Genomic DNA, 72,089 nt, shown 5'->3' on the forward strand with positions numbered 1-72,089 from the left:
ACTGTCTTCGCTGTAAGACAATTGAAAACTAGAGTCTTGAGCTGGTGGAAGCTATTGGCAGATACAATGCCACGAGGAGAAGCTCTGAAAATGTCATGGGATGAGTTCTTGGAACAACTGAAGGCGCAGTACTGTTCAGAGATAGACCTGATTGATCTGAACAATGAGTTCCAAAACTTGAAGAAGGGGAGAATGAGCACGATGACTATGTTGCTGCATTTACGGAAAAGATGAAGTTGTTTCCATACCTAGTGCCAACCGAACTTTCCAAAATTGAGAAATTCGCAAACGGACTACCGGCTGACTTTGGCCCAACAGTCAAGATGGCAACCACTCTGAAATCAGCTGTTCGAGCAGCTAAGAACGTGGAGACCCAACAAAAGGAAATAGGTCTGGAAAGGGCTGAGGTTGGTGAGAAACGGAAATTCGATGGATCCTCGAAGTCCAACAAGAAGAGTAGATTCTCGAAGTCTGGTTCGAGAGGAGGAGGATCAGAAGCAAAGTGGTGTGACAAGTGCAAGAAAAAGCACTCTGGGAAGTGTGACGGAGGGGTCACTTGTTACAAATGCGGAAAGCCTGGGCACTATGCCAATGAATGCACCCTCAACCAGAAGGCCTGTTATGGTTGTAATGAAGAAGGGCAAATTTTGAAGGACTGTCCGAAGAAGAAGGAAGCAGGAAGACCCAACATACCACCGAAGCCGAAGGCGAGAGCCTTCCAGATGACCCTCGAGGCTACAAAGGAGGCAGAAGACGTCGCTTCAGGTACCTTTCTTGTAAATGGTTTGCCTGCAAATATACTATTTGATTCCGGAGCCAACTACTCCTTTGTGTCGCATAAATTTGGTGGGAAATTAGCATTGCCTGTAGAAAAACTTGATAATACCCTGATTGTAGAAGTTGCCAGTGGCAAATTCGTACCTGTTAGTAATCGTATTAGGAACATCGTCAATGACCTAAACGGAAACGAATTCCACAAAGAGCTATTACCCATAGAGTTAAACGGTTTCGACATCGTTTTGGGTATGGATTGGCTTAGCGCCAACGATGCTGAGATTCAATGCCGAAAGAATATAGTAAGGGTGAACCCACCCGGAAAGGAATCATTTATGGTGTACGGGGACAAACGCAGAGTGAATTCTGGAATCATCTCCCTGATGAAAGCCAGGAAATGTTTGTCCAAAGGATGTGCATCATACTTGGCATTCGTAATCGATGCTAAGAAGGAAAAGAAAGAGGTGCAGAATATACCGGTTGTGTGTGATTATCCTGAAGTCTTTCCCGAAGATCTTCCTGGATTACCACCTGATAGACAAGTGGAGTTTCGTATCGAATTGTTACCAGGAACGACACCGATAGCAAAAGCACCTTACCGATTAGCACCAACGGAGATGAAGGAACTCATGACGCAACTTCAGGAGCTGTTGGACAACGGTTTTATTCAACCTAGTTCATCACCCTGGGGAGCTCCGGTGTTATTCGTGAAGAAGAAGGACGGAAGTATGAGAATGTGTATAGACTACCGAGAGCTGAATAAGGCAACGGTGAAGAACAAGTATCCATTGCCGAGGATTGATGACCTATTCGATCAGCTGCAAGGTTCGAGTTACTTCTCAAAGATCGATCTTAGGTCAGGATATCATCAGCTGAAAGTAAGAGATCAGGATATCGAGAAGACTGCATTCAGAACGAGATATGGACACTATGAGTTCTTGGTTATGTCGTTTGGACTAACCAATGCTCCAGCAACATTCATGGATTTGATTAATAGGGTTTGTAAACCATTCCTCGGTAAATTTGTGATAGTGTTCATTGATGACATTCTTATCTACTCGAAAAGCCAAGAGGAGCATGGCAAGTATCTGCGGGAAGTAATAGAAGTGTTGAAGAAGGAGAAGCTTTTTGCAAAGTTCTCCAAATGTGACTTTTGGATACGGGAAGTCCAATTCTTGGGTCATGTTGTTAACCAGGAGGGAATAATGGTTGACCCCGCAAAGATCGAGGCTGTAATAAAGTGGGAACATCCAAAGAATCCCACGGAGATTCGAACCTTTCTAGGATTAGCTGGATATTATCGACGATTTATCCAAGGCTTTTCTTCAATAGTTGCTCCATTAACAGCTTTGACTCATAAAGGAGCTACGTATACATGGAGTAAGAAGCACGATGAGGCATTCGAGAAGCTAAAGAAGAAGTTATGTGAAGCACCGATACTTTCTCTACCCGAAGGAGTCGAAGATTTCACGGTTTATAGTGATGCATCTGGAGTCGGGTTGGGTTGTTTTCTGACCCAAAGAGAAAAGGTGATAGCATACGCATCTCGACAATTGAAGGAGCACGAAAAGAACTACCCCACTCATGACCTGGAGTTAGCAGCAGTAATATTTTCCTTAAAGATATGGAGGCATTACCTCTACGGCACAAAGTGCAAGCTCTTCACTGATCATAAGAGTCTCCAGTATCTCTTTAATCAGAAGGAGTTGAACATGAGGCAACGACGATGGCTAGAACTTCTCAAGGACTATGACTGTGAGATACTTTACCACCCAGGTAAAGCAAATATTGTAGTTGATGCTCTCAGTCGGAAAGTCAATCTTGAAAGGAAAAGGCGAAGAGCGTTAAGAATTGAAGTCGTCTCGACTATTGTGGAAATTATCAGGAAATCCCAAGAAGAAGCTTTAGAGAAGAATGACCGAAAGGAAGAACGTTTGGGCAAAACGTTAGTATTCGGAACAAACAGTCGAGGACTGAAGGTATTCCAAGATCGAATTTGGGTACCCAAGACGGGAGGAATAAGAGATCTTCTGATGGAAGAAGCACATAAGACCATATACTCAATTCATCCCGGTAGCACTAAAATGTATAGGGACCTAAAACCCTACTACTGGTGGCCGACGATGAAGCTCGATGTTGCGAAGTATGTGGCCGAGTGCGCAACATGTGCGAGGGTTAAGGCACAACATCAGAAACCGTATGGGAGTTTAGAACCTTTACCTGTACCCATGGGTAAATAGGAAGACATCACCATGGATTTTTGTGACTAAACTGCCCAGGACGAAGAACGGACACGACATGATTTGGGTAGTCGTGGATCGTTTCACCAAGAGTGCACACTTCATAGCAGCCAACGAGAAGTGGTCTATGGATAAGCTCGCAAATGCTTACGTGAAAGAGATAGTAAAACTTCACGGTGTTCTTCTTACAATTGTATCTGATCGTGATAGTCGTTTCACGCCACGGTTTTGGAGGAGTCTACAAGAGGAGTTGGGTACAAAGTTGTCTTTGAGTACTGCTTACCATCCTCAAACTGATGGTCAGAGTGAAAGAACAATTCAGACACTAGAAGATATGCTGAGAGCATGTACCCTCGAGTTCCAAGGGAATTGGGACGAGCACTTATCTCTGGTAGAATTCTCCTACAACAATAGTTTTCACTCGAGCATCAAGATGGCACCTTACCAAGCCTTGTATGGACAGAAGTGTCGTACGCCGTCTTGTTGGCTTGAATCCGGAGAGAAGCAGTTTATGGGCCACGAGATAGTCCATGAGACTGCTGAGAAGTTGAAGGTGATTAAGGAAAGAATGTTAGCAGCTCAGGATCGTCAGAAGAGCTATGCTGACAAGAAAAGACGGCCGATAACCTTCGAAGTTGGGGATTCCGTTTTGCTTAAAGTCTCACCGTGGAAGGGACTTATACGATTTGGGAAATGAGGAAAGTTGAGTCCAAGGTTTATTGGACCGTTCAAAGTTCTTCAGAAGATTGGGAACCAAGCTTACAAGCTAGAATTGCCCGAAGAACTCAATGGTATTCATAACACCTTCCATGTGTGTTATTTGAGGAAATTCACGGGAGATGTTCCCGACATAATTCCAATCTCAGAGTTAAGGATGGATGAAAATAAAAGGCTGATTGAAGAGCCTGAGGCAATTGTTGACCGTAAGACTAAGAAGTTACGACGCAAGATGGTCGACTTAGTGCTAGTCCGATGGAAACATTCGAATGGGCCGAATCTCACTTGGGAAACAGAGGATGACATGATGAATCGCTATCCACATCTGTTTGTTGATGCATGATTCCGCGACGGAATCATCCTAAGGGGGAGAGAATTGTAACGCCCGGGTTTCTGGGCTAAGCATTTTTGTCAATGTAATAGTCTAGTTTAACTCTTGTAACTCTTTTTGAAGTAATAAAGATGAAATATTTGAGTATTATGTGAATTATGTGTGTTTATGTGTTTATTATCTAATTATAAATATATAATTAATAAAGAATAAAAATGAGCGTCAAAATTAAGTGTGAAATAAGCCCGATATCTCTACGTAAAGTTGTAGAATATGTCTCAAGGTTTCCGTGCATATAAGGAACGCCGCAATCCGAGTTATAACGAAGAAGTTATGACCCGTCGCAGTTTCGCGACAGAACCGACACGATACCGGAGAGCGTAAATAGTGAATTTACGATAGAGCGAGATTTAGCCTTAGCGATCTAAACAAAAGTCGTAGAATATGTTAAACTAAGAACATCGATAAAAAGAATGCCCAAATCTGACTTCGTATGAAGAAGTTATGATTTTTTGAAGTTTCGGATTAGCAGTGTACAGCCCGAAATTCGAATATTAGATCGAGCGATTTTTAGCCGACACGACTTGAACGAGAATCGAAGATCTCGTTGAGAGTAGCGTAAAGAGAAAAAGATGGGCGAAAACGGATGTCGGATGAAGAAGTTATGAGGATTTAACGGACCAATCCTGTCCCGGCCCGTTGATAATATAAAATTTAAAATCGAGCCAAAACTAGCCGACGGAGTCTGAACGAAAGTTGTAGAGTACGTTCCCACCTTCGCGTGGATATAAAGAACGTTAAAAACGGAGTTTTTATGAGAAAGTTACGAATTTTTAAAGTTGAAGCATGAATCTACGAAGTCTGTTGCGAGGTTGATGACGTGGCTGCATCTGGGCCGCCCATCGCTGATGAAGGAACGCGCTTCGGATCTTGACACATCGCCCTTCGCATACGCCCCGCGTCCGAAGTCTGTATGCCCCGCGTACCCTCGCCCTGATCTACTCCGAGTGTTAGACAGCTGGAAGCTCGCTGGCGCTCTTATCCGATGGCTACGCCCCGCATAGGTCCGAGGTACGCCCAGCGTACCGAGGCCTCGCAAGGCTATAAAAAGGGGCCGATGGTTCTTCATTTTTTACACCTTTTTCACTTCTCTCTCTAACTTCTTTCTCTCTCTAAGTGCTATAAACCCCCCTAAGCCCTAGTTAAGCCCCTTAGCACCCTAGGGAAGCCCCGAGGCTCCCGGAGTCCCGAGAAAAAGGAGTTTTTCGGTTTTGAAACGCTGCTCCAATTAAGTCCCGGTTTTCGATAAAATTCGCTGTAAGTGTGCTACGCTTACGCAACTTTTAATATAGCTTTCAAATAATTATAGGAATGTTATTAGGTCCTTAAAATAATTATTTGAGCTAATATTATGAGTTATATCGAGTATTTTTAACACTTAATAATACTCGGACTAATTAATTTGTCGCGGTTATTGTTAAACTAAACCCTAGTGGTATCGATACTAGGTTTTATCGAAGGAATATCGTTTTGAGAGTATCGAAACGCTGTCCGAGTGCTGAGTCACCACCGAATCAGGTGAGTGCATAGTTATTTTCAACTTACACATAGATATGAAGTATTTTATATAAATTACGTGCTATGTGTGCATATTATCTGAATACTTGCTATCTATGCCGGATGAACATTGTTATACATGTTTTCAATGATTTAAACTGTATATGTATTTTATATCTACGAAAATGTTGGGGTAAAACATGGGTAGATGTAATAGGTGATGTGTGATAAAATGATGAGAGGCCTCGATGTTGATGTTGTTGATTCTGTCATCTAGCGGAGTATGGATGACGACCACGGACTCTTCTAGACAGTCCAGTGGAACACTAGCAGGCTCGCAACCTGTAGGTGTTTGTGAACGAAGTGTTCACCGGTGTACTCCATCCCCCACATGGTTGCCTTTAGGACATTTATTGCCGAGGAATCCCCTTAGCAGTAGTGTCCGTCCCGATGATGATCCTTAGGCTAGGTCCCTTATGATAGGTGTTTAGGGACGTAAAGTGAGGATAACGGGAACGGGTAATCGGGTTATTGTTGATTGATGAAATTAATAAACTTATTTATTGTGGGTTGAAAACCCTATGTGCTCACCAGGCTCCCAAGCCTGACCCACTCAGTTTTATGTATTACAGGTAGTGGCGCTTGGGCATAGATATGATGTTGGACGAGGGATTACGGATATAGGCCTGTAGATATGAAATAATGTAGTAAGGCTTATATTGTACTGTTTATGCTTTTGATCTGTACGAACATGACATCCCAAGTCTTTTAATGAAATACATTTCTATGGAAATGCTTTTGATAAATCTTTATCATATTTTGTTTTGGGACAAATTCCGCAACACTTTCATTTAAAATGTATCTCTTATTTTTAAACAAAGCATAAACAAACCGGTCTTTTATGGCCGTGATTTTGGGGATGTCACACCAACTATCTCATCTACCTAAGTTCTACTCAACATTTTCGTAGATATAAATACTTACACAGTTTAAATCATTTAACACTTGTATAAAACATCAACTCCACGCCCATCTCAAATAGACAAATAATATATAAACACATAGCACGTATTTCATAGCAAATACTTCATATTTATGTGTTAGAAGAAAGTAACTACACTCTCACACATATAAACAACAATATACTTAATACACTCAAACCAGACTTGTATTATTATCGTGTTTATGAAAGGTAGAATACACTCACTTGATTTGAAGATGATCGGACAGAACTACGGCTTGTAGAAGTAGTATTCTTCGGTAGATCTGGAAGATCTCCACAAAAATCGAACTTCTCGCGGGCAGAGCTTCAGCTCGGGAATCTTACTTCTCGGGATCTTTAGGATCTCGGGACTTGCTTCGGGGCTCGAGGATATTACCGGGGCTTCGGGGTACTTCTGGCACGCAAAACAATGCAAAACGGGAGAGAGAAGAGTGAAAGATAGCAAAGGAGTCGGCTGCCTTCGGATCCTATTTATAGAGGCTGGAACCTCGGAGTACGCGGGGCGTACTGGTCCGAAATCATCATTGCTTACGTATCCGAAGTCACTTGAGTGCGAGGTGCATCATGCTTCGCGGTACGCGGGGCGTACAGCAGTACAATGGGCGTACTTCGGATGAGTCCGATGACTCCTCTTCGGATAATACCAAGATTTATAATTAAATTTAAATATTAAATATTAAATAAACTTCGGAAATTCATATCTTCTTCATACGAACTCCATTTTCGACGTTCTTTATATCCACGCGTAGGTGAGACTACGCTCTATAACTTTCGTTTAGACTTCGTTGGCTAATTTTGACTTTTATTTTTATTAATTAATTTTAGTAGGCCGGGACAGAAAACTTCGTTATAAATTCATAACCTCTTCGATTGACATCCGTTCTCGCCTAACTTTTCATCACTTTGATACCAACAACAAGATCTTCGATTCTCGTTTAGATTGATTTGACTAAAAACCACTCGATCTCAAATCGAGTATTTCGGGCTGCATACTGCTAAGTCGAAACTTCAATAAATCATAACTTCCTCATACGAAGTCAGATTTGGGTGTTCTATATATGTACGGAATCCTTGTAACATATACTAAAACTTAGTTAAGATTATTCATTCTAAATAATCTTTTATCAAAAAGTCATTTTTGACGCTTATCGTCTCTAAATTCACTAGCCCTGATCTACAGGCGTTACATGATACGTATGAACTGAAGAGGTAGGACGGCTAGGTGTCAAGTGAAGACTTTAGATATACACAATGGTCCTAATTACATATGAAGACATATGTATATAAACAATTAGTGATTATAACACTAATTAAACATGTATAAACATCCTAATGCGAGGAAAACACTTTGGTCAAGTGCTAGGAGGCTAATGGGTTGCAACAAAGGAGTGCAAGACCTCATACGGAAGTTTATGGTTTAAAGACCATGTGTGTTGGAGTTTACGGCCCAGGGGAGTAAACTCCTGGCTGTAAACTCTCCATTGGGGCTCTAAATGAAGCTCAAAGCTATTACAACTTAAGTGGTGAAGTGCTTCTAGGCTTAAACAAGTGTTTGGGCTTCTTTTTAACTCCTTTGAGGAGTTCACGGCCCATGGACCAAATCCCATGGAGATTACGGCCGTAATCTCCCTTGGGAGGGTGTTTGTGGTGTTTTCAAGTCCCTAATTTATCTAAGAATGAGTCAAGGAAATTGTCCAAGGCTTTAGGAGAGTTTATAGCACCATTTGGCACTATTGTTTGGAGTTCACGGCCCTGGAACTTCTTGGGCCGTGAACACCTTACTCTTGGTATTCTAAGGTTGTTTTCAAGTCCTAAACTCATTAGGGTACATGTCTAAATTAGTCTCTTGGCTTAAGGAAGGCTTTTAGGGTGTTTTGGTGTCTAAAAATGGAGTTCACGACCCAAGAACTTCCTTGGCCATGAACTCACTTTCACCCTTTGTTTCTTAATGATTTTGTGGTCTAAACATGTCTTGGTAGTTCCTAGGTTGAGTTCCAGGGCTTTGAGGGACATTGGGCACAGTTTGGCCCTTAAAAAGGAGTTTACTCCCCAAGGTGTTCTTGGGCGGTAAACTCTCAAATCTTGGGGTTTTGATCCGATTTTGATGTTATTAGGCACAATCTAAGCTATATAATACAACTAGATAGAAGTACTCATGATTTGGGATTAAAACCCGAAGATCCGTGAGAGAGAATTTGGCTTTTCTCTAGTTGGAAATGTAACTAATGAATTAATATGGTTCAGATTTCTATATATAGTCTTGGGATTTTTGGAAGAAAATATTTTTATTCCGGAATTGAACTCTAATATCATAGAGTTTTGGAATAACAGTGTTGCACAAAACCCTAGTGCATCCACTCTCCTGATATCTCCTTAAGTGTAAATCCTGAAATACTCAAACTTATACCTAAAAGTCTGGAAATTCTCTGTAACTGTTCTACTTCTATTGGTTGGATATGGTTTGTACAGAATGGAAATTTCGGGTTGTCACATAGGGCAAAAGACAGTTAGGGTTGAATTTCTAGCATAAGTGGTGACGTGTAGGTTTAATGTTCTATGATAGTTTTAGGGATTGGAGAGTTACTGCACAAATGTTTCTTGCTTTGTGCTTTGTGGAACTCTTAAATGATGGGAGTCAGCTACTGAGTGAATATAATGGTATTCATGAGGTGGATGATTGGCATTATGGGGAGTTCCTCAGCAGCTGATGGCAGGGTGAGGTCGAGAACCTAAGAGAGCCTATGGATTGCTTCAGTAGTTTTTGTTGCATTCTTTAGTGAGCTTTGGTGCATCAGTGAAGTGGGTGACTTGGAGGAATCAGGATGATTCTGGAGGAAAGTATGGATAGGTGTGGAAGGTAGTATTGGGCCCATACTACTGAAAGCACATGATCCATACTCGAATTTGGGAGAGTCTTGAAGAATCTAAGAAGCTTAGGGAAGAGGATTCTTGAGTATGTTTTGATCTTCTGCATGATTGTATTTTAGTTTGGTGATGAGCTTCCAGGAAGGAGGTTTAGGTTTTGGTTCCGGCTAAGGTAAGGGTACTAGGTCGATTAATGAGTAGATGCGGGAATTCATCTCATCGGAGACTACCTGCAGTGTTGTGGAGAAGACTCCTGTGATTTTTGGTTCAGTCAAGGAAGGGTTTTGGAGATCTTGGATGAGCATTTAGGAGTGTTCCGTGCTGAGGTTATGGCTATTGTTGGAGCTCGCACTCTTTCTTTCCATGAGTCTCGTGCTTGTGGAGCTTCTGTATTCTATGGGTAAAGGGATCCCGTTGCCAGTAGGAGGTGACCAGTAGTTATGGATAACACGTTCAGGACGAGTGCCTGCCTGAGGAGGCGAAGGGCAGAATTGCTTCCTGCCTATTGAAGGTCAAGGCGCTGGATTGGTGGGAAGAGATTGGTTGTGAGGTGGGTAATGATGTTGTTGATGCTATGTCGGGGGATGATTTCTCGATCAGGTCAGGTGCATATAGTGGAGGGTCTCAGGAAGAGACCCAAGACTTCTGATTATAGTTTGAGAGGCCAGAAGGGTCGGGGTCAGTGCAGGACGTGTGGGAAACTGCACAATGGAGTTGTCGTTCCAGGGGTATGAGTTGCTATAAGTGTAGCTGGATTAATCATGCCAGCAGGGATTATCCTTAGGGGTAAGCCCGTTATGTTTTCTCTACGACTAAGTGGGTCATAATAGGGTTGTCTGTTTGAGGAGAAGGGTAGGATCAGTGAGTGCGCCTGCTCCGACTATTTTTTAGATCTCTGATAGTCATGAGGATAGGACAGGAGCCCCAACAAAGAAGATTCGGTTATTGCAGTGTCAGACAAGGGGGGTCCATGCTCCGTCGGGTGATTTTGTGAGCATGTTATCTTTTGCGTTCTTTTCAATTATTATCAGTTTTCATTTTGCTTGGGATTGGATATTGATTTAGTGAGCTATCGAGGGGGTTGTATCTTGTGTAGCGGGTTCTAATGTGTTCGGTTGATAATTTGAGTTTGGTCGAGATTGGTTCAGGGGAATTGCGTGGAAGGTATATGGTTAGGATTCAGCAAGTTAGTTCTCTAGTAATCGTCAAGGTTCAGTGGTTCTAGTATTTTTTTTCGGCAGGAGTGGAGTTGCTTATGGAAGAAATTTTGGATTCAAGCATTGTTGTTGCTAGGATGGGAGCAGTGGCAGGAAGATGGTAATGTCAGTTATGTGGGTTGTTTTGTCATCGGAAGTGTTAGAGGAGCTTTATATTCTTATGGAGTTCAGTCATGTAGAATCCAATAATTCAGTTGGGATGAGATACGTCGGTTCAAGGCAAGGGTTATAGTTTTAGTCGTCAGCGTAAGAGATCGGGGAATTGGTATAGTATCATGGGAGGTGATCTGGATTATCAGGTAGGTTGAGATTTCAAGGGTACCCGTCAGGGTTTCAGGAATCGGGCGATCAATGAATTTGGCTAGCAATGGAACACTAGTATTGTTCAGCGTAGGGTATGGACGGTTCACGCCATTTGAGAAGGATGAATTGGAAATCCATAAGGATTAAAAGCTGGGAGACCTTCACCGAGACCAAGTGGGGGAGAGTTAAGTAGTTGTTCAGATTAAGTTTGTGTTGGTGGGGGTTCAGGAAACTCCCGGGTATAGGTCGACATCTCTATAGTTATTCATATTAGGTCGTGGGATTCGAATATGTGACCCGAACTCCTGATTGCTTGCAGGATTTGGCTTAGGATGCGTGGTATTGTGTTGGTTTAAATATGGTAAGGCCATGAGTGGTAACCATGGTTGGTTGGAGGTGTTGTAAAACTGCGAAGGGATCGTAGCAATCACAAGTTCGGTTATTGCAGTGTCAGACAAGGGAGGTCCATGCTCCGTCGTGTGATTTTGTGGGCATGTTATCTTTTGCGTTCTTTTCAGTTATTATCAGTTTTCATTTTTCTTGGGATTAGATATTGATTTAGTGAGCTATCGAGGGGGTTGTATCTTGTGTAGCGGGTTCTAATGTGTTCGGTTGATAATCTGAGTTTGGTCGAGATTGGTTCAGGGGAATTGCGTGGAAGGTATATGGTTAGGATTCAGCAAGTTAGTTCTCTAGTAATCGTCAAGGTTCGGTGGTTCTAGTATTTTTTCGGCAAGAGCGGAGTTGCTTATGGAAGAAATTTTGGATTCAAGCATTGTTGTTGCTAGGATGGGAGCAGTGGCAGGAAGATGGTAATGTCAGTTATGTGGGTTGTTTTGTCATCAGAAGTGTTAGAGGAGCTTTATATTCTTATGGGGGTCAGTCATGTAGAATCCAATAATTCAGTTGGGATGAGATACGTCGGTTCAAGGCAAGAGTTATAGTTTTAGTCGTCAGCGTAAGAGATCAGGGAATTGGTATAGTATCATGGGAGGTGATCTGGATTATCAGGTAGGTTGAGATTTCAAGGGTACCCGTCAGGGTTTCAGGAATCGGGCGATCAATGAATTTGGCTAGCAATGGAACGCTAGTATTGTTCAGCGTAGGGTATGGACGTTTCATGCCATTTGAGAAGGATGAATTGGAAATCCATAAGGATTAAAAGCTGGGAGACCTTCACCGAGACCAAGTGGGGGAGAGTTAAGTAGTTGTTCAGATTAAGTTTGTGTTGGTGGGGGTTCAGGAAACTCCCGGGTATAGGTCGGCATCTCTATAGTTATTCATATTAGGTCGTGGGATTCGAATATGTGACCCGAACTCCTGATTGCTTGCAGGATTTGGCTTAGGATGTGTGGTATTGTGTTAGTTTAAATATGGTAAGGCCATGAGTGGTAACCATGGTTGGTTGGAGGTGTTGTAAGACTGCGAAGGGATCGTAGCAATCACAAGTTCGAGGTAACCTATTATTAGAAATAACCGAGTGTGATGGGGAATCAGCTCGTTCCTTGGGCACGTCGGTCAGGGTTGTCAAGGAGTAGTCTTTGTTTTGGGTTAAGGACCATTGGGGTCTGGGTCAGAGTCGGGCCTGTATAGCTTTAGATGAGTAGGACCCACGGGCGAGGCCCGTGTGATTATGATAAATCAGGCTGGTTCTTGTAGAGACCGATGGGTCAATGTATCGGATCTTGAGTTGCAAGATCATGTCGGGGATCAGTGTGTGACGCAGAGGGGTTTTAGGCTGGGTAGCCTTGCTATTTGGACTCTTTGGAACCTGGTGGTTGGACCAGGTGCGAGACTAGTAGTCTCAGGAATGGTTTGGGGGTAATTATTTATCAGTAAGGTGAGGGGTCAATGGGAATCAAAAGGTTGTGGTGAGAAATGCAAGTGCAGATTCGTGAATCTCGGGTTTTGAGTGGAGTATTAAATTAATTTTGGGTAAGATATCGAGACAGGTATCGCGTATGTTTAATGTAGGATTTCGTTTTAGGGGAACAAGAATTGGGGTATCTATATGCCAAGGGAATCAATCGTAGGGTTCAAGGGTAATGAATGGGTTTATTTTTTATAGCAATTGAGTCGTTGTGTTGTTTCTTGGGTTGGTTCTGTCTGCGAGAGGGCCACAACGTGTTTGGAATCAAGAGAAGGTAGGTCATTGGAGAACAGGTATGGTATGAGACCGCAGTTGGTCTTGTGGCATTCTTTTAGCAGTAGGTTTGGTGTCAAGGTGGTTTGGGGTATTATCGTCAGATAATGTTGCTCTTGGAAGTCACATGGGGCTGCTATGTGTTTGTATGTCTTTTAGCTCAGCAATCAGGAAGGAGTCCAGTGATTCAGTTTAGGGATGTTATTCGGGTCGGAACCGAACCGAACCGAACCGTACCCAAATAAATCGAAAACCGAATAAGGGTAATTGTATGAACCAAAAAACGAACCAAATAAGCAATACGGGTTCGGTTCGGTTCGGTTCCGGCCCAAATAACTCAAATAATATGTACAAGATGATTAAGGAGCCGAATAACCCAAATAACATTTACAATGCGATTATAAATAGTGTATTTTGTATGACTTTTGTAGCTTATGATTTCATAACATATCTTTTAAAGAAACAAATTAAACACTAAAAATTAAACATCCAAAACACCCAAAAATCTATCTATAAGTATATAAGTTAAACATTAAACATTCAACACCCAAATTAAAATATGAATCTTACGTTTTTATCCATATCCAAAATAACATTTTTCAAACACGAATTAACTATTCGGGAATATTAGTTGGTTGTTTTCCCTTTCCATCTCCGTTCTTTATCGCCTCTTCTAAAGCTTCCACGACCTCATCGTCTTTCAAAATTTCATCACAGTAGAAACTAGAAAACAAGGATGAGGAGACGATTATTTTTTCCAGATGCAAGGGCCAACTTTTTTTTCTTATCGTGAATGAAATTTGAAGTTTGAACTTTGAACTAGTGATGATTGATCAATGAGTCCAGTTTATCGCAAGTCGCAAGGGCAGTAGCCGCAATTGTCGGTCAAAGAGTAATGTCACAAGGATGAGAAAAACCTTATTCGATCAAAGAGTAATGTCGTCAACTCATCGATTTGGTGTAATACACTACTGTCGATTTGGTGTAATACGAATGATCGAATTCAATTTCGTTGATTTTTTTGGTGTATTACGTGGGTTTTGTTGGGTAACAATCGATAGAAAAGAAGACCGAATAAGCAATCGTGTTAGGAAAAAAATGTGACTTTTCATATTTGGTTCGGTCCTTTTGGACCGAATAAGCCCTTATTCGGGTAATCCGGACCGAATAACCATAAAACTGAATAAGCCTTATATAGATACCCGATAACCGAATCGAATTGCTTATTCGGTTCGGGTTTTCGGGCCAAATTCCTATCCCTAATTCAGCTAGTTGGCAGATAAGTTGAGACCAGGGAGGTCTCAAACTCTTTTGGGAAGCAACTAGGTGGCAGTAAGACTTGTCAGAGTGGTTTCAGTGATTCGAGCTTCATGTGAGGAGTCGCCTGTATTTCAGGGTGTATGTTAAGTCGCTTGTAGTTGGATTAAATAATCTCAGAGTAGCTGATTGGACCCTGCTGCGCAACCCTCGTATGAGTCTAACCATTATAGGGAGGAAATCTTCTACTCGAAGGATTATCTAAGCCTTCTGTCAAGTGTAAGTATTCTGCAGCTGTATATGATCACTGGTTTTGTTCCAATGGAAGCATCAAGATAGTCAGGGCTGGAAGGATTTTGTTTGGTCTGTTATTCGATGAGGTTTTGGCATGGTAATGTTTCAACGTAGGCGGTCTGTCGGGGAGTCAGACCATTATAGATTTCTTGTCTCGGAAAGGTAGAAGTTGTTTTGCAGGGGCAAAAAGGTTTGTTTTCTTCGGGAGGGAAGTTTCGGTTTGGGTTTCGGTTGTCATGGGAAGGTTGTGTTATGCGTAGAATTTTCGGGTGCATTCCTCAAATTGTTTGCTTTGATACAAATGTTAGTAAGGAGCGATTTCGAGGATGAAATCTAATTTAAGTGGGGGAGAGTTGTAACACTCAGTTTCGGATTTGCTTCTTTATTCGGGGTTGCGGCCCAATCTTTAATGGTCATGAGGCCTAGGGCCTTGGCAAAGGAAGAAATTGGCCCTTCTCGGGCATGGGTGTTATGGTCTAAGTGATCCAAGTGTTCGATTGTGTCTTCGGAGGTCAAGCGTATAATCGTAATTTGGTATTTCGGGTCTTTTATGGGTTTTGAGTTTTGTTTGGGAGGTTTTAAGGCCTGGGTGTGTTGTTAGAAGCGTTGGGCTTCTCACCACCTTTCCGTGGACATAAGGTTCGTCGGAAACAGACCAAAGACTAAGAAGTTAGAGCTAAGTAAAGTTTAAGGTTTTATGGGTTCAATGAGTACACGGGGCGTACTCATTGTGAAAGCGGGGCGTAAAAGGATAAGTGGTCGCGGCTGGTTTGTGTGTACGCGTACTAAGGGGTAAAGAAAAAACCTAATTTTCGGGGTTCCTACCCTATATAAACGACATTATACCATCCTTTTGGTCATTTTAGGTCAGCCTCCACCTCTTTTAACATACATAAAACCCTAAAGTGCCTTGGGTGAAGCATGGAACTTGAAAGAAGATTCTTGATGGTTTGTGCAAGAGAAGAAGAAGATGGTAGACCCAACCTCTGGAGAAGAGCCTAGAGATCTAGTGTTAGCATCTCCATTTCGAGACTTTAGAGGTATAAAGTATCTATCTTGGCTACTCATTGAATAAATCTACTTTTGGGTTGGTTTATGGCCATTTTAGTCCCTTTTGCTTGGTCTTTGTGAGCTAGGGTTGTTTTAGGAGCTCAATCTAGTAGATATGGACATTTTAAGGGTCCCTCATTCATAAAGATGCAAGATTTGTGGAGTTTTTGGTTCATTCATGTGTTAAGGCCATCCATTAAGCTCTTTTGAGCTATAGAGCCCCATTAAGCCATGAATGCTAGTAAAGTTGCCAACTTTACTTGAAAAGTCATCCAAAGGAATCAAACTGAAGAGTTTTGAGCAAGGGATGAGGTGATTAAGTGCTTAATGAAGGAGATTGGGGTCCAGGGGAGTACGATGGGCATACCCATCTGGTATGTTGCGCGTACTGGCCCCAAAGGGTGTATGATGGGCGTACCAGCTTAGTACGCAGTGTGTACTCGGCCTGGTTGACCTTCTTGTTTTTTTGACTTTTTGGGCTTTGGAACTTGGACCATGAGTTGGTTAGGGTTGACCATTTAGTATTTCAGGCCTTTTTTGGATATTGGACCTTCTCGGGTTAGGTCCATGATAGATTTAGGCCTAATTGGGGTAATTGGGCCTTATTGGGCCTTGTGGTGTCATTTCGAGTTTGGACTATCGTTTGCGCTTGTATTGTTTGAGTTTTTGTTGGACTAGCTTTAAATGTACGTTTTGGTTTAGGAAATGTTAATGGGCTTCAAGGAAAAGCCCATGTGAGGGTTTGGGCCAATTTGGAAAATTGGGCCATTAGTGGGCTTTATGGATCTTGAAGTTAGACTTTTTTGGTTTTGGGCTTGGGCCTCAGTTTGGTTCATGTTGGGTCAGGGGTAAGATGGTCATTTTACCCCAAGTATGGATTATGGATCATAGTTTGGAACCCGATTGCTGATTGGGTATTATTTTGGTATTGATATCTTGAGAGGTCGCCAGGGCACCAGCTAGGGATTTCTATCAGTGACCTTCTGCATTCAAGGTGAGTCTTCTCACTATATTCGTGGGTCGAAGTCACCAATGCCGACCTATTGTGTGTTATGTGGTATGCTAATTGTCTCTATGATACTTGCATGGAAGACCCCGGGGGGAGCCCATGGCAATTGGATATCAAAACATAAGGGCGAGCCCATGGCATTCCAGGTAAAGACCATGGGGGAGCCCATGACATAATAGATAATGTGACATCCCAAAAATTTTCGTTAGTTTTAACGTCGAAATTAAGTACGTCAAAAATTAGCCAAATTTATCCCAAAAATATTTTTGACCGAAATTAACCCCGTTGAAATATTTTAAATAATATTCGTCAAGCAAACAAAAAATAAGGCAGTCTAATTTTAAAAATTGTCGTGTTTAACGGTAGTCGTGAAAAACCCCGTTCGCGGTTGGTGTCGGGTGAACCCCCCAACCAGGCCATAAACTCCACCATATATAAGGGTTGAGTGGGTTTCATCCCAACCTTTTTCCCACCATAGACACTTTCTCTCTCTACTTTCTCTCTCTACAAATCGGTTTTTGGTCAAAAATCGCCCCTTCGAGCTTCAAATCGGTAAGTTAACCTTCCTAGCTTGTTGTTTAGCTCATTTAGCTTGCAAATTCGTGGCTTAAACATCCAAAATCCCCAAGAACAAGAGTTTACAGCCTTGGGAGCATCCCAAAACCGTAAACCCCTTGAAAGAGGGTTTTGGTGCCCAAAAACCCTTCCAAACCACTTATAATGCTTAGTAATGACTTAAAGGCTTGCATGAAAGGACTTAGAACACCAAAATCATATCATATGGGGAGTAAACATGAGTTTACGGTCTAAGAACATTCTTAGACCGTAAACCCATCTTCAAGGGCCATAAACACCTTTTTGGGTGTTAAACTACCCCTCAAACACCTCCAAAAGCTTCCATGAGTGCCTAGAGCCTTGTAATCCTTCATGTGTTGCACCAAAACACATGATTCATGGACTAACATGAGTTTAATGTCGTAAACGCATGTGTTTAAGGTAGTAAACTCCCCAAGAACACCTTTATAGACCGTAAACACATTTCCAAGGTGTTTAAGTGCCCTTAACACCTTCCTATGCTCATATAAGTGACTAGAACCTTGCGTGCATGAGTTAGAACCACCAAACAACAAAAGAAATGGACAAACATGAGTTTACAACCGTAAACTCATGTGTTTACGGCCATAAACTACTCAAGGAGTGGTCAATGGACCGTAAACTCCCTAGTGTGTCCATTTTGAGCCCCAATCACTTCCTTATCCCTTGATTCGACTCTAGCATGATTCTATGAGTGAGATAAGACCTTTAAACATCCCATGAAACCACTACCATGAGTTTACGACTGTAAAATCATGGGGGAAGTGGTCTTGAAACCATAAACACCCATAAGGACCATCATTTGAAGAGTAAACTCCAATGTGAGTCCATACACACCTTCTATGCAACCCTGGGTACTTCTAGCACTTGTAGCAAAGTGTTTTTATGTAGTAAGACATCCTTACTTGCTTAATTAGTTATTAAATGACTAATTAGATACTTAAATGTATCATTACATGTTAAATAGGATTCGCGTGTGTGGTCAAGTCCTCACTTGACACTTAGCATCCTATACCGTCCATTCATCCGAAACGCCAACAATAGGTGAGTTCATACCCCTGAATTAACCTTTTTAAATGTTTTTACATGATTTTATGGGGGGGGGAATACAAGTTAAAACATGCTAGTTATCATATCAATCATATGTGATTAATAACCCGCATGCAAAAGGATTTATCACACTTTCAGCTGTTTTACCAAGTATAATACTATAGATGGTTTTCCAAAACGTCTTTACTTGTTTAAATCTTTTCTCAAATTGTCTCACACGCCGTATGTTTTACTTCAAAACCAGTTACAGCAAGGTTTTAAACAAAGGTTTTCTTTACTTATATTGTTTTATCAAATTATATTCAAAACGTGTTTATGAACGGTTTTCAAAGCTTGTTTTACATAACGATATCAAGTCGTAAATTCTTATTTTTAAAGGTTTTCTAGAGGTTTTACCAAAGTTTTCTTCTATGCTTCTCTTCTTCTACTTCGTTAAATGCATGCCTGTACTTGTATAGTTATATAAATAATGTTTAAAAGACTTAGGAAGGCTAGTTCGCCCTATTTCCTTTTCCTCGTTTGGATGTGGTATGGTGGGTATCGGATATCCGTCTGAAGGTCGTTTAAACATTAATTATATATCACGTATACATGTATAGACATAAAGGTTTCCATCAGCCAGTTCATTTCCCTTGGGTAGCAAGGGCATCCGTCCATTCTTCACTCATAGATCAGAGACACTAGTGACTATTATAGGAATAGTTAGGAGGTTCTATTCACTCTTTCTAGTACAAGAATTTCAATGGAGTCAGTTCATTCGCGAGTCTATATCACTTCTCCAGCGCCTCTAATAGAACTCAGAATACGAGATGCATCCTCTGGACACGGATCTCCCCGTCGTCAAGTTGGTAACCAGAGTCTCCTGGAGGGAGAGTGGGTATTGTGTGTATAGATCTATACGGGACTGACACTCCCGCACCCTGACTGCAAGCTAAAGTCCACGGCCTACCAAGCCAAGGGGTGACAAATGTCACATTTATTCCGACGTTTGTAGGGCGTCAAGTACTCTAGTGTCAATCAGTATGGTTACGAGTATCTTCATGTTTACCTTATAATTCATGGCCTTAAGGTAACGAGAATTTAACACTGTATTCTTGAAACAACACTCTTAGGATTACCCTATGTTTTAGACCTTGCTAGCTATATCGTTCATTTGATACTATCTGGGGTCTATGTTCCTCTTTTTTAGACCTTGCTAGTTGTATCGTTCATTTAATACTGTCTGGGGTCTGTGTTCCTCTGTTTTAGACCTTGCTAGCCGAATCGTATATTTGATACCGTCTGGGTCTGTGTTTCCTTTTGTTAGACTGAGCCAGGCGTATCATTCATTTGATACTCTCCTGGAGTCTATGATTTCTTTTGCCTTAGTCAGCAATATTTTCTGCTGGAGCATATGTTATTTTCCCCTAGTATTTTACTAGTGATATTCTCCTACTTTCTTTAGAGTCAAATACTGTATTTTGGTAATGATAGCATTTCAGGGAAAATTTCTCTTTAAAACATAACACTGTCGAGTCTTGGTAGAAGATTGCTCTTAATTTGAAAATATAGGATTTTCTGGAAAGGACTCTCATACACTGTAGATTCTAAACTACTACTTTTCATAAAATTATTTTAAATAAAATGCTTACTTACATAAATGACACTAAATACTTATGAACTCACCAGCATTATAAAATGATGATACTCGCTTTCAAAATAACTTGTATTCTCAGGTCAGTAGTAGACAGGTACACCCGGGAGCTTTTGTGAAGCCAACCTAGAACCTAGCTGCATCTATACTAGTTTTTGTATTACTTTAATATTACTATGACATGTAACCGATGTAAAACTATTACTATTAATGCAATTGTTGTTGTACTTTGATTACTATACTTCATATGTTGTGATACTTGACATGACGTCATCCAACCCAGAACGTTTCCGCCGTTCCGGTTTTGGGGTGTGATAGATTGGTATCAGAGCATTGTTTATAGTGAGCTCAGTATATCAATTCATAAAAGATATACAACCTATAAATACATAGGGATAAAACACTCTGACCAAGAATTATACTTTAAAATATAACCATATTTTACCAAAGTATAAGAACATCCAGAATCTAAACACCCGAACACAAGTATCACAAGAAGAACAAGAATAAAAGTCTTCGGATGTTGAGCATTACCGTCAAACCTGGGCAGTTATGTAATCGTAAGTTGGAATAAATGTAACCTGATCAACTACATTTATTCGAGATGAGATGAACGTGTGCTTCGGAGTGATGGTGGTGTTGCAACGAGTCTGAAACTTACCAACTAAGAATGCTAGAGCCAAACATAAAGTTTAAAATACTATGGGAGTATTTTGGAATACTCAAAGACTCACATTAATCCCAGAATCATATTCATAAGTTAAGAATCAAACAAGAAATTAAAATACCATAGGGGTATTTTAGGATCCATAGATAACCTTGTGTGAACAACTAAAAAGATCCCTTATTGATATACCTATGTTTACAAAGGGTACACTTCCAAGGTTATATATAATAAGGATCCCATAGACTGAGAATGTGTGGTTTCGCTCTATTTCCTTTTCCTCGTTAGGATGTGGATATAGAGTAGTATCACATATTCGAAGGCCTATCAGATCTAAGCTATATATGATTTGTGTATCCTATGTAATTTTAGCAGGACTCAATATGGATCACTCAGTGAAATGTTAATAATCTCTTAGGATTCTTTAGACATTTCCACTCTCACACGAACCCTGTAGAAAACCCTATCCACTTCAGTATTCGACAGGAGAGTTGATTCAGACCCAAAAGAGGTTCATTGAGAAGGTTTCCAGTTCGGAAATAAATGAACTAGGACGAGACTATTAAAACCACCAAGTGCCTATACCTTTTTAGGGACATCGGTGGGAAATTCGCCTGAACTTCCGAGATTCCAATCATCCATCATGAAGCGATGACCCTCAGAGTCAGGATCAGAAGTAAGGCGGAGTAGAGATTCGGTATGTCTACACGAGGAGAGAACCCTAGGTATCTACCCGAAGAAAACCAACGCCGGTCCCAGTCAGGAATAAGAGGTAGACAGAGGGAGCCAGTACATGGAACCCGAGAAGTGACTTTTCCTCGTGTTCGTCACGCTAATACACCCATAAAATAATACAATTTAGTGAGTTAGTGATTACACTACTCACACTATGTGTTAGGTAAATCGCCTTTTCCCGTCGCAAGTGATACGATTAGATCGGATCTCAAAACCTTGATTTAGAATGTTTATCCATAAGTCTTCATGAGCCTTTTCTTCTGTGATGCTCGTTCCGAACTTCCCTTAAATCTTTCCAAGCCGGAGAGTGAACCTTTCCCAGTATAAAGGTAACTTAGTAGGAACGACTCCCATCTTATGGATTTTCCGATACTCATACTCCTACCTTGAATACCCGGACTACATCATAGGGATGTAGGTCGACACTCAGATAACCAATATCCGAGGCGCGGGAAAAATTTATGCCTATTATAGGCAAGGACAGATACGTCCAGGGTTAACCATCGTCTCTCACCAGCTTGTATTCCTTTCCGTGTACGAAAACCATGCCTCCGAAGAAGCGTAACCAATCCACTGGCAAGAAACCTACTCTCCTATTCGATGAAGCTACGTTCCAAGCTGCAGTCTCGGCAGCCGTAGCAGCTGCCATGGCTCAACTGAATGCTAACAACGCCAATGTTAGCAAGAGCCCTATCGGGATTCCCGATCCTAGTAGTGGACAGAAGCAACCAACCTCTGTGTACCCAGCCACCCAAGAACCTCAACCAAATCCACTAAATAGAAATTTCAAGAACGAGGAGGGAAGTACCTCGGCTCAAGGACCTTTCGAAGGGCAACGAGCTGAGACAGTCAATACCCCTGCCAGCCCTTCCATCCCGACTTCAAGAAGACCATACCTAGGAATCCTTCCCCACTACGGAAAGTGTAGCTACCATCATCATGGTATATGTCAGGAACTCTTTTGTGCTAGGTGCAACATGAAGGGGCATACTATTCGCGTCTGCAGAACCCCGGTTGAGTTTATTACATCAACCACCAATGTAGCGACCAATCCAGTTTGCCATCTATGTGGTGAGATTGGGCACTTCTAGAAGGACTTCCCAACTGAAGGAAACGACGAAGGCACAGGAGGAGTCTAACTCTAAATGCCTAGGGAGAAGCATCAAGGAACCCGGTAGATTTTGGTACGTCTCTCAATCTCAGATAACTAACCGAAAACATTAAAAGGCTAATTCTAAATGTAATTACTCCCCAGTTAAGACGAAAGTCGCAACACTGTTATAAAATTTAAAATTTCATCAGGTAAAACTATAATGGCTAGATATATACGTTACAGCCATGTATAATTGAGATGGATAGACCTTGAGTGAGTGATGTCGCCTCATTTCATGTTCCTCGTTTGGTTGTGGATTTAAGGCGGAGTCGCTCAGTCAACAGTCCTCCCCACCTTAATTATACATGACTAGTGTATACTAGGTGATTATAGAGAGGCCTCATGAGAATCCATTCATTAAAGGTACCCTATTCCGAAACACTCAGGACCCTCTATAGTTCTGCATCGACTCTATCGGTCCAAGTATCCGCGACAGTGATACACGGGACGAAACCCGAGACGCTTAGAACTTGTGTGCCCGTTCGACACATGGCCCTATCGATCCTCATTCTATATCATGTCAATGTATGCCAACTTTGAAGCCTCTATCAATCATGGTTCGGTTTAGTGCAACCATGTGTAAATCCCTAGTGCTGTGTAAAAAAAAAAAAAGAAGAACTTTCACCGTAACCATTTCGGCAAATAAAGGTTCTTCCGAACCTAAAAATAAAACCTAATACGATCCGTCGTTCGTCCCTCTTATTCAAAACTTTCCGAAATACCCCTGAGTAGGGTATTGCGCGCTGTTAACCAACCCCTTCTTAGACAGATAGGAACCAAAGCGAAAGACACTACAGGCATTCCAGAAGATGATAACCACCTGAAACCTACTCTGTAGATTCCCCAGAAAGACCCATCGCACCTCACAATCAGGTTCGTGAATCAAGAGGATAGAACTCATGGGACTGAATAATATAACTGAGTATATGCATAAGGGTGGTGTATGATTGAGATCAAAAAGATTTAAGATGTGTGCTTCCTCCCTACTCCCTGTTCCTCGTTGGGTTTTGGGTCTGGGGTGGAGTCGCACAACTGAACATCCTGCCGACCTCAATTTTATACGACTTGCATACACCAAGTATTAGTGATTAAGCCAAGTATGAGCTCTACCACGAACCTTATAGTAAAACCCTTCATCCTATCCCATAGAATAAGAGCTAGAATCAGGAGAACCTCTTCGGGTTGAGCTACTATAATGACTACAAATCCGAAATTTGTTGTCATCCCGGTTAAGCCAACATAGTAGCTAACACCCTCAGTTGGTCAAGTAATCTGATTCGTAAGAGTCAAGGACATTGACTACGACCATCCATCCACGCTTAATCCCACAAATTAAGCATCTCAGCAGAGTCCCCAGAAAACCTGGAAGCTGTAACAAGTTGAACTCTGAGAAGAGTGGATGAGGAAAAATTAAAATTTCCGAGCGACAAAAACCTATACTTATAGACTTAATCTAAATCAAGGAAACTCATAACCACCGGAAGAGTAGATGCAGAAGATGCTCGCACTACTCAGGCATTTCTTCCACCCCGTTACCGATGAGTAGTGCCTAGGAAACTCCACCTCCTCACGTGGTAGAAGTGACTGTCACCCTGTAGACGATAGACTACATTCTCCGAAGTAAATCCTAGAATGCCAAGAACCGTAGGATGACCTCCGCAGCCAAGAATACCTGAATAAAGTGCGAAAGTAGGTTACGTTATTATAACCCAGATCCCGAAGAGATCATAGACTTGACACCAGTCTTGGTGTTAGTCGATAGGTTATACAATAACACGCACTTTCTACAAATGAAATAAACCGACGCCTTAGAGAATAGGGCATATTTTAGAGATTTATTGGACTACCAGGTGTTCCATGGATACTATCTCACACAGAAATAGTAGAACCACCTCCCGAGATAGTCCAACACTTCAGAAAATCTCTAAGGACTAAGTTAGCCTGAGGAGAGGCTACTATCCATGAAACAGCAAAGCAAGTAAGAGCGTGATTCCTTCCCAGTTAAGAATCATACTGTGAAAGCATGTGTTAAACGACGAAGAAATCTAAAACCCTCCAACCATCGTCTGCTAAGGTCCTATCTCATTAACTTTGAGAGTTTTCGTTAGAAACACCTCAAGAATCAAAAAACCTCTAAAAGCCAATCAGTAGAAACACGAATCTGAAATCGACATGAGCTTTCTAAGAACCAACCCGAAGAACTACACCCCCGGTGTGAGAGAACGTTTGGAACTTCAAAATGGCGATCACGCCAGTGATGATCCTACCATAGAAGTCCATTACGTTCTGAGAACCGAAAAGCTCTATCTTTCGAGAGCTTAGGACCATCCGAGATTCTTTATAAGAATTGGTCCAACCCTTGTCAGACCACGACTACTTTCGGAATTCCATAAATTCCACCGTAGTCTATTCGCATCTGCAGCATGGACAAAGCATTTGTCCGACGTGACTAGTATAAACCCACTCGTCGTAATAGCAATCATTGGGAACCCTAACTTCGTAGAAAAACCCGTAGGAAACTGCGTACCGAGGAATCTAGCGAGCGTAACGAATCCACATCCTACTAGTGAAGGTTCGCTGGAACGCCAAGCAAAGACCGGAGTTCACTTGGGAGCGCGAGGACCAATCGAATAGGAAGTACCCTCATCTCATTTCGTGATCATTCATACCTACTTCTTTGCCTAAACTCTAATTTCGGGACGAAATTCACTCTAACGGGGGGATGATGTGACAACCCAAAAATTTCCGTTAGTTTTAACGTCGAAATTAAGTACGTCAAAAATTAGCCAAATTTATCCCAAAAATATTTTTGACCGAAATTAACCCCGTTGAAATATTTTAAATAATATTCGTCAAGCAAACCAAAAATAAGGCGGTCTAATTTTAAAAAATTGTCGTGTTTAACAGTAGTCGTGAAAAACCCCGTTCGCGGTTGGTGTCGGGTGAACCCCCCCAACCAGGCCATAAACTCCAGCCTATATAAGCGTTGAGTGGGTTTCATCCCAACCTTTTTCCCACCTTAGACACTTTTTCTCTCTACTTTCTCTCTCTACAAATCGGTTTTTGGTCAAAAATCGCCCCTTCGAGCTTCAAATCGGTAAGTTAACCTTCCTAGCTTGTTGTTTAGCTCATTTAGCTTGCAAATTCGTGGCTCAAACATCCAAAATCCCCAAGAACAAGAGTTTACGGCCTTGGGAGCATCCCAAAATCGTAAACCCCTTGAAAGAGGGTTTTGGTGCCCAAAAACCCTTCCAAACCACTTCTAATGCTTAGCAATGACTTAGAGGCTTGCATGAAAGGACTTAGAACACCAAAATCTCATCATATGGGGAGTAAACATGAGTTTATGGTCTAAGAACATTCTTAGACCGTAAACCCATCTTCAAGGGCCATAAACACCTTTTTGGGTGTTAAACTACCCCTCAAACACCTCCAAAAGCTTCCATGAGTGCCTAGAGCCTTGTAATCCTTCATGTGTTGCACCAAAACACATGATTCATGGACTAACATGAGTTTAATGCCGTAAACGCATGTTTTTAAGGTAGTAAACTCCCCAAGAAAACCTTTATAGACCGTAAACACCTTTCCAAGGTGTTTAAGTGCCCTTAACACCTTCCTATGCTCATATAAGTGACTAGAACCTTGCGTGCATGAGTTAGAACCACCAAACAACAAAAGAAATGGACAAACATGAGTTTACGACCGTAAACTCCTCAAGGAGTGGTCAATGGACCGTAAACTCCCTAGTGTGTCCATTTTGAGCCCCGATCACTTCCATAGCCCTTGATTCGACTCTAGCATGATTCTATGAGTGAGATAAGACCTTTAAACATCCGATGACACCACTACCATGAGTTTACGGCCGTAAATTCATGGGGGAAGTGGTCTTGAAACCGTAAACACCCATAAGGACCATCATTTGAAGAGTAAACTCCAATGTGAGTCCATACACACCTTCTATGTAACCCTTGGTACTTCTAGCACTTGTAGCAAAGTGTTTTTATGTAGTAAGACATCCTTAGTTGCTTAATTAGTTATTAAATAACTAATTAGATACTTAAGTGTATCATTACATGTTAAATAGGATTCGCGTGTGTGGTCAAGTCCTCACTTGACACTTAGCATCCTATACCATCCATTCATCCGAAACGCCAACAACAGGTGAGTTCATACCCCTAAATTAACCTTTTTAAACGTTTTTACATGCTTTTATGGGGGGGAATACAAGTTAAAACATGCTACTTATCATATCAATCATACGTGATTAATAACCCGCATGCAAAAGGGTTTATCACACTTTCAGCTGTTTTACCAAGTATAATACTATAAATGGTTTTCCAAAACGTCTTTACTTGTTTAAATCTTTTCTCAAATTGTCTCTCGCGCCGTATGTTTTACTTCAAAACCAGTTACAGCAAGGTTTTAAACAAAGGTTTTCTTTACTTATATTGTTTTATCAAATTATATTCAAAACGTGTTTATGAACAGTTTTCAAAGCTTGTTTTACATAACGATATCAAGTCGTAAATTCTTATTTTTAAAGGTTTTCCAAAGGTTTTATCAAAGTTTTCTTCTATGCTTCTATGCTTCTACTTTGTTAAATGCATGCCTGTACTTGTATAGTTATATAAATAATGTTTAAAAGACTTAGGAAGGCTAGTTCGCCCTATTTCCTTTTCCTCGTTTGGATGTGGTATGGTGGGTATCGGATATCCGTCTGAAGGTCGTTTAAACATTAATTATATATCACGTATACATGTATAGACATAAAGGTTTCCATCAGCCAGTTCATTTCCCTTGGGTAGCAAGGGCATCCGTCCATTCTTCACTCATAGATCAGAGACACTAGTGACTATTATAGGAATAGTTAGGAGGTTCTATTCACTCTTTCTAGTACAAGAATTTCAATGGAGTCAGTTCATTCGCGAGTCTATATCACTTATCCAGCGCCTCTAATAGAACTCAGAATACGAGATGCATCCTCTGTACACGGATCTCCCCGTCGTCAAGTTGGTAACCAGAGTCTCCTGGAGGGAGAGTGGGTGTTGTGTGTATAGATCTATACGAGACTGACACTCCCACACCCTGACTGCTAGCTACAGTCCACGGCCTACCAAGCCAAGGGGTGACAAATGTCACATTTATTCCGACGCTTGTAGGGCGTCAAGTACTCTAGTGTCAATCAGTATGGTTACGAGTATCTCCATGTTTACCTTATAATTCATGGCCTTAAGGTAACGAGAATTTAACACTGTATTCTTGAAACAACACTCTTAGGATTACCCTATGTTTTAGACTTTGCTAGCTGTATCGTTCATTTGATACTATCTGGGGTCTGTGTTCCTCTTTTTTAGACCTTGCTAGTTGTATCGTTCATTTAATACTGTCTGGAGTCCGTGTTCCTCTGTTTTAGACCTTGCTAGCCGAATTGTATATTTGATACCGTCTGGGTCTGTGTTTCCTTTTGTTAGACTGAGCCAGGCGTATCATTCATTTGATACTCTCCTGGAGTCTATGATTTCTTTTGCCTTAGTCAACAGTATTTTCTGATGGAGCATATGTTATTTTCCCCTAGTATTTTACTAGTGATATTCTCTTACTTTCTTTAGAGTCAAATGCCGTATTTTGGTAATGATAGCATTTCAGGGAAAATTTCTCTTTAAAACATAACAATGTCGAGTCTTGGTAGAAGACTGCTCTTAATTTGAAAATATAGGATTTTCTGGAAAGGACTCTCATACACTGTAGATTCTAAACTACTACTTTTCATAAAGTTATTTTGAATAAAATGCTTACTTACATAAATGACACTAAATACTTATGAACTCACCAGCATTATAAAATGCTGATACTCGCTTTCAAAATAACTTGTATTCTCAGGTCAGCAGTAGACAGGTACACCCGGGAGCTTTTGTGAAGCCAGCCTAGAACCGAGCTGCATCTATACTAGTTTCTGTATTATTTTGATATTACTATGACATGTAACCGATGTAAAACTATTACTATTAATACAATGGTTGTTGTACTTTGATTACTATACTACATATGTTGTGATACTTGACATGACGTCATCCACCCCAGAACGTTTCCGTCGTTCCGGTTTTGGGGTGTGACAGATAAAGACCATAGGGGAGCCCATGGCAATTATATGTATGTACATGATAATCTGTGATTGCATGTGGTATGATATTTTGGGGAACTCACTAAGCTTTGTGCTTACGGTTTTCAGTTTATGTTTCAGGTACTCTGGTTTTCAAATAGAAGAGCTCGGGATGATTACAGAGCACACACCACATATTTCTGCATTCTATGAATTGCTCTGGTTTAATGATGTTTTGCTAAATATTGGTTACTCTGGTTTTTTTTATGGAAATAATCTGTATTAACGATTTATTAATCTAAAAACAAAATTTTTTTTATGTCGTGATTTTTGGGTCGTTACAAATTCATTTGTCACTGACTTAATAAGGATCTTAATTTATTAAGTCACAAACTTGGCCCAAAAAACATAAAGTTTCACATTTTATCCTTTTGACCAAAATGCATCTTCTCTTATACTTACTCCTCTAACCTCATCATAGTGACTTAAACGACCATTTTCATGAAATCAGCTCCATAATCTTACTAAATTCTCAATAATAATCATTTTTCCATTTTAGTTAATATCTGACTAAAAGTCAAATGTCTCTAAATTTTAGGTTACTTCACTACAATAGCTTGGACATAATAATATAGATGCCCATTATAACCTTAACCACATTGACAGTAACTTCTTTAGAATCCAAGAGAATATAAACTCACGTGCTATAAGTGTCTCCAACATCAACATACATATAAACAATGGAATTATATTTCATTGCAATGTTCTTGAAAGAATTTGAATTCTATGCCTTTAATGGAACCCCATTAATGTCCACCTAATTTAATCTTCATTCACCACAAAATCAGGTTTGGTTTCCACAAACGATGCCCTAGTGGTTGAAATACATAATTCCATATAAAAGGTTCGAGATTCAAACATAGCTTGTAGATTCAAAATATTATTAGTGTTTCACAATTGATCTATCATATTGATCTTGAATCGAATTAACAAACCGTTTAAATGGTACAGACTATCATTTTTTATAACAATACACAATTCAATTACATAACAAAAGTCATGTCATCTTTTATATAATTTCATTGATATATCGTTAGTTCACCTGACTTAATGTGTAAATAAAATTGCAATAATTTTTCTAAATCACCCCCAAAGAAATAGAAAGAAAAGTGATATGTCACGTGCCATACAAGTTTTACCACGTGAGTTCCGATGTGTCTGACTTCCAAGGTCCGAGTGTGCTATAAATAGAGAGAGAGCCTGCATCTTATAACCCTCACATAACTCAATCCCCACTACACTCTCTTTCTCTCTCACACACAAACACGCTCAATGCGCGTAATGATTTCTTTGAAAGAAATTCATAACTAAAAAAGAAAAAAGAAAAATCTTAGATTTCCAACCTTCTATATATAGCAACAATCAGCCCGTGCAAAACGAATCTCCTACATGCTCCTCCGTAAACCGCCTTAAATCCGCCATCCCCTCCGCCGGTCTCCGTGATTTCCGTACACCTTCTTCAACACCGCTAAATCATGGCACCAATTCTACTACTTCTCTCCGCCATATGCCATTTGATCGTGATCGTCGGATTAACCCTACACCCTACCGACTTCCTCATCGGAACAGAACCTCAGTTAAGCTTCAACCGAACGGACCTCCATTCCGCTTCTCTCGATTTCGGCAAAATGACGAGTATCGAACCGACGGCGGTTCTTCATCCGTCTTCCGCCGCCGACGTCGCAAAGATCATAAAATTGGCTTACGAATCCGGTCACGGATTCGTGGTATCAGCGAGAGGCCACGGGCATTCAATCAACGGTCAGTCTCAGGCAGCCAACGGTGTGGTGGTCCAAATGAGCGGATCGAGTGGGGCTCCGGTGGCGCCGGTGGTTTCCGAGAAGTTGATGTATGTGGACGTGTGGGGCGGGGAGCTTTGGATCGATGTGCTCAAGTCTACGCTACAATATGGACTAGCACCAAAATCGTGGACTGATTACTTGTACCTTTCTGTTGGTGGTACTCTCTCTAATGCAGGAATCAGTGGACAAGCTTTCAACCATGGCCCTCAGATTAGCAATGTTCATGAGGTCGATGTCGTCACAGGTAATTAATGAATTCCACCATCCTCTTTCATGCATGATTTTGAAAACGATACTTACCCTACTGCATTACCTACTTATACCGTACAACCCAACAATGCACCACCATACAAATGACAAATCATAACTTAATTTCATTCAGATCCATTGATTAATGGTATGTTGTGTGAACAAGTGCAGGAAAAGGAGAGGTGGTGACATGCGCAGAGAATAAAAACTCGGAATTGTTCCATGCGGTTATGGGAGGGCTAGGTCAATTTGGGATCATCACAAGGGCTAGAATTGCATTGGAAGCTTCCCCTCAAAGAGTATGTTAATTTTAATTTCTTTCGAGATATATATATATATATATATATATATATATATATATATATATATATATATATATATATATATATATATATATATATATATATATATATATATATATATATATATATATATATATATATATATGCTGTTTAATTTACTATTTTTAATTACATATTCTTTCCATGAAATACAGTACAATTTTGGAGATTTTGAATCGAAACAAAATAAATTATTTACAAAATAGCAATGATTTAGTGGTCCATGTTCATGTTAATGGCGATGAAGTTTTTTCAACCAATCAAAACCTGCTTGCGTTTGCGTTTGTGTTTGTGTTGTGGTTGATGTGCCAGTTATTTGTTATTATTATTATTCCATCGACAAACATAATGTCATTTTCTCACGCTTTTTAGGTTATGGCCCATGACTCTTCTTTCTTAACTTATTATTCTATGATGATAATTGACAACTAATTACCTTCAGGTGAGATGGATCCGTGTATTGTATTCAAACTTCTCGGTGTTTACCCATGATCAAGAATATCTCATCTCCCTCCATGGTCAACCAAGCTCCAAGAAATTTGACTATGTCGAAGGTTTTGTAATCGTGGACGAAGGTCTCATCAACAACTGGAGGTCTTCCTTCTTCTCCCCTAGTAACCCTGTTAAAATCTCCTCCATTGCTGATGGTGGCAACGTCCTCTATTGTCTGGAAATCACCAAGAACTATTACAATCATTCCGACCCACAATCTGTTGATCAGGTAATTAATTAACCCTAGAACAATTCCTTTACAGGTGTTTATGTTTAATAAAATATACGAACTCTGCACAAGAAAACACAGGAGATCTTCTGTTGATTTGATATCATGATTGACGACAAACATTACTAATATTTTACTTTTTTTTTTTTTTAAAGAAAAAAAAAACTATTGGTACTCATAATTAAATCGATGCAATCCACCCACCAAATAATTAGGAGCTAATTAATTAATAAAGTAAGTAAATGTAGTTATAAAAAGAAGTGTACTTTTGTTTACTCTTTTTTATTAATTTATGCAGGAAGTGGACGCTTTGTTAGAGCAATTAAACTATATACCAGCATCAGTGTTCACTACTGATCTTCCATATGTGGAATTCTTGGACCGGGTTCACAAGGCTGAGTTAAAACTCCGGTCCAAGGGTTTATGGGATGTACCACACCCGTGGCTTAACCTGTTTGTACCCAAATCAAGAATTGCTGACTTTGACCAAGGAGTCTTCAAGGGCATTTTGGGGAATAAGACTAGTGGACCCATCCTCATCTACCCCATGAACAAAAACAAGTAAGAATATAATATAATATTCCATCCGTATATCCATATGATGCTATACAATATTATACGACTTCATGCATATCTACATGACAAATAGAGATCATGCTTTGTACTTTGACCATGCATATAACATGTTGAAAAGATCCTTCATGTGATATTTTGTACTTTATGCATAAATAATACTACATAGGTATATTTGAAAAAAAAAATGTTAACAGCTTTTAATTGGGTTTAGGGTTACTGGAAAAATAATTATATATATGGCAGAATATTTAAATTTGGTTAATTGTTTGTGTAGGTGGGATGCGGAGACGTCAGTGGTGACACCGAATGAGGAGGTGTTTTACTTGGTGGCGTTGCTTAGGTCAGCTTTGCAGAACGGTGATGAAGCACTGACGTTAGAGCGGTTGAGTGATGAGAACCGTCAGATTATAAAGTTTTGCAAAGATGAAAAAATCGATATCAAACAATATTTGCCACATTACACCACACACGAAGACTGGATGGATCATTATGGAGAAAAATGGCCACAATTTTACAAGAGGAAAATGGAGTTTGACCCTCGGCATATATTAGCCACTGGTCAAAGGATATTCGAGCCGAGTTTCATTTCTAAAATGAAGTCGTGGTGATAGTGGCTGAAGTTTTAAGAAACGATGTTTGTATAAGTCGATCGGTAGATATGTTGGTCTCTTTTTGCATGTAGTAATGTACATAAAGATAGACAATATTGTAGATCAGAAGTAGAACTAACCATTTTTTTTTCATATTCATTGATATAATGATTTTTAGGTATTTCATATATTTGAATTGAAAGTGGAAATTGCTTTTTCATGTATTTCTAATATTTCAGAAAAATGTTTAAAGGGACATATTCCTTGGAATAAAAACGAGATTATATAATCTATAAAGTATCAGTTTAAGGCTAAAGGCCCAATAACGAGCTTTTAAGTTCAACCCATTAGCAACAGAATCCAAATTATCATAGGCTTCGTTCGAAAGCCAAGCGACTATGTCAAATACTCATATTATGCATACACAATACGGTTACACGGTCACAGCTCACACGCCATTCAACTTGGTCTAATAAAACTAGGTCACCAGCTCCAGTGTCTTGGCTCATTTATGGAAATATTTAAGCCAAAATCATAAAAATTAGAATGTTGTTAAATAACACCCTATAATTAAACATCGTTTATCAAAACTTTTCTTTATTTTTATCAATACTGTGTAATATCAATAATTTTTAATACATTAGAGACTGTACCGATAATATTGAAGACTCATATGTATCATTAACTTTTATACCTAGTTCTCATAACCCACATAGAAATACAGATATTCACAGCGAAAACTGATTTCTTTATAAAAAAAATTGAGAAACATAATTAATCTCCTTTTTTTTTTTTTTGAAACGGCAAATAAATATATTAATAAAAGCCACTTGATTAGCAAGGAACTAAAACGAGGACACAAGTACAAAGAGAAGAGTCTTCAATAGAGATAAAATAACAAAACTTAACAAAAGGGAGATATACTCCATTCAATCCACCTATGTATCACCTCCTTAGATCTAAACTTGAACCATGAAAAGGTTTATGAACATGAAAAGGTTTATGAGATCACCTCGTCAACAATCTTTGCAGGATTAGTGTGAATCCCTTTAACCATGTTCTCTTGAATAAGAGGCTATCTATTAAGAGTAATCAAACAAAGCATATTAAGGTAAAAAAAAATTAAAAAATAAAAAAATAATAATAAATTGCATCTCATAACCCCATTAACTTCATATACATTATAGTAAATACCATAAAACATCTACCATCACCGCGGCCGACAACCATTAACCGCCGCCGACAACCATTAACCCTCATCCAGGTCAAGTGAGAGAAGAAGGAGAAGAAGCGACTGCCACTAACAACCATTTGTTTAAATCTAGCTTTGGCGTCTCGGCGATCACCACTAACCACTATTTGTTCAAATAGGTAGAGTTTGAGGTGGACTTTCATTGACATAAGTAGTGAAATGGAAAGCTTTGGATTAAGGTGGTTTAACGGGAACACACATCCTCTACTTTACTTTGAATTTTGTTGAGATTTTTCCTTAAATGATTTGTTTGCTATTTGAATACTATATGTATGTTAAGGTCTTCAACCTGAACACACATCAAAATATGTTAGGTAATAGATTTGTCTTGTGAGTCATCCAAGGTTGATTCATTAAGAGTAAGGGATGACAATTAAACTTACTCGAACCAAATCTCTGGAAAACAAACAAAATGCATAAGCATTTGGGTTTAACAACCCAATCAAAACAAAGGGGCCTTATATGCACAAAGGTTTAACTCTGACAATTATGTTCTCAAAATGAAACAATAATTCTACAATACGCAAAAAGGGTGAAATCATAATTAAATCATATGATTAAATGTAGTGCATGCAACTACACACACCCATGTCCAAATCAGAATAATTGGTGTTTACATACTTGGGCTTATGCGGCAAAAACCAAACGTTAGGCAAATAGGGGAACCCACCACCTTATGCCACACAAGGGGAGTAGCTAGCTCAGATGTGCACGTGAGTATTATCTAAAAATCTACACATAAATGATGACACTACGAATAGTTTAAATATCGAATACACAGGATCACGCAGTCACAATCCATCCTAACATGATATATGTGACTCATTCCCATAAAGATTCTAACACACAAAAGACTCCTTACCTTAGGAGCGGGATGAGTGATACATCCGGCGAGCGCCGATGAAGAACACAAGGAAAGCAGGAGCTCAGGTATTGATATATTCCATCAATAGAAAAGAGGAGGCAGGTAATAAGGCCGGCCACATAGGGGGAGGGAACCAAAAAGCTAAGCTTTGCGGAGTGGACCAATCTTCCGTACCACCCCCCCCCCCCTAACTCTCTCCCTGCATAAATATGATGCATAAATCAATTTCCAAAAACATGCTTTTAATATCAAACCAATTTCCCAAAAAATGATATTTCATGAATGTTTGGGTTAGGGATTAGCTTGGACTTTTAGAAAGCCATAGAATCATAGAATGTGTGGTGAGCTTTAATCCTTTTTTGATAGGTTGATTGTTAAGAACCTTGATAATCTTCAAACTTAATTAAACTTACTATTTTGGCACTAACGCATTTTTCGTGAAACATAAACTCTGAATTTTTAGGAAACTTTAACAAATGCTTTTCTTAAATATTATTTAAATAGGCCATAGCGAGGGGCGTTACACACCATCCCTACTAACCCGGTACCAGAAAAGTGGGTTTTGACGCAAGTAGGTGAACGTGATTTGTGTTGGACACAAAGAAGGAAAGGAAGGAAGCGGCTTGTGCGAGTTCGTCGGGAAAACTAACCCCACCACCTTACGAGCAGCGGCAGGAGCTGGCCTTAACCCCTCAAATTTTTAAGTGCAGTAAAAAAATTGAGAATTGTTCGATGTAGTGCAATTTTTTGACGTGTTACCTCTAAATTTATATGTAATACCCATGACATTTTGTTTAAAATCCGCCAGTGAACGACCGGTTTGGAGGGTTCAACGACAACTGTTCCTTCACTAGAGATAAGCAAAACTGAACCCAAAAACCGATAAACAAAAAAGAAACCTGATGAAACTGAAACCACAGCAACTGTCGGGTTTGGGCTCCGAAATTAAAAAATAATAAAATCGATTTCGGTTTTGGGGTGCTATAAAAAAAACCGACCCAACACTATTTATTTCTTTTTATTTAATATTTCTTATTAACATTAAAAATGAAAAACTGATAATAAGACCGATGGCCTACACTCTACAACGATACACTCCTAAACCCTAAATTGAAAATAAGACTGATGGCTCTTAGGCCACTTCAGTGACGAACTCGATCTCGTTTGCCTCTGTTGAACTACTGAAGTGAGTTGGTGAACCGCTGAATTGAAATGAGTTGGCCTGCTCGATCTCGATCTCGACTTCCCCTTCTTAGTACACACATGTCTGAAGTTTTGAGTTTGTAATTTGTTGTGTTATTGTTTTTGATTTCTCGAATAAATAAGCATAAATAAATAGTTCAGATTAATGTTTTCCATTTTCGTTAGGCTTCTAACCTTCGTAGTTTTTTTTTAACAACAAACTATCATACTTCTAATCTAATCCTGAACACCACATATGTCTCTTAGTGAGACTTGAGCTCATGACCTCTCATGTAGCACCTAGTTCCTGGTACGTAAAATTTATCTTTGTGTTTTTTATTTTTACCCTTGGACTCGGCGAGTTGTAGGTCCGACTCGCCGAGTAGAGACGGGATCCGGAGCATGTTTAAGTTGGCGACTCGGCGAATCCATATTCCGGACTTGGCGAGTCACCGCTGTCTGATGAAACCCTAATTCCAAGGGTTTGCCCCCTATTTAAGCTAGCTTGTGCGGCCCAAGCTCGCCCCCTTTCACCCTCAGAGCGCCCTACATCAAACCCTAACTCGTTTCTTGTGAGATTGAAGTGATTAGAGTGATTCCTTGAAGTTTTTGGGAGAAGAAGGAGAGTGGAGCAAGAAGAGGAGAAGGAGACCAGATATCTTGGTGTTATTTCAGAGTTCTCTGAGGTATATCTCTACACCATTTTGTTTGTATGCTTAAAACCCATTAGAGTGCCTTTTGAGCTCTTCTTGAACCTTTTTCCAAGCTTGTGCATGAAGTAGAATTCGTAATAGGTTGATTATCCACTAGATCTAGTCATGTTTGAGCTCCAGAAGCTCAGATCTATAACCTTTATGGGAGTAAATTGCTTGAATGTCCTAGATCTACCTTCTTAGCCCTTATTTTGCCTTTAATCCCCATTCTATGCATTTCTACACGTAAAGTTGGAAACTTTACGTGAAAATCCTTCCCTAAGAACCCAGATCTGTAAATGGCATGGACTGGATTCGAACAAGATCGAGTGTATAGTATTAGCATGTGGCAGACTCGGCGAGTCGCTCATCGAACTCGGCGAGTCGCTCATCGAACTCGGCGAGTCGGGTCGCGAGTCCCCGAGTCTTCCCCCTTTTCGTTTATGCCGAGTAGAGTAGCGAGTCCTAGGTGGACTCGGTGAGTTGGAAGCTGAACTCATCCGGGAAGGAACTCGGCGAGTCAATGCCCTGATTCGGCGAGTTCAAGGCAACCTTCTTAGATCAAGAACAGACTCGACGAGTTGTTCATACAACTCGGCGAGTCACAACATAAAGTGTTCATCGGATGAAGATGAACTCGGCGAGTTGTTCATACAACTCGGCGAGTTGGATGAAGGACTATTGGCCTTGGGTATAGAAGGAAAACTCGTCGAGTCAACGTCTAACTCGACGAGTAGAGACGGATTTATGGTCAGACTAAGGGAAAGGGACTCGGCGAGTTGGCAAGCCAACTCGGTGAGTCTGGTCAACTGACAGTTGACTGTGACTTGACTCTTGATTTGTAAGGGTAAATGGTCAATTTACCCTGAAGTCGATTAGCAGTATTTGACTAAGGGTTTTGTGGGAATTATAGCCGGAGGATTTTCGGAGCGGTAGTAGCAGCAGACAGTCAGTTCCCACACAGATCGGCAGTTACTTTGAGGTGAGTTTCCTTCCAGTAGTAACGGGTCTAAGGCGCCAAGGTCGGCCCGTATAGACGAGATGTTAGTATTAGAGTGTGGGCCGAGCCCGTATCTCTTGGTTGAGTTGATTATGATATATGCCGGTATGATAGAGTTGTCTATACTCGTTGTCTGTGTGATACTTGTATATTATGGGTTAGCGGCTGAGTGTGGGCGAGGCCCGTATCTCTCCGAGAGTGGAGTGTGGACGAGGCCCGTATCTCCCAGATAGTGGAGTGTGGGCGAGGCCCGTACCTCCCGACTAGCGGAATGTGGGCAAGGCTCGTATCTTCATGAGTGTGGGCGAGGCCCATATCTCCTAGCTGTACATTGTATGCTTGCATGGTATGAGGTATTATGGGGGAACTCATTAAGCTTCGTGCTTACAGTTTTCAGTTTTGGTTTCAGGTACCTCTTCGTCGAAGGGGAAAGAGCCGGCGCGGTAGCGGTACATCACACACACACACCTGCTTGTATTCCGCATTATGATATCTACCTGGGAAATTGTACTCTGACATTTTTATGATTATGACAATGTTTTCTGACATGCAACATCTTTTGTGAAATGAAATGGTTGTTGAATGAATTGTTCCTAAATGTTTTGCTAAGTACATGTTTTAAAAACGAAATTTTTGGCTCGTATTTTTGGGACGTTACATCTCATTTGAAAGAGTCACTCCTTACCGTTAAGCCAAATACCTTTGGTTTGATTCCATCTGTTCAATGTATTTGTATTTGCTATCTGTTTTTAATTTCAGGTATCTCTTAGCTTCTTTTATGATGAATATGAGATTAAGCTTAAATCTAAGATTGAGGTTAAATATGTTATGCTAATCTCTTAATTGATGTTAGTTATTATGTTAATTTGTTAATTGATGTTAATTGTTATCTGTTAATCTAATGAATATGTTATGTTATCTTGAAAATGGGTTTAAATCCAAAACCCATGAACCCATGGTTTGAACCTAGAAACATAGAAACCGACCCTAAAAACCTAAGAAACTAAACTTGATTAGAAATCGAACCTATTAGATTTTAAAACCGAAATACGCGAGTTGGGTTCGGTGTTACTCGAGATCCAACCCTCCTTATGCTGGACTACTAGCCTCCACCCAGACATAAGACAAACACTGATTAAAGGTATTTTCAAAATTTATGGAATATTTTACATTTACATAATTTAACAAATATAAAAATGTCAAAATGTTCTTGATTCGATATAGTGAGAAGTCGTATTATACACTTTGACCTCGAAGAGGCGAACAAACTACGAGTGCGAGTACCTGATGAGAACGTGAGCAATGTTGAGGATGACAATTTCTCGTTTCCCGGCGATGTTGTCGGCCACTTCATCGACGCCGTCTTCATGGTGGTCTATCACTCATCAAACACCTTCCACGATAGCCGTCAAGGTGGCTCCGTCTTCAACTCTTCAATACCGTCGTCGGTTCGCCCTCTTTCTTTGTTCTGAGTCACACCCTACTTCTACCGTCGACTCCACTCCGCTCTCCCTTCAAGAACCCTCATCAAAGCAGGTAAGCTGCTTTCTTCACTAGTTTCTATAAACCCTAACGAATTCATCGTGGTATAAAACCCTAATATGGAAGGAGTGATTGATAAGTGCGTATTTCCTGTTGTAGGCCACTTTGAAGTCCGGATTATACCTAGTCGGAACTCCAATCGGAAATCTTGAAGATATCACCTTGAGGTAGTAATAGATATTACGTTGTGCTGATTCCTTTATTGAATTTCTAACTTTAATTCATAAACACAGAGCTCTGCGCGTTTTAAGATCAGCCGATGTGATACTTGCAGAGGATACGAGGCATTCCGGCAAGTTGCTTCAACATTATAGCATCAAAACCCCCCTTGTAAGTTCATCTTTTGCTTCATGAATTCAATGTTTCTTTTTTCCCTATTTCATCTCATTTCTAATTTCATGATTTAGTTTTATAGCTGAGCTATCATAAATTCAATGAAACCCAACGAGAGCAATCCATATTAAAAAGATTGATTGATGGTGAGATTGTAGCACTCATTAGTGATGCCGGGACACCAGGCATCAGCGACCCTGGCACTGAACTGGTGCGAATCTTGTTCTCTTGTTCTTGTTCAAATTAGGGTTAAATGCAAGAAACAGCACATGCTTTCATTGATTTGTTTATTATAGTTTATAGCATCCTAGTATCCTACATTCATTTCTTATTTCTAAAAAAAAAAAAGTATAATGTTATAATTTTAAATTGCATTTATCACTTTAATTCACAAGATATGAATATAGGCAAAGTTGTGTGTGGAAGCGAATATCTCAGTCATACCAATACCAGGGCCTTGTGCTTTTGTAACTGCTCTTTCAGCCTCGGGTTTATCCACTATTGAATTTACATTCGGTAATTCACTTCTCAAAATGACATAAAAATGCATTTTTTTTTCAAAACTTTTTGCGCGATGTTAATAATATGATATTATTCATATAGTTGGGTTTCTTCCCAAAAATGCGGGCCCAAGAAGGGAAAGGCTCACGGTTTCTGCAAAAGAACTAGCCACACAAATATTCTATGTTCCTCCACACAAGCTTTCACAGTTTCTTGAAGATACTTCCTCTCTTTTTGGTGAATCTAGGTAAACCAAGGGCATTTTCGGAATAAAAACTTATTCTCATATTATACATAACTATGGATCCTTAAGCTTGTGTTTTTAAATTGCAGACGATGTGTCATGGCACGAGAGATCACCAAAATGCATGAAGAGGTTAATATTTTTGTACCGTTTATCATTAAAAAGCTTTTTTTTTTTTTTTTTTTTTTTTTTTTTTAAATTTAGAAATTGTATAACTATTGACTAATAAATATTATAAATGTATAATACCCTTTTATTAGTTTTGGCGGGGGACTCTAGGGGAAGCTAAATTAGCATTCATGGATCGGCAACCAAAGGGAGAAATCACGTTTTTGATTGAAGGAAAGACGAATTGTGAGGTTGAAACTCCGTCAGAGGCTCAGTTGGAGAAGGAATTGGAAGAATTGATGTCCAATGGGCATAGTCTTTCTACGGTAATGTCACTGTCACTAGTCACAGTCAGTCCAGTACATGTCAAAAACAGTATAATCTGTTCTGTTCTGTTCTTGTGACACTTTTTGTATTGTGTGCACTACAGGCAGTGAAAGTGGTGGCTGCAGGGTCAGCAATGAAGAGAAAGGCAATATATTCACTGGCTTTAAGAAAATTTGGGAAGCAACATGATTCAGTGGAAAATGTCGGTTGAATTATTTATTTGTGTGCTTTCATGAATTCTTTCGATTCCTCTATCTTAGGTGTTTAAGCACAACGCAGTTATTTTTTGTAATCTTTATTAATTTTCTTTTTGCTTTTTTGAATGGGAGCTTGGATTTGGCTATCATAGTCTTGGCATTTGGCTCTAAAAATATCGTTTAAGATAATAATTTAGTAGAAATACTTGTGCAATCACCCCAAAAGATGAAACTACTAAATTCTTAATTAAATAAAATGTAGTATGATTAAACAATTCTAAAATATAAGACGTTACATAAAAATTTCTTTTTGACAGAACCAAATCAAGTTTATTGGATAAACATCCATATATTTAAAAAATCATTGGTAAACAAGTACAATTTTTTTTGTGCTAATTAGGATATGATTAGCGTGTGGTCACAAAAACCAACTCTATGGTACGCAAACGTAAGCAAAAGAGAATACCATTTTTTTTCAAATAGATATAAAAACAATTTTAATTACTGATTAAAATAAATGGAAAATTAATTGCTAAAATACAAACTAACTCAACATTAAAAATAAATATTGCATTAATTTAATTTAATATTAATCGATATGGATCCGCCTAATACTAATTAAATATATATCAATTATTTCTCGTTTTTTTTTTTTTTTTTTACCTAGAATTGTTTTGTTTGCCATTTAAAGCTCTTTAATTTTTTATTTCGTTTTCATTTTTTACCCCGAAAAAAACCATGGTTCGTTCTTTTGCCATTTATAGCCCTTCAACCTTTTTTTGTTTAGTTTTATCCTGAATTGTTATGGTTGCCATTTTCAACTTTTTAATTTTTTTTAATCATGCAAACTATATTTTTGTAAATGCATGTTGCAAAATTGGTATGTACAATAATACCGACCTTGTATAACCACCAACCTTCAAACTTTATTTTTTATTTTTGTATACCAAATTGTTTCCTTTGCTGTTTGTAGCCCTTTATTTTTTATCGAGAAAAAACTACATTTTTGAAAATGTATGTTGCGAAATCAATATTTACAATGGTACCAAACTTATATATTTTTCTACCAACAAATACAACGATGCCCATCTTTTTTTTTTTTTTTTTGAATAGCCAACTATATATTAGAAAACACAAAACTCTAGCAAAAAGCTAGAGAAAAAGTCAAAACATTGCAAATTGTTTAAAGGGAGTTGCAACCAACAATTCTAATGAAAAACCATCATACTAAACCTATTAGAAAACCAAAGAAATGAAAACTCTCTAATAGAATAAAAAATTATATCCTTTCTCATTTTACCCCCCACCCCACCCCCCCCCCCCCCCCCCCCAAAAAAAAAAAAAAAAAAAAAAACACTATCATTTCGATATCTCCATAAAACCCATAAAGTCGTACAACACACCACGTCAATAGCACTCCTTTTGTTCGCGGAAACACTTAATTGATCAACTTGTTGGAAAAGTTGATCAACTGAGTCAAAGTGAACCAACGAAACTTCTAACCATTTGAATACTGCATTCCAAGTTCTCGCCGCGACCTCACATTGTATGAAAAGGTGATCCAACTGCTCCACTTTCAGGTTACAAATCGGACATAAAACAGAAGGAATGTCAATACCACGATAATCAAGATTGAACCTAGTCGACATTCTATCCAACAAAATCATCCACACTAAAATATTAACTTTACGGGGATAAAACAATTCCATCTAGTCTTCTTGTCAACAGTAGGCAAAATGATTTTGTCAATCCACCTTCTGGTGTTAGAAACCGAAATTCTACCATCTGTTCTTATAGTCCACACCCAAGTATCAACCTTGTCTAATAAATTTACCTCCAAAAGAGCTCTATTCAAATTCATAAATTGAAGGCTTTCCTCCCCTCCATGAACATCTCAACGTCAACACCATCTCGAACCAGTAGAACTTCTACGAATTCTGATTGAGTTCTAACTGGTAAATACAAGGAGATTGAGAAGCAAAATTTTGTTCACCACATCACACATCATTCCAAAACTAAATACCACATCCAAATGTTAAGTTTCCTCTTAACAACATCACTTGGCAGAATACTTTTTTCTTCAAGACGTTGAAAAGACGCCAAGACCCTCGATTTCTGACAATGTCGGACCCAATACTCCCTTTTTCACCTTAAATAGCTTTTATAACCCACACCCAAAGAATTTCTTTAAAATTCAAAAAATGCCACCGCCACTTTTGAAGAAGAGAAAAATTGAAAGATGTCAAACTACCAATATTAAGCCTTCCTTGAGCCATATCTATAAGAATCAAATCCTATTTTACTCATGGAAATTTTCAATGATCTTCTTCTCCGCCCCAAAAAAAAATAGAACGATAAGATTCCAGGATTTTAGCAACTGTGACCGGTATAAAAAACAACGACATATAATAAGTACTTTTTGCACCCAATATAGACATTATCAGGACCAATCTACCACTAACAGAAAGAGTAGAAATCTTCCACATAGAAAGTTTCTTTTTAACTTTGTCAATAATTGGCTTCCATCCCTGTATTCGAGACATATTTTGCCCCACCAGAAGACCCAAATAAATGAAAGGTAGCTTGTCAGGTTTACAACCTACATACTGAGCATAATTGACCACCTCCTCCCACCTAACTCCAATACCAAAAATGTTTGATTTTTCAAGACTCATCTTCAGGCCAAAAACAAGATAAAAACACTGAAGAATAGTAACCATATTAATGATATTTCTTCTGTCCCATTCGCCTAAAATAATAATGTCATCTGCATAAAAGAAATGAGAAATATTCAATTTATTATTCCCAATTTTAACCCCTTGAAAAATACCTTCTCCAATAGCATCCTGTATAGCAGCATGCAAATCCCTCCATAACCAAGATAAACAAAAAGGGAGAAAGGGGTCACCATGCCTTAGGCCTCTTTGTAGTTGAAACTCCATAGACGGACTACCATTAATAAGAACTGAAGATCTCGTAGAAATTAAACACGCATGAATCCAGGAACGCCATTTTTCTCCAAACTTCATAAACTCTGTAACTCTATCCAAATATTCCCAACTAACAGAATCATAAGCTTTGGCCAAATCTATTTTGAATACCATCATCTTTTTGCGTTTCTTCTTATACCACTCTATAACTTCATTCACCATAAGCGGACCATCTAAAATATGCCCATCTTTAATAAAAGTCGTTTGTTCACTATTAACCAATTTACCAATAACCTTATCAAGGCGAGTAGCAAGGATTTTGGCAATTATTCTATATTGGATGCCTATGAGGCTAATAGATCGAAAATCATTAATCACCACCGGGCTAGATATCTTAGGTATCATAGTTATAAAAGAAGAATTGCAACCTGAAGGAATTCTCGATTTATGAAACACATCCAACAGGAAGGCAAACATGTGATCTTTAAGAATATCCCAATACTTTTTAACAAAATCAAAATTAAAGCCATCCGACCTCGGTTCCTTATCACTACCACACCCCCAAACTGCCAACTTCACTTCATCCATAGACACCAACTTCTCAAGCTCCAACACTGCATTACTATCCAACTCTCTAAACCGAGAGCTCCTATGGAGAAAAGGAATAGTATCAACTTTCTTTGAATTTTTATTCATAATGTTCAAAAAAACTCCTTTTTAACCTGAAATGCTTTAGTAATCCATTCCCCATCAACCTTGATGCGCTTCACGGTAAGCTGACTTTTTTTTTTATTGAGAACACTATGATAGTATTTAGAGTTCTCATCCCCCTCTATAGCCTATTTTATTTTCGCCTTTTGAGAAGCATCCATCAACTCTTTTTTCTCCAAGATTGCTAAGTTATCCCGAACATTACTTCATTCTTCCCAAATTGAATTCAAACCACCACCATTATCAATAATTTTATCCAACTCTTGTAACCGAGTTACCAACTCATTTTTAGCCACTAGACGTTTATCCTTTTCCAACCCCCACCATTGTTTAATAGCAGACTTGAGAATCTTCATCTTATTTTTGAATCTAATGGTAGCACACTCTCTAATATCCACATCAACATTAGACCAAGTAACCTGAACCAAGTTATTAAGCCCATCTTCAAGCATCCAGGAATTAAAAAATTTGAAAGATCTAGGACCAAAATCTACATTGTAGTTAGACAAAAAAAATAGGCCTATAATCTAAAACCATCAAATCCAAAGCCATGTCTGAGATATCATAAAATTGAGATATTACTTCATGAGACACAAAAAGACGGTCCAGCTTGCTAAGTTTGGTACCCTTAGACCCAACTCTAGTGAACGAAAAACCCCCATATTGATCTCAATCAATTCCTTCTCAGCAATAAAAGCATTAAACTGATTAGCAATGGAACTGTAACATCCAAAATTCCAGGTATCATAAATTAAGTATTTATTTTGAGTAAAGGAGAGGGACTCGACGAGTTGACGCCTAAAGTCGTCGAGTAGGATCGCGACTGCTAACTAGGATTAATGAATGGACTCGACGAGTCCGCGATGTGGACAGAAACCCTAAATCCTTGGGCTTGAGCCCTATTTAAAGGTCCTTATGGCCTTCATTTGCGGCCACACACCCTTGAGAAACCCTAAACGAACCAGAGAGCATAGAGAGTGAAGGAAGGAGCTAATTTCATCACCATTAGTGCATTCTGCAAGAAGGAGAGAAGGGATTCAAGCTAGGCTGATTGAGGAGCTCAGACCTACCATTACTTCTTCAAAGGTTGCTGTTGAAGTATGAATCCATGCATATTTTGTGTATATAGTAGATCTCTTGAATCTAGGGTTTCTTTACCCTTTCTTTAGTTGGAATATGGAGCATGTGAAAACCCATTGAGGAATAGACTTCAGATCTGGACCTTGAGAGGTCCAGAGTGTCCCAACAACCAAGCTTTATGCTGTTACATGGGAACATTGAGCCTAGGACTTCATTTTTAGAGCTATTTCATCAACAAGAGCCATATGTGCGATGCATGAACGTAAAGTTCAGACCTTTACGTGATTTTGGGTGTTAGAAGGCCAGATCTATAAGTTAGGGAAACAGATCCGACCTTCGAAGGTTAAATGAGTGTTGCCATGGAAGAAACTCGCCGAGTTCATGAGAGGACTCGACGATTCGGATCGGGTTGCCCCACGATTCGTGATCAGTGGTAACTTGTCGAGTGAAAGGTTAACCCGACAAGTTGAGTAAGGCCTTAAGAGGATTTAGAGGACACGTATGGACTCGCCGAGTCATCTTAGTGCACTCGGCGAGTCTAGTCAAAGTTGGACCGTTGACTGGAGTTGACTTCAGTTTACCTCAAGGATTGGTCAACCATTGGACATTGGACCATTGGAGGGGTAAAATGGTCTTTTCCCCTTCTAAGAGAACATAGGGAGGAACTAGTCTAGTCTTTGAGAGCCGTATTAATTAGAGATAATTACTTATGTGATTAGGCGGAGACTAGATCAGTGATTCGAGTTCAAGACTTTCCGAGATTACCTGAGGTGAGTCTTCTCACTATACTTTACCTTGAGTAGTAGTTATGTGTGACCAGAGGTTCTTATGTGCATGAAAGGGGTGATGAGATACCCTGCTATTTACTTGTGTTATGCTTTATGTGTATTATATTGTGATGTTGAGTTGGGGGACCGGAGGGTCCATCTGAGTTGTGGGACCAGAGGGTCCCACTGAGACACATTGACCAGAGGGTCCAATTGAGTTATAGCCTCGAGTGGCTACTGTGTTGTGTGTGGTATTTTGGGGAACTCACTAAGCTTTTATGCTTACCGTGTTATGTGTTATATGTTTCATGTAGTTCCGAGGATCGCGGCAAGGCACCAGCATGATTGTACACACTGGCAGGAGATTTGTTTTTATGATTATGGGATTGTGTGTTCTTTTATTGACACTTGAGGAGATGTGTTTTGAGAATTATGATACATAATTTTATTGTGTTAAAAATGAAAATTTTTGTTGAAAAATTACGTTGTTACACTAGAAAAAGAGGTACCCAAACGTTCATAATCCCACCTTACCGCATTAAAATCCCCCAAAAAAAAGTAAGCTCCTTTATTACTCTTCATGTACTATGACAAAAACTCCCATACAAGCTTCTTTTTACTAGGCTCCTGTGGCGCATACACACTAATCATGTAACACAGGAACTTAAAGAAAACCCAATCCCCTTCCACAATAATAGCATGCTCAGTACTGAAAACCTTCTTTTTGATGAAGATTAAAGGATCCCAAATCGAAAGAATCCCACCCGATAAACCACAAGCACTAGAAGTAGCAAAATCAAACGAAAAATTTCCCCATAAAATCTTTAGCCAAAATAGATCAACTTTACTCATGCACGTTTCTTGAATTCCTAAAAATGACACCCCCATTTTATGACACAATGTAGAAATACGTCTTCATGTCTCCTTGTTTCCGATGCTACATGCATTTATAGACATTATTTTCATTTATCAACCAATTTCTCTCCCATTTGTTTGATAATCGCTTCCATATTCTCACTTACAGTAGACATACCATACCCCAGTTTTGTGCCAACTTCAATAAATCTCGAGATAGCCTCCGCAGCAATCTCATTTTTTTGAACTTTACTTATGTTTACAGCTTTATTTGACCCAATTCTAACTTTAGACTTAGATGTAGCAGAAAAAGATCCCGAGTTTGTTACCCTGTCACCTTCTATATTGATCCATTTTTCAAATCCAGGAGGCTTTGAAAGATTTGTATGTTCCCCAAAGACAGAGTGATTGCTATTACCTCCTGGATGAATTTGGTGCTCTGGTATAACTTGTTGGGTAACAAAATGTTCATCTTCTTGAACAGCTCTCCATCTCATTTTATTGCTATCTAAACTATTTTGTTCATCTGAACTGATATCCTCAACCACCCCTTCTTTAAAAACTTCATTATTACTAACCTCCTGTACTAAATCTTTTTCACCCAATGATTTTTTTTAATCTGTTTGGTTTAGAATATCAATCTGGTTATCAGCCCCATCCTCAATTTCTTTATTACAATCTGATCCAGATTCTTAATCATCTTCTTCCTCATGTCGGTCTTCAAACTCACAAGCTTGGATGGTAGGAATCCAGTCTGATATTTCCACAACTGACACCAAGAACTTTTCATCCTCAATTTGAACTTGAACCTTCCCTGGAATTTTATCCATATGAGTTGTTTTAATGCATACCCTTCCAGAGCCTTCCTGACTCTCTTCATCTTCATCAATGAAAAGCAGGTTACCCCATAAGGAATCAACTTTTTTAAAAGCAGAGCATGTCCAAGCATACAATGGTAAACCGGAAATTTCCACCCAAACAATTCTGCTATCTAACACAAATTTCTTTTTAACTGAAGGCATCTCCTTGAAGAGGTTATTCATCTCCTTACTCTGTTTAACTTTAATACAAGTATTTTGCCTCTTAAATTCAATCCATACCTACTCCCCTCCAAGGTAAGCGATATTTAATCCATTAAAGCCCTCATTATAACAACGTTTATAGAGATTTTCAATAACAGAAATATCTCTTACCTTACAAATAACAAGAGTAGATGAATCTGGAATCATAAGCATATCAGACACCCCCAATTTCATTTGTTTTTCTTCCTGGTTCACAATATGGTTAATCTTTTGTTGATTACTCTTATGTTCATTCATGTTGTTTAAGAGGACTAAAGCAAAAGATCTTGGTTTATTAACATTAGGCATAATTTGTTGTTGTATTGGTTGCTTTCCTGTTTCAACCCTGTACTGCATTGAATCTTTATTGCGAACTTGATTAATCAACCCTTCTCTTACTTCTTGTGTTCTACCAAATCGAGCCCTTATAGCGAATAGATGGAAATTTCCAATCCATACTCTATTCAAATCATCCACTATATGGTCGTGGTCCTTTGATTTCAAGAACCTGACAAACGCAAACCTTTTTCCTAGTTTTGACAATTTTCTAGCAATGTAGACGTCTGCTACTTTCCCATGTCGATCACAAAGGTTCCACAAATCTTTTGAAGTCATCATTTATGGGAAGTTTTTTACATAGATGCTTATAGTTACCGATTCCAAATTCTTGACATTCCTATTCAAATTGGTCCTCCCAGTCGATTCCTTAGTCTTTTCAATCCGAATATGATGCTTGCCCAATTGCCAATGCCAATCTTCCATCATCATGTAGCATAATATCCCCTCTCCCGCTGGAGGTCACCGAAATTTACAAGTCAACCCAAAGTCAATGCCGACTAGGGTTATCACCTTATACTATCGATGTGTTTATAACGATACCTATCTTTTATCAATACAATTGTTAAAATTCAACTTAAAAAACGAATTGACTTTATCGTAACGCATGACGATCAAGCTAGGGGTGTCGAACGGGTAAAATTTTCGAGTTTCGGGTAGAACGGGTCGAGTAGAACGGGTATTTCCTTAAGAAAATAATACCCGATACCCGACCTATATTGTAATTCGGGTTTTCGGGTTTCGGGTATTCGGGTTTCGGGTCGGGTCGGGTAATTATCGGGTATACCCGAAAATTTCTTAAATGACACTTATTGATAATTTTTTATTTTTTTATTTTTATATGTTGGTTGGTTTAATAAAGAATTGGGTAGGAAAATACTCCATACAATTAACAAATGCATATATAATAACAATACAAATCATTATAATATGTTATGTACTTTTTTAATTGCATTCCATGCGATAGTGAGAAACTGAGAATTGTGATGACGGTTCAGGACTTCAGCTTCAACGTCGTATTCCCTTTGCAAGTTTGCGTCAACTGTCGAGCCATCGTTCATAAGAAGGAAACAAAGGGTTTTGTTTTATTTGAAGTGTGTGTACGTGACTGCATTGTATATTTGGTATTATTTAAAAAACGAATTCGGGTGTTCGGGTATACCCGAAAATAAATATTCATACCTAAAACCCGACCTATATTATTATCGGGTTAACCTATTACCCGAATGTTCATACCCGTTACCCGTTCTACCTGACCCATTCTACCCGAATTCGGAACGGGTCAGGTGGGTAGAACGGGTTTGGAGTTTATTCAACAGGCCTAGATCAAGCAACTAGTTTATGGTAATTTGAATGAATATCTTGAACATACAACCTAATATGGATCCATTTTGGATATATATTTACCCATCTTTGGATTCACCTCATGATATATGGATCCACCTTTGGATTCACATGCTATAATTAATTTTCATCGTAAAGCTGGACTAAACGCAAGACACCTCATATGGGTGGGAGGTATTACCCATGCCACATCAAATGCTCTACACTCTCTCACTTCTCTATACCTTATGGCCTTATAAGTGATATTATGTCAGCTACACAAACAAAGAGGGTTTCATTTGTGATGCCAAATATATCATTTTAATAACCAGCATGATGGAGAACAACCTATGATAAAAAAATCTTCAAGATGAAACATTCATCCGCAAAAATGTTACTGAAATATGCTTTTGTATTTTAAAGGAAATATGAGGGATATTAAAGGATGACTTGTATTAACCTATTAAATTAAAAAATATATATAATCATAACGGCATGTCGTTTCGTCCATAGTTATATAAGACAATAAATATCATCTAACCCATTTGATAACACATATTAATCTAAAGTGAAGACTTGAGACCATAGAGTTGGAAAACAAAGATAATAATCATAATACAACTGTTGTTTAGAAATGCGAAAACCCCAGTGAGACACCGGTTCCAAAGAGGGGGTATTTTTACAATGTTTTTGGGTTCGAGGGCATGGTGAATTGATTTTAGTGAATGAGGTAGTTGTTCTTTGAGCAAATTGGTTTTTAACATTTACTAACTAACGATGGTGGTGAGGTGAGGGAAGAGAGCATAAATGATAAGTGAGGTTAGGGATTTCAATCGGTGGTAGTGATTTGGTGGCGGTGGTGATGGTGATGGTGGTGATTGGTGATTGGCAATGGTGATGGTGGTAAAATCAACAAAAAAATTAAGGATAATATAGCCATTTCAAAAACATTTAACATAATAGGACTAATGGTAATTATCTTGAGGGTGGAGGAAGTTCATCCCTCCCAACACATATGACACCTAGATACTATAGCAAGTTTTTTCTCCCTTCTTACTTTCATCCTTTTCAACCCACTATACGTGGAACACTATCTATCTCATCCCTTCCAACATAAACATATTTCAATACAAGTTTTAACATATATATTACAAATTGTGAAAGAGCTTTTATGCATATATTACAAATTGAGAGAGAGTGTGTGAGTGTGTGTGTAACGTCTGTAGATTCAGATTAGTCAACTTAGAGATAATAAGAGTTAAAAATGACTTTTTGATAATATTATTTAGGAAAAATAATCTTAGCAAAAGTTATAGTATATGTGACAACGATTCCGTACATATAAAGAACGCTGAAATCCAACTTTGCATGAACAAGTCATGCTTCTTTGAAATTTAATGGTTAAACTCGCATGACTCTGAGTACCGTAAAAAGTAACTTTTTGATAAATTAATTTTTAGTCGTGGTGATCTAAACGAAAGTCATAGTAGTCGTCAAACTGAGAGCATGCATATAGAGAACGTCTAAATCTGACTTTATTAGAGAAAGTTATGATTTTTCTAAGATTCTGCTAATTTTAGAGAAAGTATACAATATACAACTCAGAAAACAAATTTTAGATCGATCGATTTTTATCCGGAACAATCTAAAGAAGAATAGAAGATCTCTTTAATAGGAGTTCAACAGTTTAAAGATAGTCGAAAACGGACGTCGGATGACAAAGTTATAATTTTTTAACGGACTTTAACTGTCTAAGCCTGTTAAAATATAGCTTTAAAAATAAATTCAAAACTTGCTGACAGAGTATAAATGAAAGTTGTAGATCCCGTCGATAGCTACACGTGGATATAAAAAACATCAAAAACGGAGTTCGTATGCGAAAGTTATGAATTTTACAAGATAATTAATTTTTGGATTAACAAGGGTGCGACACGTGTCGCGATCTGGTACTAGATGCCGACACTTGGACCCATTATGCCCAACATAATTTGGAGTATGTCTAACGTACTGGTCTCTTGGCAGCCTATAAATAGAACACCAATTTCACCCATTTCTTCACACCTCTTCATTCCAATATCTCTTAAACCCCCCAAGGTCCCTAAGCCTTGTTCTAGTAGTTCCTAAGAGTTAGTAGCGAAGCTTCAGAGTGTCAAAATGCCCTGCGAAATAGAGATTTCGGTTTAGAAGTTTTGCCCGCGTAAAGTCAGGTTTTTCGATAAACCACCTGTAAGTTGAGTTATGTTTACTGTGCGTGAAGTATAAATTATGTTTAAGTTCATTATCGTTATTATGAATCTATAAACAAGATCTATTAGTGATTACAAGTCATTATACTGATTGATCTACTTAGGGGATAATGACAAGGCTAGATTTAGTGAGGTGTTTAAAATGGGCTTTCAAAACAATATACTCTATATACCAAACAGACCCTACCTCTGATATGATCTTACATGGTTGTCCCTTATTAGCTATAGATCAGTAGACTTTGAATTAATAATGAATCTACACTAATAATTAGTCACATGAAATATTAGACTAAAACTTAGTGATAATGATACTAGGTTACGACAAAGGAAAATACAGTTGCTAGAAGCGAAGCATTGTCCGAATTTCAAGTCATCACTTTAATAAGTAAGTACATAGTTACTTTCATATTACACATATATATGGAGTATTTAAGATAATTACATGTTATGCTATATGTGCCTGTTATTTGTGTTCCTAATATCTATGCTAGATGAACGATTTATACATGTTTTACTTGATATAAACTGCATATGTATTTTTATACATATAAATATATTGGGTCAAGATGGGTAGATGAAAGATGATATAGATGATGAGATATGAAATATGATATAGCAGATGAGAGATGAAAGATGAAATAGATGATCAGAGGCCTTGACTTTAAAGATGACATCATCTAGTAGAGTATAGATGACAACCACTGACTATTCTAGACAGTCTAGTGGAACGCTAGTAGGCTCGTAGCCTGTAGGTTTTTTGTGAACCATATGTTCATCAGATGTATTCTAAAAAACCATTGGCATGTATTGTTGATGGAATCCCTAAAATAATATTGTCAATAAAGAAGATGATTCCTAGGATAAATCCTTAGGAATAAATATAGAATAAAACCTACCAAAAAGTATCATAGAGGAATCCCTGAACTAGTACTAGCAGCATAGATGATCCTTAGGGTAGATCCTTAAGAAAAAAAAATAAGATAATAGGGATGGGAAATTAGGCTAATTGTTAAATGATTAAACATACTAATTATATTATTGTGGATTGAAAACCCTACGTACTCACCAGGTTTCCCAACTTGGCCCACTTAGTTTATTGTATCACATGTAGCGATATGAAAGATACATTCTGCTGAGAGATTTGAGGAGTATTAGGCCACTAGTTTAATTACTGTAAGGCTTGTAATGTAACATCCTAAAAATTTAAGACTGGGTTTTTAAATTAATAAAGTAAATAAATGAAAATGATTTATAAGGTTAAATCATTAAGGTATAATCATAACATAAGTTGATATGAAGTTTAGAAAGTTAGAAGTGGAAATAATAAAGAGCCAAAAGTGCCAAATTGACAAAGTAAGTTGACCAAAGGGTTGACTCCATTAATGGAAGGCATTAGAAAAGTTATATAATGGCTGGAGGAGGACTTATTATGTCAAAACTTAAATTTAAAACACAAATATTGAAGTTTGGTGTGTTTTGCCCAAAAGATTCAAACTAGAGGGACCAAATGTGAAAAATATGAAAATAAGAGTGCACCCTCTTTATTTCAGCCAAGTGAGAATGAGGAGAGGAGAAGGGAGGCTGTGAGAAGGTGATTCATGCATAAGAAAAAACCTAGGATTCGATATCAAGCTTTCTTGGTTCAGTTGGTGCAAGTTTTGAAGAAATCAAGTGGTCTAAGGTATACTTTCTTCCTCCCTTAGTGTAGAATTCGAGTTTCATTGATGGAGTTGGAGTGATATCCGATTTTTATCTCATATGGTGATTAGGTTTTTGGTTTTCTAACCTCCCTTGAGTGGTTTCTATGGTTCTAATCTCAATCTATTAATCCTATTGATGGATTTGATGATTTGGGTAAAAAGCTTCATGAACCCTTGAAATCTAATTTAGGGATATTGCAAGTGATGATGAAATTGGTTTGTATTCTATGAACTAGATGATGTTTGATGAAAATAAATCCAAATGTAATGCTTAATATCATCCATGATTTTAGATTCAAGCATAAACATGGTTTTAGATGGTTTTGGAAGAAATTATGATGAAAACAATGAAATTCTTGGTATGTGAGCATTTGATGAGTATATGATACTCATAAACATGAGTTGATACTATTCGATGATTTTAATGCAAAAACATGAGGACTTAAATTATATTTAGTTGGATTTATGGAATATTTAGCCATCAAAGGATTTTGGGATATGTATAGATTACTACATAAAGACTGACATCTAAGAAGTGAATGGCATTCATGAATATGAATTGACACTATAGAGATGATATTCGAACACACATATGAAGGGATGCTAGTAAGGTTATAGCTCTAGTGATTGTTTTGGCCCAAAGGGCAATTTAGCAAACATAAAATGGAATTGAGGATTCCACAGTTGTATTAAGTACTTGCAATGAGACTATTGTGGTTTTATGTTCTTGACAACACCCAATGATGTATTGAATGATTTGGGAATAAGTCATATTGGTTAAATAGTGTTTTTGAGTAACTTGAGCTCATAACCTTTTCATTTGAGTGTTTCTAAGCATTATTAACGTAGCATTTTGATTGAGGACTTAATGAATTAGGTTGAATGTTTTGACATGATAAAACATCCTCTACTAGTGATTGGAAACCTTTATAGGTGTTCCAAATGGTTACCTCAAAGATCAAAACTATCTAAGAAAGTTTAAGACTAAAAAAGTGACCTTTTTGGGGGTGTTTGGGCTACTGCGAGATGCGACCCGTGTGGCCAGGCCTGCGGCCCGCGCACAAACATCAGAGTGCCAAACTCGACCAAAAATCTGAACTTTAGTATTTTCCTCATAACTTTTGAATACGGACTCGGATTTACGTGTGGTTTTCGCCTACATTCACAGTTTTACATAAGGAATGAGTTAAAACAATAAAATTTAGTAATAGAAACTATGAGGGGTATTTTGGTCATTTTGATTGACCTTTACTTACTTGTTATATAGGTGGTGTTAGAGAGTGTTTCTCTAAGGAACAGAACTAGAAGATGACTAGCTAACCTTCGTGTGATTGAGGTGAGTACGTGTTGGTATTTTTCCCAATTTGGGGTACATGGAAAAATGGATTTTTGATAATGAAATGTAATGCTTTGATATATGAAATGTTTTGAATTAAAAGTGTTAAATGGTTTTGAAAATAATGTTTTGAAAGAATGCCTTGAAAGTAAGAATATTTTGAAAGTAAAGAATATTTTGGGAGAATAAATGTTTTGATAACGTGTTTAAAATGAGTATTTTGATACTGACATATGAAATATGTAAATCATGGAAAGTAATGACAAGAAATGGAAAGTAATGAAAATGAGTATTTTGTCGGACCGGTTTTTGTTAAATGTGGGTTAATACCCGCAATGATTTGTTTTAACCATATCATTTTAAAGTTTGAAAAAAAATTGGGGTGTTACAGTTTGGTATCAGAGCCATAGTTTAAGCGAATTAGAATTGGATCATTCCACTCCTAGGCATAGACTTTAGTTATGGAAAATGTGAATGATTCATAGGATTACTATGCCTTAAGTTAGGTAGAATCTTGTGCAACAAGTGATAGAAAGCAGTTGACATGCTAGATGTTTATGTAGCTCTGGGTAAGTTAAATAAACATGTAGAATACTATATTAAATTCCTTTAAAGTGACTGATGAACAATCTAGATCAATGGATCAAAGCCTTTGAGTGGTGAAGTCAAGTTCAGTTGTAACATCCCAAAAATTTGAACAATTTAAACTTTTCAAAACACCCCTTTTACTAATAAAAATGATTACAAAATTAGTGTTCTCAAAACATTATTTAAAAATCAGTGCCTCCCAAGATCAATTAAAGAAAATCAGGATGTGTACGGTCACGCCTTCACCTTGCCATAATTCTTTGAAACACTTAAAACCATAAACCAAAAACTGTAAGCATAAAGCTTAGTGAGTTCCCCCAAAGTACCAACACACAACAGATAACATACAAAACAAATAACATGCATATAGGTCCTTCAGCATGACTGAAATGCCTTAACGGCCTACAATTCATCTGCTACGCCCACAGATCCTTTAGTCTGACTGGAACGCCCCACCGGCCTACAGTCTATCTGGTACGCTCACAGAACCTTCAACATGACTGGTACACCTCACCGGTCCTTCATCTTATCTGGAACCTTCTTCGAGCCTTCTTCCTGACTAGTACGCCCTACTGGCCTTCAATCTATCCGGGACACCTAAGTCTCCTGGCCTTCAGCACACAGCATGACCGCCTAAACTCATCCACACATAAACCATGTCGACATATACATAACAGATAAGCATACATATAACATACTGTTATAAATATTACCGGGTTTGTTAACTAGCAGCATAAAACAGGACAGTCTCAACCCAACCACACTACATCAACACATGTAACCGGTAAACACGTAGCTAGAATAGAAAACAGACAGATTTGACATATTACTAAGTATAGCATCATCCTATCTACCATGATACAAATATAACATATCACTATAGTACTCAATCATACGATAAACCAGACTAACAATCCAAAGGGCCGACTTTCTTGCCTTCGACCCGAAAGTACAGTGAGGTAAACTCACCTCACATTGCCGAAACACACAAACGATCCCCGGCTGCTGTCTGGCAGATCCCTGAATTGTCCACATCAAGACAACACCCCATCAACAACTGATCCCACGAATAATCTCTGACCGTAGATCCACTAAAATCCATGCGCTATCAGATACCACAATGATAACCCATCAACATCTAGCCCATGACTCACACTATGAGTCCAAATTAGGTTAAAAGACCTTTTTACCCTTCGTCAAGCTTGGCCCAACAAGATGACCAAAGGCCCAAAATCCAAAATAACATCTAAGGCCCAACTATGGCCTAATTTTCCGTGGGCCTTCTCCCAAGAAGGTACAACAAGACACAACAACCCAACCATAAAGTCTAGGTGGACCAATATGGCCCAACACAACCAGGCCCAAAATCGAAGCCCAAAACGAAAGGGCCCAGGTCTGCCGAGTACGCGGGGCGTACTCAGCCTGTACGCTCAGTCTACAGCATGGGAGGCTTGTACGCGATCTTTGGTATGTAGTGTTTACATTGCAAATTAAAAGTAATTGTATTTATACCAAAAATATTATGAAGCAAAGACTATTTTAGAAATCATATCGAAATTCAGTTCGGATTTTACTTTGTTATGAAAGTCATGGGTTATGTTCATATGAGGCGGTCTATTTTTATGAGACTCTGATACCATTTTTTCTAATAAAATATTCTAATATTATAGTGTTTATAAAAATATAATATGTGTAATATTTTAATATTCTAAACCAATATTATTAACACATTTTATATTTTAAAATATTCTCAAGCATATATATATATATATATATATATATATATATATATATATATATATATATATATATATATATATATATAATACCTTAATATGCATCTTTGGTCAAATGATGAATTTTAAGATGTACAAGACCATAATACGACATGTACAACCAATTTATGCATAAAAAAACTAAATCTTATTTGGTCAAAAACTCATCCAAATAGGAGTGAGCATTTGGACCATACCAGAACCGATGTCACCACTGTTTTGGGAGGTATGTAAGGATCATAGATACGATCAACTGTGGTACACTGATGCTTGTTTTTCTAGTTCTTCGATCAGTACAACATTCATTGTGTTCGGTACAACATTCATTGTGTAATGACATCCAATTGATATGTCAAAAATTTCAACACAATCTCATTGATGCCAAAATAGTTGTTGGTCAACATGTTGGACAAAGGGTATTTTTACCAAAGATTCATCTATGTCTGTCTGAAGATCACATGTTCATATTCAAGCTGAAGAGAAAACAATTTCCAATTTGAATATGTTTTGTAATGTCCCAAAATTATCAAGTAAAAATTTCATTTTAAATAAGTCAAAACCATTTATTCATTATTCCAAAAGATGGTCAGAGTCAAAGTATTTTCAAAACATCAGAGTAAAATCATAAACAATCAAAGCGGAATAAATCTCTAGGGGATGTAGTGGGATCAAGTTGACCCTTCCTTTTGAAACCACAAGTACCTGAAAATATTTAAATCACAAAACCGTAAGCATAAAGCTTAGTGAGTTTCCTATACCACATGCCATACTGTAACGCCCGTGTTTTGATGCTAAGCATTGATATAATGATGTAATAGTTAGGGTCAACAAATATAACTTATTTTGAAGTAATAAAGAGGAATTACTTGAATATTATGTGGATTATGTGATTTTATGTGCATTATACTTATTTATAAGATATAATAAAGTAAGAATGAAAATAAGCGCCAAAAATAAAAATATAGATAAACCCGATATCTATGATGAAAGTTGCAGTGGACGTGACAAGGATTCCAGAGATATAAAGAACGCCGAAATCCGAGTTATAACGAACAAGTTATGACCTGTCGAAGTTTCGCGATAAAACCAAGACGACGCTATATGACGTAAAAAGTGAGTTTATGATAAAGTGCTTTTTAGCCTTAGTGTGACAACCCAAAACTTTCCATTCTGTTCAGCCATCCACTTCAAAATGAGTTAAAGCTATTTCTACTAACTTTCGAACTTTTTGGAATAAGTTTGACTGTTTTAAAGTTAGTGCTTCAGAAAATATCAGTAGAGTGGATACCCTAGGGTGTATTATGTAGCAATAAGTGCCCAAAACTTCAAGAGTTTTGAGTTTACGGTCCAAAATGGTATTGGGACCGTAAACCCAAAAGACTATATAAGTGTGACTTAGTTATTTTAATCACTTTTTCACAATTCCAAAGACTAGGGCCATTTCTCTCTCAAGTAGCATCCTGTTTTTCTTCAAGATCTTCAACTAGTAAGTGTTTCTAGCCCTATTGTGTTTAGATCAAGTGTTAAACACCATGAAATCATCAAAATACCTCAAGAACAAGTTGTTCACGGCCCAAGAATCATCTTGGACCGTGAACACTAAAAGTGGGACAAAAATGTGCCCTTTGTCCCTTTAGACCTTGGAAACAAGCATAGAAACAACCCTTAACATGCTTAAACCTTAAGAACATCAAGAAAACACCCAAATATCACAAGGATAAGGTGTTTACGGTCCAAGAATCTCCTTGGACCGTAAACCCTTAAAAGGGTGCTAAAAGTGTGCCAAAGTGCCCTTAAACTCTTTCCACACCTTAGGAGCAAACATAAAACCTTCCTTTGATGTGTTTAGCACAAGAAAACCACAAAAATGTCCCATGATTAGGTGTTTATGGTTTGGGGAGCTCCCAAAACCGTAAACACCCCAATGAGGGTTTTAATGCCCCATAATTCTTCCTTAAGCCAAGAAACTAGCCTAGACCTTTACCTAGAAGTGTTTAGGAATTGAAAATTTCATTTGACCATAAACCATATGGGTTTACTACCGTAAACCCAAGGTCATATGGTCCAAAAATCGTAAACCCTATAAAAGGGTGATATGTTGCCCTAATCACTTCCTAAGGCTAAGACTTGAAGTTAGGATGCTTCAAAAGGACTTCTAGGACTTCAAACCACCATATGGTCAAAGTACCATGAGTTTACGATCGTAAACTCATGGGTTTACCACCGTAAACTCAAGTGGAGTTGGTTACAAAACCATAAACACCATTTAGTGCCATTTCACTTCCCTTTCTTGAATCGCATGTGATTCCAACACCTAGCCAAGGTGTTTCCTAGTCCTGGAAGGTGTTATCTTTCATATAGTTGTTTATAAACACTATATTCATGTCAATATGTGTCCTTATATGTCATTTAGGACTTATTGTGTCTCGGGACTTCATTCGTGGAACTTCTCATCCGTACGTGCATACCCGTTTTAATCGCCCACATCAGGTGAGTTCATACCCCGTAATGAATCTTTTAAACTATTTTAACTGTTTTAAGGGGGGGGGGGGGAATACAAGTTGAACACAATGATAATTGTGTAAATGTTTGTTATAAACATCTTTCAAAATGTTACTTATGTCATTTATAAGTTGTCATTACATTTCAAATCTCTTTTAAAGGTTGTGTTACTTTATAGTTGTACAAAACTCCGTTTTTAAAGTATAAGCATAGATTGGTAGACAAATGAGTCTTGTCATTATCAGTACAGTTAGAACATTAGTAAACTATTATAGGTATAATTTAGGAGAATGCTATTCATTACTTCTAGTACAATGAAGCACACAAAGAAACAATACCAGAACAGAACAAACAGTGAAGAGAATCAAACAACACCAGAACAGAACATAACAAACAAGTTAATTTGCTATAGCATGATAACACACAGACGGGATCTAATTATGCCAATGAATCACTAACGCATTAGTGATAGTTATATTGGGTATACACGATCATATAACTTTAATGTGAATTACACGGCTTGCATGGATTTGCTGGGGTCGCGTTGGGTTACCTCAATCTCTTTATATGAGAGCGTTTAGTAAGGATTCTAGCTTTCACATTATGACCGTAATAAAACAAATATGTTTTTAGGTTAATAGTACCTCCGCATGTCATTATAAACGACATCATAGTACTCACTTCTCCCATTACTTTCATAAAGTGTCGGTAACACTTGAAGGTTAATCTATTTTCTATTCGAGATAGTTATAAACTAGGGATAATATACTTTACATCTGTTAAAGGAACAGTCGAGTCTTGGTAGAAGACTACTTTCAAAACAGTCGAGTCTTGGTAGAAGACTACTTTCGAAACAGTCGAGTCTTGGTAGAAGACTACTTTCAAAACAATCGAGCCTTGGTAGAAGGCTACTTTTAAAAGTTAGGACCATGATGCTAACTTTATGATTCCTTAATGTATACACTATAGGATACATATATGCTAAGTAGATTTCGACATCTAATAGGATGTGTGCTCTTCGTTGTACGTCCTGTTCCCGTTGGATGTGGGCTTACAACGAGGTCACCCAATCTATTATCTACCCGAATCTATATATATTTATGCTTAGTATACATTAAGTCATCATATGGGTACTAGATATGGATCAGGTCATAGGACACAGAGTCAATGCACAGTTTTTCTAGTACAAAACTTACTTTTCAAAGTCAGTACTTTTGGTATACAAAACTAGCAATTTCCCAGTTAAGGGCTTAATCCATTTTTATTAAGCCAGTACAGTTTTAAAGACTTTAAGTGAGTTAACTCTATAACATCTTAGTTTATACACCATGTTTATATATAAAACTAATATCCGACAAATAGCTAAATGTGTGTTTACCCCCGACGTCATGTTCCCTTTGGATGTGGGCTTATAGCAGATTCCCCCAATTAACTATCTACCCGATATCAGGTTATATATAGCAGTATAAACAAAGCTATTATAAAAGTAATCACCGTAGTCAATATTTTACTATAAGAAATATAGGTTTTCTTAAAAGAACTCTCCATTAGATATAAAGGAACCATTGCAAATAACTCCATGAGTAACAAGTGAATACACCAAGGTTATATATGACAACGATCTAACAACCAATGGGATGTGTGCTATCCGCCTTACTTACTGTACCCCGTTGGGTTGTGAGTTAAGGGCAGATGTGCACAATCGATTGTTTATTTACTCCAAGTATATATAACTTGTACCCACTTAGTACGCATAGAAAGGCTTGTAGTGTCATTTTACTTAACTTCCATTAAAGTACGAAATATAAGATTTTCTAGAGGAACAAGCAAACTTTTCAAAACAGATTTTATAGCTTACATCACTTTACATATACATTTTCAACAACACTTTACAGCTTACTCACATCACTAAAATCTTATGAACTCACCAACTTAATTGCTGATCAACTCTTTCAAATAACTTCTATTTCCAGGAGACTATTAGACAGGTGCTCGTGCTGGGACTTCAGAAGATGGAGCATTATAACTGCAAGTCTTGTTTTGTTATTTGTTTATGACTTCTATGTTTTGTGAACACATACATTGTAAACACTTTCTTTCTAAATGAAATGGTTGTTATTACTTGCTTACCGTATACATATCTCGTGATACTTGACATGACGTCCTCCACCCCCGAACGTTTCCGCCGTTCCGGTTTTGGGGTGTGACACTTAGCGATCTAAAGGAAAGTCCTATTATACGTTAAACTGAGAGCGTGCATAAAAGAACGTCCAAATCTGACTTCGTATGAGGAAGTTGTGAATTTTCTAAGATTTTGCATAGCAGTGTGCAGCCCGAAGTTTGAATTTTAGATCGAGCGATATTTAGCCGACACAACCTAAACAAGAATCAAAGATCTCGTCTATAGGAGCTCAACGATAAAAAGATAGACGAAAACGGATGTCGGATGACAAAGTTATGAATTTTTAACAGAATTTTCCTGTCCCGGCTTGTTAAATATATAACTTTAAAAATAAAGTCAAAATTACACGACAGAGTCTAAACGAAAGTTGTAGAGTATGTTCCCACCTACGCGTGGATATAAATAACATCGAAACCGGAGCTTGTACGCGAAAGTTACGAATTTTGAAAGTCGGGTGTGTAAATTGTGAATGTTGTCCGAGGGGAACGCCTCGCGTTCAGATACCAGGTCTCGTTTTGGCCATGTCTCTCTATAGGATGAGTGACACGTAATTGTACGAACCTCAGACACCCACCCTGCGTTCGCATAAATGCCCTGCATACCAAGTACGCCCCACGTACACTGAAGTACGCCTTGCGGTCTCCCATTGCGCGGTTCCGAAGCGAGCCACAATGCACTACCCGAAATCTGAAACGTTCCCCTTACACACAGCGTACCACCGAGGGTACGCCCAGTGTACTATGCAACTTCGACCAACTATAAAAGGAGGTGCGAGGTAACCCTATATCTCACACTAAAAACCGTTTCTTCTTCTCTCTACTCTCTCTAACCCTCCCAAACACCCCCAAGCCCTAGGAAACTTCCTTAGCGCTAGAATAAAGACCAGAGACGCCCAAAGTCTCTGATAAAAAGAGCTTTTCGGCTCAGAAAGTTCTGCCCCGCAGAGCCCGGTTTCCAGCAAACCTCTCGGTTTCGTCGAAGGAAATCATATTGTTAAGAAGCGAAGCATTGTCCAAGTTGGAATCACCACTTTATCAGGTGAGTGTATAGTCACTTTCATCTTACACATAGATATGAAGTATTTTATATAAATTACATGCTATGTGTGTATATTATCTGTTTACCTGAGATCTATGTTGGATGAAAGATTTAAACCTTTTTTTATCATTTAAATTGTATATGTATTTTTTTATCTACAAATATGTTGGGTAAAACATGGATAGATGAAATATTTGATGTGTGATGAAATAAAATAATGAGAGGCCTCGATGTTTACGATGATCCAGTCATCTAGCGGAGTATAGATGACGACCACAGACTATTCTAGGCAGTCTAGTGGAACACTAGCAGACTCGCAACCTGTAGGTGTTTATTTGAACTACGTGTTCACCAGATGTACTCCATCCCCCTTGGTTGCCTTATTTGACATGTATTGCTGAGGAATCCCCAAAGCAATGTTGTCCGCCGCGATGAAAAATTCTTAGGCTAGGTCCCTTATAATAAATGCTTTAGGGACGTAAAGTGAGGATAACGGGAACGGGTAATCAGGTTGAATGATTTGATGTAAATAATTTAATTTATTAATTGTGGGTTGAAAACCCTATGTGATCACTAAGCTCCCAAACCTGACCCACTTAGTTTCTTGTATTACAGGTAGTGACACAAGAACATAGATGCGATGATCTGATGAGAGATTATGGATTATAGGCCAGCAGAAATAAATAGAATGTTGTAAGGCCTATGTTATTTTTGTGGCCAATGTTGTTTTTGGTTTATGCTTTTGATCTGTATTGACAATGACATCCCGTGTTTTGTAATGTAATGAAAATACATTTCTTCATAAATGCTTGATAAATTCTTACTCGTATTTTTGGGAACAAATTCTGCAACATATTTCTTTAAAAAGTATACTATGATTTTCAAGTAAAGCATAAACAAATCGGTCTTTTCTGGCAGTGAAATTGGGGATGTCACACATACTAATTAGTGGGCCCAACCCTAGGGTATATTCCAACCCATCATACAATCATAGGCCCAACCCTAGGGTTTATTTCAACCTAAACATAAATAATGGGCCTAACCCTGGGGTTTATTTCAACCCAAACATATAATAATGGGCCCAATCATGGAGTGTATTTCAAACCAATCATACAAGCGAGAGTTATAAAGACAACAAGCATTCTACATAACACAATCCAGTGAGTCGGCATTGATTCCTTCGACCCACAAGTACAGTGAGGAGACTCACATCAACTAGTCAACAGAAGCCCAACAACTACCTCAACATAAGAACAACCAACCCAAGCTTCCTAAAACCAAACTGAGATCATGTGACATCCCCAAAATCACGGCCAGAAAAGACCGATTTAATTTATGCTTTTAAAATAATTTTCAGAGTAATTCTTTGATTTAAAAGAGTTGCGGAATTTATTCCCAAAACAAAATATGATAAATTAAATTTATCAAATCATTCCTTAAAGAAATGTATTTTCATATATAACAAAACTTTGGATGTCATGTTCCAATACAGACCAAAAGCATAGACGGCACATTATAAGCCTTACAACAGTTATATACAACTACTGGCCTATAAACAAAATAACTTGATGATTCATCCATCTTATGCTCTCGCACCACTACCTATAATACAAATAAAACTGAGTGGGTTAGGCTTGGGAGCCCGGTGAGCATATAGGGTTTTCAACCCACAATAAATAATTATATTTAATTTCACCAACCAACAATAACCCGATTACCCATTCCCGTTATCCTCACTTTACGTCCCTAAAACAACATCTATTACCAGGGACCTAATCTATGATTTTTATCGAGATGGACATTACTGCAAAGGGGTATCCTCAATAATAGATGTCCTAAAAGCAACCATGAGGGGGATAGAGTACACTGGTGAACACATCAATCACAACACCTACAGGTTATGAACCTACCAGCGTTCCACTAGACAGTCTAGAAAGAGTATGTGGTCGCCATCCATACTCCGCCAGATGACTAGATTAACAACATCGAGGCCTCTAATCATTTTTATTTATCACACACCAACTATCTACCCATGTTCTACCCAACATATTAGTAGATAAACTATACATATTTTATACATAGCTTAAAACATGCATAACATGTTAATTCAATACTCATTCCAAATAACAGATGATACATATACACATAACACGTATTCCATAGAGTATAATTCATATATATGTATTATCAGAAAGCGACTGCACACTTACTCATATCATATATCTAATACATTCATCAATACTTGTATTAAAATCGTGTATATGAAAGGGACTATGCACTTACTTGATAAGACGATGCTCGGACAACACTACGGCTCTTAAAGTGGTATTCTTCGGTGAAACTGTGATCTCTTCACACACCGGACTTCTCGCGGGCAGAGCTTCGGCTCGAAAACTCTTTTCTTCTCAGGATCTTCGGAGCTTCAGGACTTGCTTCGGGTGTCGGGATGATACCGGGGCTTCGGGTGGGGGGGGGGGGGGGTTAAAAGTAGGCTTAAAGATGAGTAGAGTAGGAGAGAGGTTAAGGAATTATCAGCCAAACCCGACTGCCTTAGGGCTGATTTTTCGATTTTCACGTCGTGAACCATCATTTCACGTCGTGCTTTGGACGTCATTAGGTGTGTAGTCTCAACTTGGGTCTGCCAAACTCAGAAGGGTCTCATTACTAAGTTCACGTCGTGAACCTACTGTTCACGTCGTGAACCCTGACACAGGGTTGGGGTTCATGCCCCGAACATCAGAAATTCATATATTTTGCATATGAGCTTCGTTTTCGACGTTCTTTATATGCACGCGTAGGTGAGAGTATGCTCTACATCTATCGTTTAGACTCCGTCGACTAATTTTTAATTTAAGTTTTTATTATATTATTTTTAGTAGGGCAGGTTAGGAAAACTCCATTAGAAATTCATAACTTCTTCATATGATGTCCGTTTTCGTTTGTCTTTTTACCGTCGGACTACTATTGACAAGATCTTCGATTCTCGTTTAGATTGTTTCGGCCAAAAACCACTCGATCTCATATTCGAACTTTGGTCTGCATACCGCTAAGTCGAAACTTCGAAAACTCATAACTTCCTCATACAAATTCAGATTTAGACATTCTTCTTATGAAAGCTCTCGGTTTAATGTATTCTACGACTTTCGTTTAGATCACTAAGGCTAAATATTGCTCAATCGTAAACTCACTATTTACGACTTGTAGTGTCGCACCGTTTCTGTCGTGAAACTTCAACAGGTCATAACTCCTTCATTATAACTCGGATTTCAGCATTCTTTAAATTTTCGGAAACCTCGCAACGACCACTACAACTTCCTTCATAGATATCAGGCTTATCTAATATTTTATTATTACACTTATTTTTTTATTCTTAATTCATTTAAGCCACACAATTAAGCATAAAACACATAATACTCAAATAATACATTTCTATTATTTCAAAATGGGTTACAAAGGTTAACCTAGACTATTACATCAACATTAATGCCTAGCCTAGAAATACGGGTATTACAGACCAACCTGTAGTCAAATACTTAATTCTAACAAGTTTGACCCAAAATTCAAACTAATCAAAAAGTCAACAATCAAGTTAAGGTCAAAATTTCCAACAACGGTCCTCCACGTCATGGTCACTAATTGACAAAACGGTCGCTGATTCCCCAGTCGCCATGTCATGACAGCCAAAGGTCAAACCGTGGGGATTGGCCTGAACAACTTAAATGAGCTTAATCTTTTTTCATTTGATTTCAAGAGCTCCAAAGCTCATATCTGATTCTTTCCAAGGTCTTAATGGATAAAGTTTCTAACTTTATCTATTAGGAAAGTCCAAACCACCAAGATCTAGACTTTCAGTCCAAGTCTCTCACTTTCAGATCTGAATCAACAAGATGTCTAGAGAGATAAAGTTTCCAACTTTATCCATAATAATGTTATAATCATCCAAAATCTAAACTTTAATACACTAAATGGCCTAAAGGACCAAGATAACTTGCATGGCTAAAAGGGAAGGCAGAAGATCACAACTTTCCTCGTCCATGAAGTCCAAGAAACATTCTAAACTGTGCAAAAGATGTTGGAGTCCACTCAAATCTAAAATCACCCATAAAATGGACCAAAAGTGCCAAAAACCCCAAATGAAAAGATCTAAGGAACTAGATAGCAATATCAGAACTTTATACTTACAATAGTCCATAAATGAAGTGTCTTTGATGGATCTAAACTTGAAGCATCATTCCTTGAAACCAAAAGAACCTTCTTAACCTTTAAACTTCATCAAAATATCATTAAAAACACCTAAAAGATGAGAGATGAGAAGCTCAAATCTTGAAGGTGGAGGTTAGGGTTTTTCCCAGTGGGCTCTAGAGGTGATAAAGGCTGACAAAATGGCCAAAAATTCGGAACCTTAAGTTTTAATACGTTGAAAACCCTAAAAAATCATGGGTTTGGGCCTGAATGATAGTCGTGTCGTAGCCACGCCTTGGCGTGTCGTGCGACTACCATGTCGTGGGCTCTTATCCCCACTATGTGGCGATGAGTTTCACCCAAATCTACATCAACTTCAAATAGCCATAACTACTTCGTTTCAACTCTATTTTCAACGACTTAGATCACAAACCAAAGACTTAGATCACATAACCAATATTATCAACATCCCATAGGGTCTAAACCCTATTCACTTGAAGCCCAAGGCCTTTACTTGATCTATTTATTGTTCACAATCTCGAAATAAGAAACTTCTCAAAACAGGATGTTACATGTTTCACGATGACAATCAATAAAGCCTATGGACAAACAATTCCAAATGTAGGTATTTGTCTTCTAGAATTAGTTTTCTCGCATGACCACCTTTATATGATATTATTCAGATGGATATCATGTGTCAATATAAAAGTATTAATGAAGTTTAACGAACAATTCAATGACAATAAAATCTATACATCAATTGCGATGTGTAAAAAAGTGTTGCACAATCAATCATGTGTTCATGTACATTTGTAAAGAATCACAACTTTCCATTTTAATTCTTATTGATTTTGTTTCTGCTAGCATGACTCTTATTAATAATTGTTTAAATATAGTAAACTATTTTGCGCAAAATAACTAATCGCCTATACAAACTAATTTCTAAAAGAATTTTTTTTTGAACCGGTAAATACAAATATACTAATCTAGTCCTAAACTAATACCTAATTCCACCTATGTCCACGACGGGACTTGAACCCTCGACCTCAAAGAGGGTGGACACCACCTGATACCGCTGGGTTATAAGCCCTTTGGTAATTTCTAAAAGAATTATTCGTATCTGTCGCTTGGAGCTAATAAACGACTAATATATATATATATATATATATATATATATATATATATATATATATATATATATATATATATATATATATATCTTATAATAGAAACATTTTTCTAAGCACCACATTGATTTGAAACGCCTTTGTCTTTTCATATTCTCAAATGACTATTTTTCTAAGCAGCACATTGATTTGAAACTCCTTTGTCTTTTCATATTATCAAATGATTTTTCAAATATCTTCTAAGTAATTGATTTAGCATTAAACACCAAATTGCTATATAAACCTATACATGTAAGAAAGATTTCATAAGAAAATGAAAAGAAAAAATTTCAACAAGCAAAATTCTTTTAGAACGTAATAGCAGTGATTGAGTCCCTAAATAAGTTCTAATAGTCAAGGTTGTGGATGAATGTATCATTTTTACTCATAGTTTGATCGTGTTATATATTTTTTTCCGGTAGTAATGTGCAATTCGAGTTGTGGTTTGCAATTTTCGAAGTTAAATGTGAGAACATCATCATTAGCCTATTTGTTTTTATCTCGTCGTTTTTGTTATGAATATTTCAATATGATTTGTTTTTTCTTAGATTTTTGTTTCCTTTTATATTTACATTTGTACATGTATAAAAGGTTATTTGAACCACATATTGTAATTGATTATAACAATACATGTTAAATATATTGATATGCTCCATAATTTGTATCATAAAAGCTTAATTTCAAGTCCATCTTTATAGCAAGTTGTACACATGTTATATGAAGTGACCTAAAATGAGAAGTTTACAAGCTTAACAAAGTTTCTTTCATAATTAGTTTAATGTTATTAATAATTTTTTATTGTATGTCTCAAAGGCAGCAAACATGCCATAATGAGTTTTTATATCAACTTTGTATAAATATAATTATTTCAAAATTAATAATATCAATATGAATATTTTAATAGCGTGTACGTATTTATGTATGTGATTGTGTGTGTGTGTGTGTGTATATATATATATATATATATATATATATATATATATATATATATATATATATATATGAATCATAAGTATTGTATGAATGTATGACCAAATTTTGACAATTAAATTAAAAGAATGGATGGTTACAATCAACAATGGCCTGATGGTAATTAAATGGAAAAAATTAATTAATTTTTTTTATTTAAGCCACAAGAAGGGTACATTGGACATTTTATTTTTAAGCAAATCAAGTAAGGGCGGATTTTAAGGATATTTTTTTGACTGTTTTTTTTTATCACGTATTCATTTTAATTATTATCTGATTTTTAATCAATTTCAATTGCAAAGAGCATTCTTGAAGAACGTGGTGTTTTATCCTAAACGTTAACTTGATTTTTTAGGGAAATAAAGATTAATAATTGGTTTAAATTAACAAAGAATCAAATATTCTTACAGAATTGTAATAATAATACATTTCCATTGGAGAGAGCATTTTTGAAGAATATAGATTCTTTGTGGTTCAATAAAAAATAACATTCTTGAACTAAATAAACATTCTATAAGAATGGAAGACTACGACAAGAATTATAAGTGTATAAATAAAATTCTTGAAGGATAATAGATAAGTTATAAATTCATAACTTACATTTTTGAAAAATTATTTAATATTCTTGAAAGAATAAAAGACATGTTTTAGGAATAATACATTAAAAAAAACATACAAATACATGAAACATTCTTGTTCTATACATGTTTGGTCTGCAAGTCCATTCCTCTACATTCTATTCTTCAAGAATATTGTTGTATTCTTAGAGAATATGTGAATGGAGTGATTTCAATATTGCTTGTCCTGCTTTGCTTGGGTGGGCATCAATAGGCGTGATCAGCTTCTTGTACCTCTTGCTCTCATAATCTTCAAATACATCCTAAGTTTTTAACCAACAAAACCCAATTAATACATTAAAAGATATTAAAAAAATGAACCTCGTGGTTTTCAAATATTAGGAGGACTATGAAAATCACCTTAACACTAATTCATAAGAAAATTAATTGGAAAACTCCAAAGACATTACATCGATTACCTGATAGGTAGAATATGAAAGTCTTACATACATATATAATAATTTTATAAGTCACCATCAGTATAATCAAGGTCCAACATTTGATATTCTTGTTGTTTGTGAATTTCATTCTTTTAGACATAGTTTGAAAACCGAAAAGAAAAAATTGAAAATTCATATGACATCACAAAAGAAAAAAATTGAAAATTCAAAAGACAAATGTACTACGAATAACATTTACGTACAACCATTCCCCTCCAAAAAAATCCATAATCACAAGTACCGCAATTAAAATCAAGATGTACATCTAGATTAAATGGAAATAATAAAATATATAACACAATGGATTCTATACCGGTAAATTCACTATCAGATCCATCCTCCTCCTGAGTCATAGCTCAACGACGTGATAGAATATTGGAGACGTGACGACCAATAGAGGTTGCGTGAAAACCCTAGAACTTGAATAGTCTAAGGAAGCCACGTTTCATGAGGTGAAGAAAAAAAAGGGGGCAGGGGATTTTGTTGTCGGAGATGAGGATCGATGAATTTTGCCGTCGGTTGGGAGGGTGGATGGAGGTGAGAAATGTAGGTGAAAAAGAAGTCTGTAACAGTTGATAAAGAAATAGTTAAGGAAATACCTAATTTACCATAATTAAAAATAGATAAAGTTACTATCATACCCTTATCAAATGATTGGTTTAGAATCAATCATACATTCACACAATATTTATAGTCCATATATGAACCTAACTCTCTCTCTCTCTCTCTCTCTCTCTTTCTCTCTCTCTCTCTCTCTCTATATATATATATATATATATATATATATATATATATATATATATATATATATATATATATATCTACCCTAATAAATGAAAATGTTTTTGCCAAATGTCATGTTCTCATTTAGTTTGACACATGTCATTTTGTAGGATTTTTTGATTTTTTCTTTTTCCACTTGACATTTTCTTGTGCTTTTAATTTTCTTAAATTTAAAAGTAAATTCCATATTTTATACAAGTTTATTTATGTTATGTAGAATCATTAAATTAA

The 72,089-nt window shown here is 37.9% G+C and overlaps 2 protein-coding genes across 2 annotated transcripts; both read left to right on the forward strand.

The window, feature by feature from the left end:
- Positions 1-29,885: 29,885 nt before the first annotated feature.
- LOC111915756 (cytokinin dehydrogenase 5) lies at positions 29,886-33,252 on the forward strand. The gene is made up of 5 exons (XM_023911407.3): positions 29,886-30,795; positions 30,972-31,099; positions 31,584-31,862; positions 32,161-32,423; positions 32,713-33,252. Exons 1-5 carry the CDS (start codon positions 30,225-30,227, stop codon positions 33,044-33,046), a joined length of 1,575 nt encoding a protein of 524 aa, XP_023767175.1. The 5' UTR covers positions 29,886-30,224; the 3' UTR covers positions 33,047-33,252.
- A 5,986-nt stretch (positions 33,253-39,238) lies between these two features.
- On the forward strand, positions 39,239-41,420 carry LOC111915757 (uncharacterized). The gene is made up of 9 exons (XM_023911408.3): positions 39,239-39,555; positions 39,661-39,728; positions 39,795-39,891; positions 39,977-40,105; positions 40,302-40,410; positions 40,498-40,642; positions 40,729-40,771; positions 40,900-41,073; positions 41,178-41,420. Exons 1-9 carry the CDS (start codon positions 39,322-39,324, stop codon positions 41,283-41,285), a joined length of 1,107 nt encoding a protein of 368 aa, XP_023767176.1. The 5' UTR covers positions 39,239-39,321; the 3' UTR covers positions 41,286-41,420.
- Positions 41,421-72,089: the final 30,669 nt, after the last annotated feature.

Source organism: Lactuca sativa, chromosome 1 (genome assembly GCF_002870075.4).
Source record: "Lactuca sativa cultivar Salinas chromosome 1, Lsat_Salinas_v11, whole genome shotgun sequence".
NCBI classification, from domain to species: domain Eukaryota; kingdom Viridiplantae; phylum Streptophyta; class Magnoliopsida; order Asterales; family Asteraceae; genus Lactuca; species Lactuca sativa.

What these genes read in the sequence shown, in the direction of transcription:
- LOC111915756 (XM_023911407.3), top strand. Translation starts at nt 30,225, where the DNA reads ATGGCACCAATTCTACTACTTCTCTCCGCCATATGCCATTTGATCGTG. An exon ending in TGAGGTCGATGTCGTCACAG is followed by an intron (nt 30,796 to 30,971) that starts GTAATTAATGAA and finishes GAACAAGTGCAG; the next exon opens with GAAAAGGAGAGGTGGTGACA. An exon ending in TACCCCATGAACAAAAACAA is followed by an intron (nt 32,424 to 32,712) that starts GTAAGAATATAA and finishes TTGTTTGTGTAG; the next exon opens with GTGGGATGCGGAGACGTCAG.
- LOC111915757 (XM_023911408.3), top strand. Translation starts at nt 39,322, where the DNA reads ATGTTGAGGATGACAATTTCTCGTTTCCCGGCGATGTTGTCGGCCACT. An exon ending in TCACCAAAATGCATGAAGAG is followed by an intron (nt 40,772 to 40,899) that starts GTTAATATTTTT and finishes CCCTTTTATTAG; the next exon opens with TTTTGGCGGGGGACTCTAGG. An exon ending in ATGGGCATAGTCTTTCTACG is followed by an intron (nt 41,074 to 41,177) that starts GTAATGTCACTG and finishes TGTGCACTACAG; the next exon opens with GCAGTGAAAGTGGTGGCTGC.